Genomic DNA, 70946 nt, shown 5'->3' on the forward strand with positions numbered 1-70946 from the left:
ACAGGAGGCCTCACTCTGTCACCTTTTCACTGCTCCTCCTCCTCTTCGATTCTTCTCTTCTCTGCCCTTTTGGACCAATCTCCTCCTCTTCATCCCTCTCTCGTTCCCCCTCTTCCTCTCCTCGTCCCACTCATCAGCTGTGTTAAGCGAGCTGCCATTCTCTCCCTCTCTCTCTCTCTCCTTCTCTCTCTCTCTCCCTCTCTCTCTCTGCTCTTCTTTCCCTGCGTTGAACAAATGGGTAATAAGCGCCACTTTGTACCTCTCTCCTCTTTCAGATCCAGAGTGAAGAGTCTGATTAAATAATCATTGGAGGAGTGGTGTGCATGCGGCTTTCCCCCTGCTCCTCACCTTGGGGACATATTGTCCCCTGTCACTGAAACCTCGGGGACAGAAGGCGCCGCCGTGGGGGGGCGCAGCGGGGGAGCGAGGAGCTGATGAAACGGAGATCGGGTAATGAAGGCATGGCCCATGGCTTCCGTGGCTCTGCCATATGTTTCACCAAATGCAAATTGCCCCCAATTCAAACAACTTTTTCATCTTGATATATGCAAATGTGTTTATAAATACTGGCTTATAAATATAGCATTACAGTTTTTAAGGAGGGAGCTTTGAATCCTTCTCTCCGTCGTGCGGCTGTTGTTGTGTGTGGCAGCGGCGCAGCGTGACAGGTTTTAACGAACAGGCCTGGACCTGGCGGCGCCTAATGGCGTCCTGGGGGACAGGAAGTGCTGTGGTCAGAGGGAGGGGGGGCGCCGAACGGGCCTGCAAACCAATGAGAGCGCCCCTGACGGCTGCCTCGCCCAATTAAAACGAGGCCGGTTATCACACAAGCCAATGAAGAATCAAAGAGGACACGTTACAAACGAGTGGTGGAGGTGGAGCGGCCACATGTTTGAACTCCTGACATTACCTGGATTGTATTTAATATTCCCTTCAACACATTAATTTAACCTCTGCTCAGGACACGTGATCAATAATCTATAATCAATACTAATGATGATAACTGGAAGGAACAAATCAGAAGTTAATTGTGTTTGTCTGAGTTGTGTGGAGCAGATCCTGTGGAGCAACTTCACCCAAATACCAAGAGCTGGTGCAGTGTGAGTCTGTGCTCAGAGCAACGAGCACAAAACATCAACATCAAAGAGGCAAAATGTTAAATAATGATAAAGCCTTGATTACAGACTAATTAACTTGATTGAGTTGCCCGAGAGCGAAACAGTTTTCATTTCTGTTTCGACCTGGAAAACTTCTTCATCCCAAAGTGGAGAAACACAGAATATGGAGAATTCATCAGCTCACGTGAGGTTCCGGCGCCGAGCTCGGGCCCGTGAGGCGGCGGCTGACAGCGTTAGCCTCTCCGGGTCGGGGGTGCAGTCAGGTGTCAGGCGCCGCGGAGAAGATCAGATTGTCACGGTCCCGCTGGTTCCCCCCCCCGGAGGTGACACCTGAGTCGACGCCCGTGCCAACGTCTTCATCTTCATCTGGCAGCCGGCGGCTCTGGACGGGTCCGGGAGGCCGACACGGGGGCCAAGTGGGTCAAACCTCGCCGAGCGGGTGGAGGCCTGATGTCGTAGAGCCTGGTGCATCATGGGAGAGGAACGTGCTCTTCACAGTCTGGACTCAGAGAATTTGGTTTTCTGGGAAACGGTTGTTAATGGTGAAATCTTTTTCACATATTTGAACATCGGTATCCAGAATGTTGACCGTTATGAAATCAAAAGTGCATTTCAAGGGATATACTTTGAGAACGTAGTACTTTGATTCTGTTACTAGAACCAGTTACTTCAACATTTGGGTGTGAGCTTGTTCAGAGTTTGATGGAAGGTTGAAATCAGTTTGGTCCATAAGTTGGAAGCAATGACAAGAAGCTGAAAGTAAAGTCAAAACATAATGTTGGCCCCCTGGTGGCTGGCTCCAGTATATAAAAACAACACCTTGCCTCCTCCATGTTAGCAAACCGGACATGGGCCAAATTAAAAAAAGTCAAAGCACACGTTAAATACATTTTTTTATCAAACGTGATTTCTGTCAAGTGCTTTTATGGTTTGTTTCAATACATTTTATTGTTATATTGATTGACAGCTGAGACTGACTCCTGATTGGTCGACCCCGTGCAGCAGAGGGACCTCGACACCGCGGCTCCGCTCCACCATCACTACTTCACAGAACGCTGCCATGTCTGGAAACCTCATTCAGATCTTTACACATTTAACAAAACTCCCGGACAATGTGGCGAGCCGTCCAGCTGATCCGAGGCCTGTGTGACTCCACCGAGTCCTCGGAGTCCTGACGGATGAGTTGCGCCGGTTATCGTGACCTCCGGGTTCTCAGTCAGCTCATTAGCCCAAGTGCTCTGCTCCCGCTAATTCAGGGGGGCTAGGAACTGGATGCTAATTAATCACAGAAGGAGCCGACCTGGCACGTGAGCACAGACAGAGCAGCAGTGAGCTGCCGTCGACTGCAGGCGTCACACTCGAGTGTTGTTTGTGTTTGAACGTGGCACGGAACGGGCGAGTGTGTGTACGCCGAGGGAACACAACGAGAGAAAGTACAGAAAGAGAAACAAGTGTGTGATCACAGGGAGATTATAGACGAGCTGGTTCCAGGGTGTGAATGGAGCCTTTTAATTGGTCTTCACGTGAAAGTGAAGCTTTGAAATAGATCCACTGAAAAAGATGAATTCACGTGTTTTCGGCTTTGCAAGAAAAATCTTTCGGTTTGTTTTAGATTTTTTTTTTCATTTATTTGCGTTTTTATTCAAACCAGTCACCTTTCACGCCTTTTCAAAATAAAGCTACTGATTCGTCTTTACGTTTTAAGAACATCCACTTCCTGTTAGTGAAGTTGGAGCAGGCTACTGGTCAAACTGGTCGACTGTGTGTCATAGAGATCAGTGTTTTCCATGTGTGAACTCAAACTGACGGTGAAATTCAAAATAAAAAACATGCTCAGAAGAAAAGTCAGAAGTTCAAATGTTAATTTCAGTTCAGGACACGAAATAAATAAAGTTTGGTTGAAGATTAAATGGAAGTTGAAATGACAGATGGTGTGTGTGTGTCTGTGTGTGTGTGTGCATGTCTTCATCAGAGCTACAATGGCTCCCTCTTGAGGGTTAGTTGTGAGGAAACAGGAGAGAGCAGAGGACGAAGGAGACACAGAGTCTTCATCAGTATTGTCATGGATTTATTCATCATCTATAACCTCATCGTACAAAACGTCCAAAAGCTACAACAGCACTTTTTGTTGAATGTGTATATTGTTACTGTTCTTTTGTTTTACTTTTACTGTCACGTCTATCACAGGGATGTTGATTTGATTTTAGCAGATATGAGTCTTTACAGTAAATTTATAAACTATTAACTTTTGCTGTTTTTAATACATTTTTCAGTTTAATGCATCACACATTTTATTGTGTTGTTGTTTTATTGGTTTTTCCACATTTCTGCAGAATCTTCGGACGAGTGAGTTTTGAACCGTTTAGATAAAACAAACCTTTCTTTTTAAATGAAGCACATTTTTCTATTTATCTATTTATAATTTGTGGAAATGATGTTATTGGAATGTTACAATATTCAGATTATCATGTTATCAGGACACATGTTGGTAGAGGTAGAACATTGAATGTATGATTGCATCAATAATAAATGATAGTAAATGATGGAGAGCTGACAGAACAACACCTGTACAGACACCTACAGATACTGTGTGTGTGTGTGTGTGTGTGTGTGTGTGTGTGTGTGTGTGTTTGTGTGCGTGTGTGTGTGATTGTGTGTGTCCCTGGTGCCCTCATTAACACCACAGTATCTTGACTGAAATGAAACACCAGCCAGCTGTATTGTTGATCACATGACAATGAGATGGATGTGTGTGTGTGTGTGTGTGTGTGTGTGTGTGTGTGTGTGTGTGTGTGTGTGTGTGTGTGCATGTGTGTGTGTGTGTGTGTGTGTGTGTTTAAACTGGTTTTAACCATATCTTTGGGACCTTCTCCATCATAACCACTGATCTTGTCAGGACCAGTCGGCCTCATGGGGACAGATCTCAGTCCTACTGATGAAAAACTTATTTTCTGAGCTCCTTCTTGTTATTGTTGTAAATGTTTGATCCTGGTTAAGTCGGAATAAGGTTTTGTTTAGTCGACAATGAATGGAAGTCGGTTTAAACTTAAGATAATAAGGAGGGCTGTGCGAATTTTTGCAGTCGACTGATTCCTCTCGTATCAATCTGTGTGATTCAGTAGTAAAATGCTGTTTGTTTAAATATCTGCACGAGGAGAGCGGGTCACCAAACTCGTACACCAGAGGGCAGCAAATAACAACACGTCACTTTGAGTCAGAGCAGAAAATGAGACAGCAGCTGGAAAATGAGACATTATATACATACAGTAAATTATTCTTTATTCTTCATTTATCATTATTCTTCTAAAACTATAACCTTTACATCTGCCACCTCGTCAGCTTGTGATATTATTATCATGAGTTTTGTTTTATGGCAGAAAGAACATGAAGGGTTACAACAATAATATAAATGATTGTGTATTTTATAGATATTTTTTATACTATTTATAGAGCAAATAAAAGTCCTGCTCAAAACAGAAAAAAATGATTAAAATACAGAAGGAGGCGCATAAATAATGATGGTAATAAAAACAGTAGAGGAAAAAGGACCAAAGACTTTTAGCTGAAACTCAACAGAAGACTTTATTCCTTCAGGCAATTCTTTCCAGAAGATGCAGAGATGTGATTTGTTTGTTATTGTGTTTTTAAATCTTTTGATCCTGAGTGAACCAGAAGTTGTGCTTTAGAAACAAAAGACACTAAACAACTCGACAGAGGGGAACTGAGAGAATCACAAAGTAGTTTGAATCACATTAGTTCACATAACAACACATTCGATTTTACTAAATTAGATCAAAGCCGCTTTACAGCTTCCACCAGAAGAATCAGATAATTATATTTCCAGTGGAGTTTGTAAACAGTCCCACAGGCTGATCCTACATCAGTGTCTTCAGAGGACGAGAGGACGAGAGCAGCACTGAGGGACGAGACGTCTTCTCTGCTGCAGCACTGAACAAAACAAATGTCTTCACTCTCAGCCCCACCCCCCAGAGCTCAATGCTGTTAACCCCCTGTGGATCACACACGACTCTCTCTCTACACACACACACACACACACACACACACACACACACAGAGCGACCTGCACTCCTTTTTCCCTCTCACATTATAAGAATTCCCTCCAGACACTCATGTATTAAACAGCTGGGGAGTTGAATGTATGCATGTGCTGTAATTGGGCGGATTATAAATTCCTACACACTGTGGCACTGTTGACAATCTCTGATCCCCCAGTGGATTCATTTCAAAGGCCTCCATTTGCAGCCTTTTGGTGAAAAACCACAGTTTAATGGGAGTCCTGCAGCCCCAGAGTGGTGGTAACACACACACACACACACACACACACACACACACACACACACACACGTTATAATTGGGTCCTTTTACACAGTGATAAATTATGAATGAAATTAATGGTCGGGGTTTGTGGCCCCTGCTGAAATGGAAACTGCACGGGTTTGAAAACCCTCTGTGGGGAATCAGCTGGAAAGATAAAACATATATCACATACTCCTGGGTCTGCTCGTATATTCATTAAAATCATATGTGGCTGTTTCACTGTAATCATGAGATAAAAATAATCAGTGGGACTTTTTTTCCTTTCCCAGTTCCATGTGCTTTTAAACGCTGACGTGTTCCTGCACATGTGACTGATTTTGACACGTATGTGGCGTTCTCTCCAAATGAGCTCACGCTGCTTCTGATTAGAGACGATGTTGTTTCTTCCAAATTCGTTCAGATAAGAATAAAAAAACGACGGCTTCATCCGACAAGTCAGTAACAACAAGACAGAGAATTTGCATTAGAGTACTTTTTAAGATTTGGGACATGCAGAGACATGCACACTTTAAACACACACACACACACACTCACACACACACACACTTTGAATGTCAGTGTCACATGCAGGGTGGAGAAACAACCACCGGCTAAATGCTGCTGGCTGTGACAAGTTTTTCTACTTTACCAGTCGGTTACTGGCAGGAGACCAACTTTTATTTTGAAGGCCTGATCTGTAATAAAGCATCCACACGTATATTTGGTGGTTATGGAACCACTGGTTGAGGCTGATGGGAGAACAAGCTGCTTTCCTGCTCAAGTTAAGAGTCATAATCATAGTTTTTTTTTTCAACTTTCAATCATGTGACACGACTCCTGTTATTATTCCTGATATCTCGAGTCCCGCCCTGAACAACATGTGCTTATATTTAAGTGTGGGTGGCACCAGCAGCGTCGTGTCTGTGGTGAACTGGGCCAAGTCCTGACATGAACATGTGAGTGAACATCTGTAACTGACGGCTGGAGGAAAAGAAGAGGACGTTTTGGGTTTTAAAGTTTTAATGATTTAAATGTAAAAATAATAGAAAAGTCGATTAAAAACCCCAAACAGTCACAAAACAACTTTTCTTCTTCCTTGGTTCGATATCTTATAAACAAATGCACGTAACAACTGTTCATAATAACACATCACGCATAACTTCCTGAAGCTAGAAGTGAAGCTAATGCGTAAGGGCCTGAAACATGTATTCTCTCAGATTACCAGCAGGGGGCGACTCAACTGATCGTTTCAAAGGAAGTCTCAAGAGAAAATGACTTTTAAAGTCAAACTCAATCTCAGGTTTCAAGTCTTTTTCGACACATCATGTGAAACTCTATCAGTAGCATGTTCACGGTTTGTTATTCTGCCCCCAAGTGGCCAAAGAAACACACACACACACACAGCAGATGGACTGATCGAAAGATGGAACAATCCATTAGACAAACGGGTGACGTCAGCTGAGATGAGTCAAAGGTCAAATGACATTTTTCTGTCTGTCTCAGCTGATTTATAGAGTTTATTATTGATCAGTGAAACATGTACATTGAAAATACAATTAAAACAATAAACCTCTTATCTCCTTCTCAGATCCTCGGGTTTCCTCCTTCCCAGTAGATGTGTGTCTTCCCACCTGACTGCAGACTGGGTCAGCACCAGTCACGGTGTGTTACCGTCCTCACTCCTCCACCTCTCTCTCTCTCTCTCCCTCTCTCCCTCTCTCTCTCCCTCTCTCTGGCTCAGTGAACTTGTGGAATGTGGTTTCAGACGAGCTCTGGCCACCCTGTGGGATTTACCGTTAAACCAATTACTCATGAGTTCGTGCTCACTGCTCACGTTCGAGCGACCGCTGATAGAACCAGAGAGTTTATCAGGCTTCAGAGTCACAGAGGAAAACAAACAGAAAGGTGAAGTGCAAACAGTGAAAGATTAATTCAATCTGCAAGAGATATTAAAGGATAACATTACTAAATATAATAGTGTAGCTGTGTCACTGTCTTTGTTCTTTTGCAAATAAATTGGCGAACAGGCTTAAATCAGCTTTCTGCAAAGTCACATGATTTGGATCGACCACACACACACACACACACACACACACACACACACACACACACACACGTTATACTATCTGACTGCAGTTCTATGTCTGGAGAAAAAGAGCTTTAACGTGATGTTTTGGTTTGGGAGCAGATTTTATTTTATTCTTTGAATAAAAATGGATGAACTTCCTCCCACTATGTAGAAATGAAGCTAAAACATCCCAGATCCAAACACCAGTTTGCAGTCTCAGCTGTCAATCATGATATTTTCCCTTAATAATTATAATTATTAATAAAAGTAGAGTGATCACTGAGATAGAAGCTGTAATAGTCTGAATGTATAGTTTCGGTATTTCACTGACTCTGCTTCTGGTCGTGTTTCAGAACATCCATAATGCAACAGGCCACAACAGCTCAAATGTCTGTTGTTGTTATTTGACTTCACAGCCTGTAATTTAGGGTTTGAGTTACACTTTTGTCCCACACACACACAGACACACACACACACACACACAGACACACACACCTACACACACGCACAAACGCACATACCTGGTGGAGCAGCAGGAACATTATGATTAACCCGCGGTCTTTTGTTCCTGTGTTTGCTCAGTGACATCACGGCAGCTCATCATGAGGGTGATGCTTGTGGAGGGCGGGTCGACTGCGTCAGCTCAGAGAAATGAAGTCTGTCTTCTCTCTTGTGTTTTAGTTTAATGAATGAAAGTGTCTGTCGGACTTTGAGCCAGACGGAGACGTCTCAGCAGGAACTGAATATATTCATATAAAGAAGATTAGCACGAATATTGATGAATTCTGCTTACACTTGTAGCTCTTAATGAAATAATGAACTTAACTTATAAAACTTACAACCCATGATTCCCTACTGATGTTGAAATGTGACATTTAGACGTAGATACATGAATTATTCTCTTAAACTGAATAACAGGGACATTTTTTGACTCCAGCTCAAATATCAGGTTCAAAAAGAGGATTCATACACGTAGAGATTGTGTTGTGCTGTAAACAACAACAACTGGGATGTTGGTAGTGATGGGAGGAGGAGGAGGAGGAAACATCCAAAAGGCAGAGACCAGCTTGACCAGTCTGGCCTCCATGTTTTTTCCGTCAATGTTCAGCATCATGTCGACGTCACTCAAAACTTAAATTCTGTCTGACTCATAAACGGGTCGTGTGTCTCAGGAATCAGGTCAAAAACAGGCTCAGATCTAGAATTAAAAACTTTGACTACATTCAATTTGCCTCTAGCGCCATCAACAGGTCAAACTCCTGCAGTTATTTGAACCTGGATATATATTAAGGACAATAATATTATAAATCTGTTCTGTAGCCCCCCCTCTTTCTATTTTTAGTGGGAAACTTCTCAGAGATAGTTTCACATCACTCTCCTCTGATATATTCAGCGGTTCCTAACCCCCCCATCAAAGTGACTGGTTTAAACAGGAAATGAACACAGTCCAACCTGCGTCCTGAGCTTAAATAATTCAGCTTCTCATCTGGGGAGACACTCGCCATCCGTCAGCTGCAGGAGAGAAGGGACGTCCTTATTAGGACATGCAAATTCAGCCAGGCTTCGTCCCCGACCTGCCTGGTGCGTGATGTTGTGTGTGTGTGTGTGTGTGTGTGTGTTTGTGTTGTGTGCAGGTTTGTGGCGTGTTTGCTAACAGGAGTGCCAACCTACTAAAAATCAGAGTGGCCCTGATTAAAACCTCTTTCCCTCCTTATCACAACCAGGGGCCCATTGTGTGTCTGTGTGGCTCTTTGTGTTTCCTGGTCAGCGAGCATACTAACTAGAGAGAGAGAGAGAGAGAGAGTGGATTTCCCTCCACTCTCTCTCTCCCTCTCTCACCTCATTAGGATGCAAGTGGGGGCCGAGGTCTCCGGTGGATACTCGGGGCCTTTTGTCTGCGTCTGAGCCGGAGAGTGGGACCCGTTTGTCCCCCCCTGTCTCAACGGGGACGCAGCGGTTTAATAGCCCCGAGGTTGACCTAGTTGTCCCCGTCTCGCCCGCGCTTGTCTCGCTGAGCATTTGAGAGTGAAAGAAGGGGCAGGGAGGAGAGGGGAGAAGAAAGGGAGGAACTGGGGTATGTCCCCCTCCCCTGCTGAGTGATGGGACAGCTGAGGGCCGGAGAAACAAACCCACATAGTCTCACCGCTCCCGCTGCAGAAATAGAACGGCAGCGTCCACGAAGGCATGTGAGCCGCCAGCTGAGGGTCGGGGGTGGGGGGGGGAGATGCTGCTGCAGATACTTTCTAAAAAACCTTCACGTGTAAATAACCTATCACCAGAGTCGCATGAATCATGAATCATCCACGTTTGGAGAAACTGGTGAAATCCCAGTGGCCGGGGAAAGTATTTTAACCATTTAACAAAAACTTTATTTCACCAAAGTCAGTGTTTAGATTGTCACATCATATTTTACTGTTTTGATTCAGTCTCATCAAAGTCTAAACTCTCCTCTGACCTTCCTCTGACATCAGTGTTCAAATATGTATTTCCACAAATCTCTATCTACGTCTGAATCGTTCACAAAGACGCTAATCTCCCTTATCAGGAATTCACTCACAGTCTTACAAGGAAACGTATTTATAACAAGATCAGGTCACATCTGTCACATTCTGTTTCTGACTCATATCTACACACAGTCGTTCTTTCAACAATATCCATCTGTCTCCAGATCGGGTCGAGGAAATCACTGAACCAATAGTAAAACTGTACAATAGAGCAGATCCACAATGACCTTCCTGTTGGACGACCTCTGCTTCCAATACACAACACACGACAGGATCTCATCACTGGATCATTCACACATGCACTAAAACCTGGAACATCTGTGACACATTTCCAAAAGGTTAATGGTCCAACAGGCTTATTGTTATCAGCAGCAAGTTGTCATCATAATCCAGGATCCACAATCCTCGATGTGGCAGCGGCGGTGATGATCCTGGATCTGTCACGAGGAGGACGTAGGGTCAGAAACATGGAAAGAACATGCAAACAAAGATCTCCTGTGATCAGTGAGGGGACGTCTGCAGGTCGTCCATTTGTAAAATAGTAAAATTCATGCGCCTAACATCTCAAAGAATTTGATTGTGTCCTTGCACTCTTAACCACATGTGTTTTTTTCTTACATGTTAATTGTAAACTCCCCAAAAGTTGCTTTTAAACAAATAACAACCTCCCAAACATAATATCAGTAAATTTATATTTGTGTTAATTAGGGAAACATCCAAACTACATGATGAGCTGACGCACGTGTTGGAGTAAACACTGGAATCAGATGAGCTCTGTAAATACGTGGAGCCGGTGCCCAGATGCATTTTATTGACTGAACAGACAGTGTAACACACAGTACCCGTCCCAGTGGCCTCATTTCACTGTTTCCATCAGGAAGCACCATGTTTACAGCCTCTATTACCTTCTCCCTCTTTGTTTTACAGCCTGTTCTCTCCTCTGCGCTGCTGGGAATCACTTCAGTTCCTCCTCTGGGTCCCATAAAGTCCGTCTCATCACATCTCAGCCGTCCTCCGGGTGTTTCAGGAAGAAAACGTGTTGTCAGCTCTCAAACGTAGGCGTCCTGAGGAGCTACAGGGGGACATTTAAATTCATCCTGTCCACCCGAGCACTCAGAGAAACACAGACATGCCCCGAGACAAAAGAAATCAAACAGGAGGAGATGTTTTGTCTGGATCCCTGTAGGACGGGGTTTACAGGAACCAGGGATTCGGAGCAAAGCCCTGAAAACCTCGGAGTCGGGCCTCGACATGTTGCGTTGAATTCTCTCTTGACCTGAGTTATAAAAACATGCTGATGCTGACAAAAGCTGATGAGTGATTGTTTGCCACTTCCCAGATGTGCCTGTGCCCACGTGTTTGTCCGTCGGAGAGCGTGCACGGCCTGTGGCACAGACTTCCTGCAGGGCCAGGATGCACCTGCCCTGGTGGAACCATAGAGGAGGAAGAGGAGGAGGAGGAGGAGGAAGAGGAGGAGGAGGAGGAAGAGGGGACCATTGTGCTCTGAAAGCTGCTGAACTTGTAGAACAGTATCCAGTCTTCAAGGAACACAAGGCACAGGCTGCTGGGTTTCTTTTTCTTTGTGTATGTTTGTGTGTTTTGGAATATTTCCCTCACGTACGGATGTAGATCATTTCTTTATTTACTTTTCTCATTTGAAAGATGTTTGTTTCCTGGTTCAAATGGAAGCTTTCTTTTCTGTTTAATAAACAGAATGATTATATTTTCTTTCAGTGTTGTAAACAAACTAATCCACCCTTCATCTTCGAGTTTCTTTTGATTTTTCAAATCCTAAATCCTGTTTGTGAACAAATCTGAGACATCGTGTGAATTCAGAGGCCTGAAGCCAAATTCATGTCCCGCAGGGTTTTAGGGATTTGTTTTGAGATGTCAAAGCTTAAATAGTTCATCATGCATCACCTTTTAAAATGTTTTTTATGTAATCTGTGCAAGCTGCTGCAGAACACATGTGATCTATCTTTATCAGGGAGTTCACTCTTCTCTCTTTCTTCCTGATTTAACTTCCTCTTCCTGCGTCACTCACTTTTCCTTCCATTCAAGATTTTCCACCGTCAACACACACGACCGACGCTGAAGCTGCAGCTGTGAGAGAAAAACTTCCCCCTGAACTCCCCACACTGAAGATCCTGCAGCCAGTAACACAAGCCAACACACACACACACACACACACACACACAAAGGCTTTTAGAACTTGGCCTCCTGCCGATCATCACCTGAATATTAAGACTTTCAAAGTGAAGCTGTGGGTGCAGATCCTCTGGAGGCAGAACTGAAGCTCAGTGTTGCTGCTGCAGCGGAACAAGGCCTCGTCTGTCCCCCCCGTGGTTCCAGGGACAGGTTTCAGGGACAGGTGGACGTGGACACAGGCCACTTTGAAGTGTCTGCTTTCAGTCCCCGTCGTGTCTCCGAGCTCAGGGGCCTCGCGGCAGAGAATCAAACGCTGCCCGGAGACAAAGCTACTTTGTGATTCTCTCTCTTTTTTCCTCGTGGCCACAGAGATGTGCTGCTAACGAGGCTCTGGTCTCAGATCAGATCGGCTTCGGGACTCGTGTTACAGCTCATGTTGCAAAGAGAGAGAGAGAGAGACACTTCCTCAGTCGGCCGTCGGTTCTGCAGCTCACGTTCGGCTTCATGGCTTCTCAGGATGATTTAAGCATGTGATATTCATTTTAACTTTGGTTTTAGGTCTTTTAGGATTATTCTTTTGAAGGGCTTGGGCTTTACTCATGTGTGTCACACTCCCTCTATTCATTCATTCATCCATTATCTGTACAGCTTCTCCTTTTGAAGATCATCTAACAGGACACAAACAACCACCTTCTCACATTCACACCCATGCAGATTTTTGTTTTTGGGAGAATCTCATGTATTTAGTCTCAAAGAGGAAGCCAGAGAAAACCCACACAAACACAGGGACAACATACAAACTACACAAAGAAAAGCAAAGCCAGGATTCGAACCAGGAACCCTCCTGCTGTGAGCTGATACTGCTCCATCACGCCGCCCTGTTTAATATGATGAACTTTTGTTTGTGAACTTGTTGATAAACGTTGTCGATATAGCAAAAAAAATGATTGAATCTTGAATATTGCTCTGATTCACTTTGTTGTCGCACATTGCTCCAAAAACAACAACTTGAAAATGTGTATTCTTTGTTGGGAGTTGCAACTGATGATGCAGAATTTAATAAATGTGGTGTAAATTGTTTATTTGTTGAATACAGTAGAGTTTCATGTGGTGTCTCCATTCCTCCAAATTAAAACACTTCTGCTTTACGACCTTTAATTTAAACTCTGAAGCATAAACACATCTATTTTTAAGCAGTAAATAAAAAAGCCAGTTTCTTAATAAACTTCCAGATCTTGTTAATCCAGTCTGGAGCAGCACTGGTCCCTGGCACCACCGTGTGTGAGTGACGCACTTATCTACAAACCACAGCCGCTCTTTAAACCATCACACACATGTTGTCATTTGGGGTTTTTCAGTGTAAATGAACTCATCACTTGTTAGTGGGCGGTGCTGAATGGAGGAGGTGACAGATGTGGGTCAGGCGGCTGAATGAAGGACAGATCCACTTGTGAATGTGAGGGAGAGAAGATTACTCTGCTTTGACTGGTCAGTCTCCTCTCAGCAGATCAGGTGAATCGAGGAGGACGAGGATTCAGCTTAAGCCTCGAGTGGAACCAGGAGGGACGGAAGGTTTCAAGGGTCCGGACGTACAGACCTCAGATCAGCTTACAGACTAATTCAAGACCTTTAAAAACATGTCTGACAATGGTCTCATTTAGAAAACTGTAAACAGGCTTTTACATGTAAATAAGATCTTCACTTCAAACGGGGGAAATTACTAAATAAAATGTGACATGTGAGGTTTAACTGGGGGTAAAAGGAGCTGGAACCAAAGAGCTCTGTGGGAGGGAAAGTGATAAGAGGCTTAGTGTTGGCTCAGTGTCGGTGCAGCTCTGTACATGGACTTCACCGCCACACGAGACAGAAGAAGAGACGCTGTGTCCCCCTGTCTTTTACTGAGAGACACATCAGAAAACAGTAAATTATCAGAGAGCAGGAGTTCAGAAACTCTTCAGCCCGACCTCAGGAATAAAAACCCCAGCGACTGCCCTTTCCTCTGAGGAGGCTGAAGAACACAGAGGATGTTAAATTGAATTACCGACGTGCACGTTGCATGACGTGTCGTCGTGTTTCCAGTGGAGCAGTGAACTGGTGCTGCTGTTAATCTGTCTCCATCACCTCAGGGGGTCGCGTGAGGACGGAGGAAAGTGGAAGAATAATGAAATAGTTCTGTATTTGCTGAGTTTTACTTTAAATCTTTTTTATCTTTTGTAATAAATACAGGTAATTTGGATTTCGTGTGTTTTCCCTTGGGGATAATCCCGTGACCCTGATGGGGCCCAACTCAGGAGCCACTGGGATTAAGTCCCAGTTTCTGTCTACTCCAGTTGATGAAGGGAATTTCTGCAGCGAGAACTTTGCAACAATCTGACGACACTGAAAGTTGTGTGGTCTCAATTTGGCCTAACTTAGTTTTAGAGTGATATTTAATATATGAGATGATTCAAACTTCAAGGCATTAAACCAGTTAATACCTCATAAAGTAGTTCTTGCATAATTTGTTGCTTTTAGGGAGTTATGTTACAGAAGGTTCTTCATTTAATTTTGATAAAATTTGATTTACACATTAGTAAAGTTTAAAATAGCTCTGGATTCTAAGAGTTTGATCAGATCTATTAACCCACCAACTGGTTTAGTTTTGTAATGGGTTCATAAATAGCTGTTTAAGTCTCATCCAGGTTTAGAAAGGTTGAGTTACTGTGACAAATCTGACTTTAGCCTGACTTTGATTAATTTGGATTCACTGGACGTAAACCAGTCCTCCCCTGAATCAGCCGCCCCCCCTCCCCCCATAGCTTCTCCTCTGTGTCGGAGTTGAGCGTCTGGTCGTCCCAAAAAATACTGATAGTTCCACTCTTCACCCCTGGCGTCTGACACAGCAGCAGGGGGCCATTGATAAGCCTCCTGATGGACTCAAAATGTAACTTTTAGCCCTGTTTTTTAAAGATAAGGTCATAATTCGGGTCACACGTCCTGGCACCCTTCAGCTGATGAGACGGTGCAGCCTGGACACCTTCAGACACAAGCTCAGGAGGAGACGGGCATCCCCCGGCTCCCCAGAGATACAGATAAGAGTCTCCATAAAACCCAGACTCCATAAAAACCAAATCAAACTGGTCTTATCTGCTGCGTCTGCTCGGCTTTAGGGCATCGAGTGCATCGGCCCTTCAAAGAAAAGTCTCCTGCAGCTCGGATCTCCATGGAAATCGAGGCAGATTGAGAAGCTATGGGGAGAACCACGTCAGGAGCGTTAATCACGGAGCGACTGCAATATAACATGGCTGCTGGGAAAAAAAAGGGCCCAGTTCATTATTCAGCCTTTTCTTTTCTCTGCAGTTAATGAAGTCCTCACGCTGTTTAAACGCCTCCGTCAGTGCTGCTGCCAACACGAGGGGAGTCACGCTGCTGACACCAGGAGGAGGTCAGCAGTGACCGGCTTCATCACGAGGAGGGAGGAACAACAACCAGCTGCAGTGAGACATGTTCAGGTCTCAGATTAGACTCAGGGCCTCATGTGAGTTCAATAAACACAATCTGATTTAGAGATAATGTGAGAGAAGCTAAAGACGACAAAACACCTCAGTAAGAGAAACATCTGACCTGACACTTTAAACTCTGTTTAATCAATGACGTGAACGAGGAAGATTAAATTAAATTGTTTCATAAAATTACACAATTTACCTCAAGTTACAAATCATGAAGTGATAACGTTGGTGAAGCCAAAACGTCGCTTCAATCTCGACCAATCACGAGTCAGATTCAGCTGTCAATCAGGACATTTCACCCTGTTTCATATCATCAAATAACTAATTAAAACCAAACTTACTCACATCCACTTGAACATGCATGCGTGTGATAAAAACCTCCTAAAATGGCAGAAACCATCTTTGAGAGAAATGTATTTAACGTGTGACTTGTTAGTTTGGTCCATGTCCAAAAGATCTGTAGTTTCAGAAATTCTCAAACCGTCTCAAAATCAACAATCACAGTCTGAGTAACTTTCTGTGTTCTGGTGTTTGAAGTGAACGTGAAGCTCCTGGTGTGTTTCTGCAGGATTGGCTGCATCACACTGAAGCCACATGACCGTCTGATTGGATCAATTTGCATGAATGAGCAGGTGTTCCTGGTGAAGTTGTGTGTGTTTGTAGATTAAGTTACCACAACTGGATGTTTCCCTCTCACTCTGAACTGCATGAGAACCATAAGCCCTAAAAGAAACATATGTATATTCACGTGGCAGCTTGTGGAATCTTTTCTAGACTTTGTCACCAGAGAATCTTTGCTTTAATTTTGTCACCAAATTAAGTAAATCACTGGTTTCAAACCAGCTACTTACCAACACCAACTTAGTGGTGTGATCAGATCCCAGACCTGTCATTAAACTATCCAGAGAGAGGACGAGCATGTGACCTCGGACTGACCCTGCCTCTGCCTTTTGGTTGGGGGAATGATTCCAGGGTTAAGAGGCGTTCAGGTGAATCACAGACAGGATCTGATTTGAATTTCATTTATATCACAAAGACGCCAGAGCAGCAGACGGAGTCTCTAGAACAAACAACAGTCCTGAGGAAAAAGATGTTTTCTGACAGGCGCACAATTCAGGAAGATAAAATCTCTCCACTTTTAATAAAAAAGGCTGAATACTCAATATTTGTGTAAACATCAGGGTAAGATCCTGTGTCATTATTTATTGTCGTTTTCAGACATGAACAAATCTGACCCAGACAATCTCCTGCTCCTGGAGTCAAGACAATATCCAGATTATTTTTAGGACATTTTCCAGAGTTCTTGAGCAGGAGATTGATTCATAAACGTTCAGAACAACATGAGAACATTCAGGTGTTTACAGAACCTCCACACCAAGATCGGCTCTCATCTCCAAAACCTCTTCATCTCCTCATCTTTCCAAGTTGACGTCTTCATCTGCTTCTTCTACGTGTTTCTCTTTTTCATCCTCTTTCATGTCCGTCACGTGTTAGAAAACCTCATCAACACTTGTACCATGAGTCTGACATATGCCTTCTCACATAGAGCCCCTCTGGAAAACATCAGGATGGACTTCAGTGCAGCTCTGAAAGCAAATCTGTCTCTGAGACCTGTGTGATGTGAACAACACAAACTGGAGCCTGCACCAGAATCCACCACATGCACGGTGCCATGTTGCACGGTGGAGCTGCAGCAGCGTCTTCTGGTTGACCGGGCTCACGGGATGACATTCCTGGGATCAGCCGGTGTGAAAGGCTCATTGTGGAGGTGATGATTTGCTCTTTCACCTCCGTCTGAGTGAGTGTGACCGACAGCAGCTGGATCCAGAGCAGAAGGAAACCTCCGTGTGCCGGGAGAAGATGACGGGCGGACCACTTTCTCATTCTCTCTCTCTCGTTTTGACCTTGAACCTCGGGCTGCACCGTCACACCCACTCGACAGCAGCAGGTCCAGAGACACATCGGGTCCATAGAGAGCCGGGTCCCCTCCAGTCCGGGCATTGAGAGGCACAAGCCTGTGAAATCTGTCTCTGGTCTTGTTTGGGCATGAGGGATTACGCCGGGGTTAGGCCCTGGTCTCCAAAGCTTTGTGTTGGCGCACCGACTCGTGGAAAGTCACAGCGAGCGGTGGATTTGTTGGGTCGCGTTTCATCACTGGACAGATGAGAGGCCGGAGCTCTGGGGTTTGGTGAACTTGATATTAGAATCTCTATAAGTTAGAGGAAAGGCCGAGACTTAAACACAAGAAAAACTATGACACGAAAAACTATGATACGAAAAACATCGATAGATACATGAAGACATAAAACACGAGATATAAAAATAGAAAATATCCTATATACCCTATAGATTTAAAACGTTTTGGCTCATCAGCCAGACTTCACTTTAGTCTGATGCCTGATGACGCTTCACGACCAAATTATTGTTTCTGCTTCGAACTGGAATTTATTTTCCTTGATCTTTTCGTCTTGTCTCCGTTGTCTTGTCTCCGTTTGACATTAAACAGTTTAAAGGTCTGAACCTCACAGCAGGTGGGAGGCAGCAAAGTGTTAAAGTTGTGTGTTTTATGTGTGTTTACGACCAACACAAGTCGTAATTCCATTCCAACCACAAATGGTTTTAATATGATCACGTCTTTTCCCTTTGTTGCTAAAATTTGCACATTTGGATCCACTAGAGTCTTGACAGTGGAGAAGTTAATTCACTGACTTTCCATTAGACGTCAATTGAATTTATTTGATGTATTCATTATTTTATTATTCTACAGTTTCATCATAACTCTACATAAATCTGAAATGTTTTGTCTACTGTAATATCCGTCTTTAAGTGCAGATTTGCAAATATATGTATATATTTTTTTTTTCTGCATTTCTACTCTGTTTCTTGTTTTTGCACAAATTGAAAAAGCTCATAAAACAGGTGGGAGTACCTGTGAAACCATAAAACCTACTGACGTGTTACCAGAGCACGTGTGTGTGTGACAGCTCTCCTCCATTCATCATGTTGTGTTGTGCACACACCAAACGTGACGTCATAGTGTAGGAATGAGGCTCGTCCACAATCTGTACGACTACTTAGAGAAGAACACTGATGCCTTCGATTATACCTCACGGAGAAATAAGATAAGAATGTTTCACTGGAACCACAACATCACAGAATAATTTAGGAATCTAAAACAAATAAGCATCTGAACGTGGGCGTGAGGCTGATAACACACAGTGTGCGTCTGGAGCTCGAGTTTCCTCTGGCACCGCTCCCTCCCTCTGTCTCCCTGGTTCCTGAGGATTAGTGAAACCAGCTTCTATTCTCTGCGCCAAAAGAAAAACAGGAGTGCACTTCTCTCGCTCCTCAAACAGCGAGCTCCTCCTCCTCCTCCCCCCCGCTCCCCTTGCAGGTGGCCCCCTTCTCCACTCTGAGCACGGCTGCAGGCCCACGGGAGGAATTCACATGTAAATAGGCCACTTGCTCTCAGTAGACTGGGGGAAGAAGAAGAAGAAGAAGAAGAAGAAGAAATGGCGTCACGATAACCTTGCATAACAAGCAGACTGGGGGTGTGCACGTTCTGCAGCTTCTCCTTTTTACGTGCACGACAGGATAAATCTCAAAAACTCAGCAGAAGAAGAAGAAGTCAACAACCCTCTGGAGGTGGGATTGAGGGAAAGTGCAGACTGAGAACCTCTAATGGGCTTTTTAAATGATGGGTCCTTCCTCTTAACAACACAAATGTGTATTTATTCAACTCCAGAGGACGTTTACCAAAGGGTTAAAGGTCAAAAGGGTCATGCACATCGTGGAGGACCTCAAACTTCCCTTTTAGCTCTTATTTATTTTGACCTTATTTCCAAATAAACATGATTTACCTCTCACCTCAGCTCCTCCAGACAACTGGTTCCAGTATGTTTGTTTTTCCCAGTTTTCAGAAACCTGCTGTTTTCTCACATGGAAGATTAAAAACCTCTGGAGAATGTCAGGGTGAGCTTTTAGATTTATAATTTGTCTTTTCATAACTCTGTCTCAAGGGAAAAGTTGTGACATAATTTAATTCTAAATTCAACAACCACAGCTCTAGTCCCTGTTTGACAGCAGCTCTGGGGCCAAGACCCATGGGACGGGTTGTTTTTGAATGCTAACAAAAGAAGGACTCTGGTATCCTGAAGAAAAATGAAACACACACACACATACACAAACACAGACACACACAGTTGCCAGAACAGTAAAGATCCTCTTCTGTCCTCCTGGGTGAGACCAGGGGAACAGAGCAGTGTTGGAACAGGAGGCCGGACTTTGTGTTGGCAGCTTGTGCGACACAGATATCCACATTGTTTGTCCTCGGCTCCCCAGTGCTGCCGTCTGCGTGAGCGTTCTAATCCCTGACATACCTGGGACATCACACACACACCCACTAAACACACACTGCTTACAAAAAGACAGGTTGTTTCTTATGTTGATAGTCAAAAAGTATTGAAATGTGACTTCACCTTTATTTTATTCTTTGGTTTCAAGCCAGAAACATCCTGATACAACTTGTAGTGGCTCGGTTATTATGTTACATTAGTGCTGTTTGTTTTAAAAGTTAATATTACAGCAGAAATTTGTTTTGAGCAGTTTATACGACAGCTGATCTTGAGGAGCTGAAGCTTGGCATCACCCCGGGAGCCTCAGGGTGATAATATTGGCTTCGGTGACGGTTGGAACACGTTCAAGATTTTGGATGAACATGAAAATCTCTCCCGGTTGAGTCATCGTGTTATGAAACATCAGCCGTCCTTGATTAAAAAGTAAAAAGCGACTCGAGTCCACTTCTAATTCCCGAGAATCCAATTACAGAGCGTCCTGTTATCTGTCATGCGCTGCCAGCGGCTGCTGAAAGGTTTCATGTTTTGTAGGAACTTGCACATTTGGAATTTTCATTGCGGTCATTTCTGGAAAATGATTCAGAAAGAGTGGCGTCATGTTTTTGTTCTAGATGACAGTGGATTCCTCCATCAAGGCCCAAAAGTCTCCTTATGAAACGTTTAAATCTGATAGATCCGGTTTTTTACTTGAATCTGCACCAAACTGCACAAACTCATAAATATCAGTTCCCTTAAATAACCTTTTATTTAATGAATAATTCCCTGGGAAAGTGGAGAAAATAAGTGATTAAACTTCCCATCTCTCAATCTCTGGACTCATGCCTTAATTTATCGAATTCTTTCTTCCATCCTCCCGCTAAGTTTGGTGGAAATCCATTGTGTAGTTTTTGTGTTAATCCTGCAGACCAACAACGAGCTGAAGTGATTTAAACCTGCAGCTTTGTGTGTGTGTGTTGTGCGACGCCCCGGTCGTTTGTGCTCCTGCAGTAAACTCAGGGAGTGTCCGGGTTGAGAAACACTACGTTTATCTCTGTGAGTAAACTTTGACATTTACAGCCAGCAGCTCCTCCCACTTCACAGCTTACAGGTTGTTAAAAAAAAAAAAAACTCACATTGCTTCACACACAAACACACACACAGAGAACATTTTGTACAGTAGAGAAACAAAGTGCCTGGACCTGAAGAGAAACAACACAAACAGTAGAGACACAAACTGCTCCTGAGCTGCGTTAAAGACACAAAGTCTGGGGAACTGGGGGAATTCTTCTCTGGATGAGCTGCTCTGAACAACACATGCTCGGCACTGTGCTTTTATTTCATGTCGGTGAAAGCCTCCCGGTGCCAAACGGCTAATGGGTTAATGGACGGCCCCTGGACAAGAGGTTTATTCACCCTAATCCACCTCACACCGAGGATTTCAGCTGAGCAGGGAGGGATGAAGGGCGGGGGGGGGGGGGGGGACAGGAGAGAGGCTGGTTATACTTAAAACAGCAGCTTCACACTGATTTCAACTTTAACTTTCCACTCACGATGTATGTTCTGGGTTCTAATCTAACTTTGGTGAGCGGGTTGGATCTCCTGTGTGGAGCCGACCCACTTTCAGACGTGAACTCTGGAAAAATGGTCGCGAAAAATTGGGTCAAGAGAGTTTGTCTTTGAGTTTTGAAGCAGCAGCAGCAGCAGCAGGAGGTTGAATCCATGTTCACAACAACAGGAACATGCAGGTGGGGGGAGGAGCTTGGGTAGAAGACACAGGAGGCAGAAAACAACATATAAATCCAACTGTGGAAAATCTGTGTTTGTGTTGTTTTACGAAAAGCTCTTAGAATCTGATCGTCTGTATGGATCCTCATTTTTACCCTGAGATATTTGTATTATTCAAATCTGTCACGTGTCAGAAACGTCATCAACACGCCCACTCGTTATTAATATCAACTTTAATTGACTTTTAGGGGCTTCAACAACAACAACATGTGATCCCTGCAGCCTGATGTCCTCCCTCCTGAAAACACCTTTGTTGCTCTAACACGTGAATGTGATTACGTTGGTTTCAGACTCGTCATATTTTTGTTAGACCCGTTAGAGCCGAGTCAGCGAAAGTACAGCACAAGTGAGGGAAGAGGATTTATGACTCCGAGAGCCAATAATTAACAGTAATCCTCAGGAGACTCCTCCAGCAGATGTACGGAAATGACCAGAGGTAAATAAACATCGAGCTGACTCACACACACACTCACACACTCTCACACACACAGACACACACACTGATAGCTGAAAAGGAAGTAGAGGAAAAGTGTGAGTTTGCGTTTCCTTCCTCCACTTGGCAAACAAAGTCCAGAAGAGGCACCTGCGCTTCCCGACACAAAAACACGATTCATCAACATCTGACACACACACACACACACACACACACAAGGCATTCTGGGGAGATCAGCTGCCAAGTGACCACACCGCCGCGGGTTCGAGTCCAGCCAGGACCCCTGCCGCTTATCATTCCGCCTCACCCGCTCCACATAGCCCCTCCTCCCCCTCTCCGCTCTGAAACCACAACAGAATTCTTCATCCGAGTTGTGGCGCAGCTCTGAAATCTGACAAATGTGTGAAATCCAGAGTTACAGACGTGTTATTGCTTCTATTTTTAAATGCATGACATCTGAGATTCAGAACCACAACACCCCCCCGCCCCCCCCACATCAAAGCTCATAATTGTCACGCTGAACTGGAGCAGATATTTTTATGGTGGGGCTGTTTGGTGATTCAGCCAAACTGGTAATCTCCTTCACACCCTGGTTTTAGGAGGCCGGCAGCTGTGACGGCCGGTTTGAGCTTCCCAGTCATTGATTGTTTCAAAGGGGACGGGAGAGAAGCACATGGTGTCAGCGCAGGCATCCGCCCGACTCTCTCCTAAAGAGCCCGGTACTGCCCCTGGATGCTCCTGCCCCAGCCTGTTGTACTGGGTCCTCCAGACTGCCCCGACAACATTTTCTCCTCAGCCTGTTTGAGCTGCTCCTCTTAACCCTTCACGCCGCGGCAGCTCTGGTAGAGAGACGTTTGTTTAGAGATCAAACCTGCACCTGCTGATATTCACATGACATAACGAGCAAATACTGGAGCACAGCAGATGGATTCGATGGGAAAAAGCTTCAGTAGAAGAAGCCAAGACAGTTTGGTTTCCACATGCACGTACACACAGTCACTCACAGGGAGCTCTGAGTTCTAGGTGTGCTCCTGTGTCGACACAACCATTGAGCAAGACGCTTAAAATGAAAGCGAGGACGTGATAATTAGAGGCCAGAGGTTCATGAAGTGTGTTCTGCAGAGGAGCCCGTGAGTCACGATCTGATGCAACTGAACGGTCATGTGACGTCAGCGGTTCAGCAGTAAAGTGAGGTTTTTATAAATATCGAAAATAAAAATGTATCTTAATCAGATTCTGCAGATTTAAATAATTTCAAACTACTCTCTCACGTGAATTTAAGATCAAATATTCCCTGTAGAGACGTCACCTTTCATTTAAACTTCAAAACAGTCGGAGGGAAAAGTTCATATTCAAACTGTTACGACCTGTTTAGATTTAAAATCTAAAGTCTAGAAGAGCATCAGACTGTCTGAAGTAGTTTACATCGTGATCCAGCAGGGGGCACTCATTGTCAATATTGACTTATTCCATACAATTGTGGCCTATCTGTAAAGTAAGCTAGTGATGTTACGTCATTTTTGTACGAACATGTAGGACGTTAGCAGCAAAGGCGTCCTGAGGGAAGTAAAACCAATAATGGAATATTAAAATCATTGCGAACTATTTTGATAATCGATTCAAATAAATCACGTGAATATTTTCTGGTTTCTTTGCTCCTCTAACGACAGTTTAGTGAATATCTTTGATTTATAGACTTGACAAGACATTTGAAGACATCTTGGACGTTTCTGGAAACACTAATCTTAGTTTCTCAACCATTTTCTGGAACAACCAGCTAATTGTTAATCGCAGCCCGACACCTGATTTCCTTAAATAGCGCAGTGGACATTATAACAGCTACCAATGTCAACTTTGTTCTAAATATCTTTTATTGAGCAAAACTGAATGCATATATGTCTAAGGACAATATGGCCGACGAGGAGCAGCCCTACTGTACAGCAGCATCTGTCGCATTTTGCCCAAACATTTTCTGTAAAGTCCAACACAATATTCTCTATTTAAAGACTGTAAACTTCATTTTAAGAAGTGATAATCTAAAGTGCTTTTTAAAAAAAGATCAACAGATACAGTATTAGACAGCAAGCAAGTCCATAGTAATGCGGCAATGCGAGATAATACTCTTCTTCCTCAAAGAAAGTCCAGTGTAAAAAAAAATTAACATCATAGAAAACAGTTGATATAAAACTTGCGTTCGTCTCTCTGGCCCCCCCTGGTGTTACGATGTGGAATCATGAACCAAAGCAAAACCTTCAACAAAGTTCAAACCTTCTCTTAAATTATTTTTGGTAATACTTTTTGGAACAGCCGGTATCTCGTGAAACATAACACCACCCTTAGCACAACTTCCACCACCTTTCCAAACCCCCGAACCCTCCGTTAATCCATATAAACTCTTCATCACATATCCACACATGTCTAGAACCTTCTCGTCTTCATACTGTATTCCTTTACGTGTCACTTCCTCGTCATCAGCATCAACACAAGATCACGGGCGGGAATCCTAAAAGTTACAGACTGATAAAACTCAGCGTGTCGAGTGGAAGCTCGATTCCACCCGGGAGACAATCCTTTACGTTTCCTTCACATAAAAACAGAAGACAAGTTCGTCTCGGGACAAAACAGTTATCTCTTTTTCTTCTGCTGCCGAAGCATCTTTCTCCTTTTCTGGATCATGTCGTGGAGTCTTTCGAGGCCGTCCCGGAGTCCGTCTCCGATGATGGCACAGGCCGGCTGCAGGTGCCACGGAGTCGCCGGGCCCAGTTCCTTCAGCGCCAGCAGCTTCTCCAGTTCGTCCAATCCCAGCGAGTGTCTCAAGTCCTGTTTGTTGGCGACGACGAGCAGAGGCACCCCCTGGTTCTCGGAGGTCTTGGCGATCTTATGGAGCTCTGTTTTGGCCTCCTCCATGCGCTCTGCGTCCACAGAGTCCACCACGAAAATGATGCCGTCCGTGCATCGTGTGTACGACTTCCACAGGGGGCGGAGCTTCTCCTGACCGCCGACGTCCCAGAAGTGGAAGGTGGCGCTCCGGTGGCCGCCGAGAGAAACTCTCACCTTCTCCGCATTGAAACCTTTGGTGGGAACCGTGTTCACGAACTCGTTGAACTGCAGCCGGTACAGAACGGTGGTCTTCCCCGCGGAGTCCAGCCCGAGGATGGCGATGTGAAACGACTGGAAGAGCGGGATAGTGGAAAGGAGGCTAGGTTGTTCCGACAATCCATTCCCCATCTTTCCTCATGGGGAAGGATTTGGGATGAGGGAGGTTTGATCCAAATGTCCGGCAAAGAGTCGCTTGTATTCCAAAACGATGCAATTACCTGAAAACACACAACATGTGTTATTGTGGGTGAAACACAGAAGAAGGAGCATTTAAAAATGAGACAACGGTGACTTGCCACAGCGGCTGGAACCCACAGCAACAACTTAGATGATGTAAGTTACACAAACAAACACACAACAAGCGTCTGCTCGCACAGCTGCAGCGACACACTCTTTAAGTCACGATTGTGTCAGGTGCTCAAAAAGCTACACACTCTCACTTCAGAGCCGGATTAAACAACGTAATGGGATTTGTGTCGACCAAAGTTGACACAAAAATAAAGTTCACATCAGCTTTTAGGCAACTTTTAGCTCAGATTTAGTTTTTCAGAAAGAAAAGCACCTTGATCAAGCAACTGACTGACAACAGATACAGTCTGGGACTCAGTGGAAAGTTTAACAAGGTTAAAGTGTGTGGAGACCAAACCAAAGCTCAGGAAAGAAACAATATATTTTTTAGTTTTGACAATCTAGAAAAACTTCATAAAATGATTACTAATCCAGTTTTTTTTACTTCTGGGTGTTTAAATAGACAAAATTCACCATAAAAACTTTATATGCTGATGATGTGGTGTTTTAAACTTGTTCAGCCGCCCCCTAGTGGCAATAAAAACCTTATTCGAGTACAGACAGTATTTGCTTTTGAGGAAATGAAACTGAAGCAAGGACAACATGTCAGGATGTTTGAGGAATAACACGACGTGTCAATGAGAAATAGTAAATACTTATTAACGTGAATATCTTTATCTATATCTGTTCATGTCACACCCAGACCAAAGTCCACACGTGTGTCATCAACGCAGCCGGAAGCACAACGAGGAAGAGACTGTATAAAACCAGTAGATCCTGGATCTACTGGGATATATTCACAATATGATCAATACTATAATGATAATACTCCAACAGTACCCAAAGTAGTACTTCTACACACTTCGTTTTACACCAACAGTTACATTATCGTGCTCCATTTTGAATTTAAATAGTAAATAATGTTCTTAAAGGACCAAAATGTAGAGAATATAACGAATTTACCTCCTCAAGGTTTTATTCCTGTTAGGCCCTGTTGGTGACATTACTCTAATAAAACACGCTGAACTGTATATTAAAGATTAAACTGTGTGTGTCTGTGTTGTGTTGTGTTTGTGTTTAAATACACAAATAGACGTGTCAGGTGGACTCGTGCATTTCCATTGATCAGGTCACCTACCAGAGACTCAGCCCTCGGTCCTCTGCAGCAGCTGCTCCTGGAAAACCAACCCGGGATCCGGCGTCTGCTTTCGGGCCACGTCCTCCCAGACAGGTCGCTGAGGACCGGAGACAGTGGGACAGTGGGACAGAGGGTCGGTGAGACAGACAGAGACAGTGAGAGACGGACACACACGCAGCCTGTGTCCTCTGCGTCCCGCGTGTTTCTGCAGCCGAGGACTCTGCTGCTGGGAGTCGACTCCCGGGCCACGCCCACACGGACACTGCGGACGGCTGTGATTGGTGCGCGTGCCCGCCTCTCTGTCAGCTGGTTGGCTGACAAGGGCTGTCAGGTACGGGTCTGCCCTGGGATCACCTGTTGCTCCAGCGTCTCCTGACACTTCACTTTAATGAGTTGTCATTAGAATTATATTAGGTTTATTATATATTATATAAGGTACTAATACTACTGTGTAAAATATACTCAAAAGACTCTCTTCGTTTTTAATCCCTTCTCAAAACCAATCGTTTAAAATCAAACAATTTGGATAAATGTTATTTAAAATAAACATTATTCAATTATTCAAACATTTCCTGATTATTTTCCTTTCAATCACAATTCTAATAATGACTTTATCAACAATATTGATCAGGAAAACAGATTTAAAGTAGTGGATATACTTAAAGCTAAAATTAAATTGGGATTATATAATAGATTATTCATCATTAGTTGTACATTATGTTAAAGTAGAAAAGAGCTGTTTTTCAATTATCTGACCTGCAAAAAATTATTGTTTTCAAAAAAACAACAGTGGAGTAGAGTTGGGTACTTGTACTTAGTTACATTACATAACTGTATTTGTGTGAAAGTGAAAGTATTTCTGAAAATATGCAGTTTACATTTCCGTGATGCATTTTTTCTTAAGTACAAAGCTGGAGATTTCCAGCTTTTTAAACTAGTTGCACTATAAATATCTGAAAATACATTTTTAAATTAGGTTTCTACTTAAGTAAGTAAAGAAAAACTCTGGTATTACTAAATGTTAACATTTAAAAGTAGAATCTGACTTACCGTTGATTCAGCTCAGCCAGTCGGCCTTCCTGTGTTTGTGTTTTTGTGTGGGTGTGTGTTTGTGTGTGAGTGTGTGTGCGTGTGTGCACGGCCCCATTCAGCCTTGTGTTTTGGTTTAAACTGATTGGTCAGAGAACAGGAAGAGCCGCACAGATCAGGCATGAAGGACAAAAACACTCAGTCCCTGGTGCTTCACAAAACCTCAGTGTCTGAACTCTTCTTCTGTTTATTTACACACAGACACACAACATGAACACAATGTTTCATCAACTGACGTTCAACAGATTTCATAAAGTAGAATCAGGCCTCAGCTACTTATTTAAATGAAAACTACACAAGGTTTACCTACTTTAAGTTTATATTAGCTGTTGATAAGTTAAGTTAAAGTGAAAAAGCTAAGAATAACATCAAGTTCCTCTTGTAAATGACCATAAAGTATCTTGTTAAATTAGATTTAGACAAACTGATTTGGTTGGAATTAAGAAATTATCATAATTTGGGTTGAAATAAGGACTTTAGTTGGAAGCAGGAAACATAATCTGTGTGTAAATCTGATGTTTTCTTAACTTTTCCATCTGATTAAGAATAAAACTACAGAATTTAATAAGCTGTTTGGACAAAGTACTGTTTATTATGGGATGACAGATCCTGAAAGGACGGGTACACAATTCTATAGAAAACTCTTTGTTTACAAATCAGTTTTTCTCTCTTTCCTGTTACTTCATTTGTTTTTCCTGTTCATGCTTCACAGTGAAGAACAAAAGACCCAGGAAGATATAAATACATCTTTAATTATGATAAAACAAAACCCTGATGGGAGATATAATGAGGTTGTTGAGAGTATGAAAGAAAAACACGTGGTTAAAAATAAGTGCAACACATGGCGGCCTCAGACATTTCTTTCATTTTATATTTAGTCCCTGAGTTCAACTCCGAGTCACGGAATGACTCATTAAACACGTATGTGCATCGATTACACACACGCTTCAAACATGTGCAGGCTTCACATGTTTCTAATTCCTGGGGTTCAGAGGCAGCAGCTGTCCCTCGACCGCTCGTCTTCATCATGTCGGTGAACTTCATGACTCTGTCCAGTTTATGATCACAACCAAACAATAACACAACTTCTCATGGTTTATATTCTGTTTTAAGGTCTTTTATTACATTTAAATTGTATTGAAATTAATGCAAATCATGCAGGGACACAGAAGATGATAAAAACACACTCAGGAGACACTGGTCAAACTGGTGCATCAGTGGGAAATAGAGTCATGATGGAAGTTTCCAGGATCTTGAGAGTTTCTCCTCGACCCGATCGATGAAGGCGCTGTACGCTCCTCTTCTTCTCCGATGTCTCTGTGAAATGAAATGAAATGATGAATATCACAGTTTCCATGAGGTGGAGCATTTACCACCTGAGACAAACTGAGACAAACTGAGTGATCACTTTACTCACAGTGTAGGAAGCAGATCGTGGAGGCCAGGGAGGCAGAGGGAAGACGAGCCTCCTGTCCCACTGAGGCTCTGCAGGTTTAAATGTGTCCATCTTCATCCTGGTGTCCCTCAAAGTGCAGCGAGTGTCACATCGTGGGGTCGACACTGGAACAGAAAGACAAACCATTCAGATTGGAGTAACATTTTTCAAGATGTTTTATTGTCTCTTCACTATAATTGTGTGAAAAGGTTTTCCAGGGAAGCTCCAGACCAGAAAAATGAAGTAGTTATTTATCATACATATGTTAGATTATTGTTATCTTGAAACAAAAATAATATTAAAGAAGAAGAAATCAAATTCTGAGAAAAAGTTTGAGCTAAAATGAAATAAGTGAATCTCCTTACTTGTGTCCAAATGCTTTAATTTTAAATTCAGGTTCCCAGGATCCCTCTCATATGTGGTATCTACGTCTGGAAGGTTTTCATCGAGCTGAAGTGAGAGATTCAAGCAAAAAGGTTTAACTTTAAAGTTCCTACTGGTTCATTTGAATGTGTTTATCTCCACCTGGTGGTGAAAAAGGATTTTACAAGAAGGTAAAATGTGTGTGACCCTATTTGTACTTTCTTGTTTGATTTCGATCACAGAAATAACCACTAACCGGTCTGAAGTTGTGAGGTCGGGGGTTCACGTACGGTTCAGACGGAAACTTTCCCGTCCTGACGAACTTCAACTCAGATTCCAGAGCGTCCGGAGGCCTGTGTGATGTGATGAACTTCAGCTCAGATTCCAGAGCGACACGAGGCCTGTGAGATGTGATGAACTTCACACGGTCGTTCCTCTTGTTAGACTCACGTGAAACATCAGGCAGAAATATTCCACTTGTCCTCGTTGTCTGTCGATTTGCTGGAGCAGTCAGAGTCTTCCTCTCTTTCCTCCGAGGAACCGACAGAGATCTGTAGAGTTTGAGGGAGAAATCCGGCGGTTTGATGCTCCACACGTCCACCTGGCGGCTCTCCGTCTCTGGGAGCTTAAAGTATTTACTCCTGGCCAAGCTCAGAGCTCGACTCGCAGAGAACTGGGCTTTTCTTTCAAAACTGACCAAGGGCAGCGGATCCAACAAACCACACGGAGCCATCAGGACAGAGTGAAGTTGTTGTACAGTTACAGTTTGTACCAGTTACACAAAGTGTTCACGCCCAGGAGAGAGAAGCAGCGACAAAAGACACACATACAAAGTGCTGCTTGGTAACGAGAAGCTTTAACAAAAAGACAGAAGTGGAGTTGGCTGAGCTCGATGTCAACAAAACACAAAACAGGAAACTAAGCAACAATCTGTACAATTCACAACAACTGTGAATTGTACAGATCAGGGAAGTCGTTCTACTAGTTCATGTGAAGGCAGCTGGGAGAATACTCATGTACTGATGCAGTAGATTGTACTTTATGGTTAAGACGACACCAGTTGTAGAAGTATAAGCAGTACAAAGGTACGAGTTCAATTTTGAGGTACTTTATAATTGTATGTTGCTTTATATTTTTACATTCCTAAACCTCATTGCCAAAAAAATTCCATTTTGTTGTTGTTTTTACAATACATTACAACTTTGTAGTTTCACATTATCCAATACACAATATTAGATGTAAGCTTTAAATTCAGAAAAAGCAACCTGGAAGTTTATTATGTATTTGAAATTATTTGCATATTTAATAAGCACTACAGTATAAGTACTTTGGTGCTACAAGAAAAATTTTATGTCACTTTTGCACTCAAGGAAATAAACTTTATGCCTCATGAAGTAAACTTAATTCGACAGAAAGTAAACTTTATGCTTCAGGAAATACTGAATACTAGGATGTAAACGTGTGTTGTTCTTGAATCTGGACTAACCAAGTGAAAAGAAATGAGAAATAACACTCATCATGGGGATATTTGTATTTTTAAGGATGCTGCCTTCTATTATTTGAAAGAAGGGATTGTCTCGTATTTCCTTAAACAAAATAATTTGGATTTGAAAATGATTTGAATTCTTCACAGTAAAGATACGTGTAGGACGTAACTTCTCCACTAGATGGCAGCAGAGAAATTATATTGCTGGGAGCAGTCAGGGAACAGATAATAAAATTACTTAGTTTTGCTGGTCCCATGTCCCTTCTGCTTATGACCTATAATGCAGCCAGCCACCAGGGGGCGGTCTACACATTTTGGCTTCACTTATAGGAAGCTGTCATGTAGTCCAACTGATGTATGATACAAATGCTAAATCGTAAAACTTTCGTCATAGTTTCATTATCATAAAGACTCATCTGAAGTTTTCTGTATCCTGTAGCATCGGAGGTCACAGCTGTGAGTTACAGGAGCCGACAGGGAGGAGCAGACATCTTTGTTCTGACAGCTGACACCAGGGGGAAAAGGCAAAGAGAAACCGGAGCGCCTGTGAAGGAGCTGACCTCGCTGCCCCTGTAAAAGACCAGGAGCCGCCACCTTCAGGGGCTCCTCTCAACCTCCGGCCCCTCAGCGCCGCGTCAGAGGAACTTCTGCCATTGTAGCCGGTGACATTTACAGGTCGACCCATTACAGGAGGCTTGAGTCGGAGCTGACAGGCCGAGGTGCTGCCGTCGAGCCTCAGACGCGTCTCGGTGTCACTCCGGCACCGTGATGGAGTCTAATCTAAAAGAAAAAGTACTGCACATAAATCACCCAGTTACACAGGGAGGCTTGTAAGTTATGGTTCTGTGACGGCCGGAGGAAATAGACCCGAGCTGAAACGTTATCCGGGGATGAGCTGAGGAAGCTGCTGGTCTGGTCTCTGGACTTTGTTCTGTTCCTCTCCAGCGTCTGACTGTGTGTCAGGACCTCCATCTGGTTTTACTGATGTTCCAGGGTCATCACTGAGGGAAGAAACGATTCTCAAGTCCCATCGGACGCTCCTCGTTCTTTTTCCTCTCTACTTTCATCCTGTCTTTGATAGAGGAGGAGAAAGACTGTAAATCAAACCTCTGGATAAAAAGAAACGACATGTAATAAATATGGAAACACGTGTTCTGTGAGTTCAGAAGAACCACTTTTCTTTAAACTGCGTCATAAACTTGTGATAAATCACTTTTAAAGATTCTGATAAAGACAAAATCACTTCATCTCTTCAGAGCTGCAGCTTGGAAAACTGCATGTGAACTTCATGTTGGGTGAATGATGTGAGAGAAGAGGTTTGAACCCGGGCTCGTCGGTTTGAACCCGGGCTCCTCCAGTTTTGCGGAAGTGTCCTTGAGCATGACCCTGTATGTGATAATAATAGAATATGATAGATAGAAAAAGTTTTTGCGTAATCTTGCTAAAAAACAAACCAACAAATAATCATAATAACTGAAAACTGTCCCTCAGAGGTTTCATTAGAACAAAAAACACAAAACTCATTTCTAATTTAAATTGAATGAGAAGATCTGATGATCGTTAAGAAACAACACACAACAGACACTTCCTGCATTTTAGTCTGTTGTTGCTTCTGTGTGTGTTTGCATATATTTCTGCATCAGTCAGAAGAACCTCCTCCGCTCTAACTCTCTCTGGGTCCATTACACTCTTCAGGGGGGGGGGGGGGGGGGGGGGGGGAATGCAGAAATAGCTGGTGTCATGACTCAGCTGCTCTCAGGTCACATTTGTCCTCTTACGGAAACAAAACACAAAGCTGTGAAGCACCGAGAAAATACAAACTGTAAACTCTGCTCCTTTGTCGCAGATTAGGACAAAGGGGCAGATCCAGGAACTTGTTATCATTGATTAAACATGGCAACATAGAGCATATTTAAAAATAAAGATTTCTGTGAAATAAATAGAGAGAAAGTCTTTAAATTTCCTTTGTCTCCATGTGACTCCTGAGGTGTTTACGACAGATGAGCGACACCATCACCTTCAGATTCAGGCTCCTTGTGTTAACTTGAAGATGTTTAAGTTGTGCGACTCTGCTCAGTGGTGGAGGTTTTATACAGTTTGCTTTCCTGACATCACATTTCCCACAGGGCCTCGGTGCTGCTGCCATTTCTCCTACAAGAAACAAATAACACAAAATGAGCTGATAGATTACCCATGATCCTCTTTGTTCAGCACTTTTCTTGCTCCTTAAGGAACAAACTCGAACATGTAACGTGAACGTCTGCTCGACACACAGATCGGTGTTTCCCCCCCCGAGAGGCCGACGGAGGTTTCATTGCCGGTTGTGTAAGACGAGCAGTCGGCAGATGGACGAGGAGGAAAGTGGGTTTTGTACCTGATGGATATTCCAGGCTCTCACCAGGTCGATGGTCTCGGAGATTTACGAGGGAGGGGTTGTGTGTTTCCCTCCTCCGCCTGGGAGTCGAACACATGACTCAACAAGACAGTCAGGCACCTTGGTCTTCCACAGACACAGGATCAGTCTACGACCTGCACAGCTGTCAGTCTCCCATCGGCTGGACTGATCTGCAGACGCTTTACTCCTCATTAATCAGAAGATTGTCTGAGTTTATAGAAACTTTACAGTTTATTCTAACCATTAAATTTATCTGAAAAACAGTCGTCCTGCTTATACTTTAAAAAATAAGTTCTCAGTCCTGTAGAGTTCAATAAACACAATTATCTCACACAGGTCACTAACTCTGAGACTGAACAACAATCTGAAATGTGCATTTTAATACAAATATCATAATTTTGTGCTAATCATGGTGAATTGTTTATCTTTGGGTTCAGGTCAGACATAACAAGTTTATTATTGTTTATTCTTCAATAACTCCACTTAGGAGGTTTTCAACAAGTCTATTTGTCGGTTGGTTTGTTTGTTTGACTGTTTGTTTGACTGTTTTTGAGCAAGATCACACAAATATGTTCGATGTGGATCCGTGAAGAACTCATTCAACCTCATGGATCAGATCCTGGAATATGTTTTTCACTTTCTTCAACATTGTAAGAGGAGTAAGGATCCTGATGAAGAAACTCAGCCACATTAAAGGGACTGAAATCTATGAATGTGGAAGATTTAGTGCAGCTTGGTTGAATTTAATATTGAGACTGTTGGGCCTTGGTGGAGGTTCTAGTTTGTTATCAGCCTCTTCAATGTGAGCATTGTTTGCAGATCATGATAAACCAGTGCAGGATCAGAATCACAGCAAAAGAACAACACAGAACTAATGAATTAGAACACAACTCTTCCCTGTAGATGTTAAATCTATGAAACTTCACTTTGTTGCAGAAAAGCCTGAAAATTTGCAGCATCTCATATTTCTCAACATTTAACTGACGACTTTTTTTAGTAATTCCCCTCAAATGCTTTAACTTATTTTTTACATTTAGATTTGATCCATCACTTCCTCCAGATCCCATTTCTTCTCCTGTGCAGATGAGCTTCAGGTCCTTCACAGAACAACCAGCTCCTGCCAGTGAAAAGCCACATCCGCAGCTGGGCTGCAGTTAAAGCGTGAGAATGGAAACAGGGCATGAATGTGAATGTGAGATCGGACTCGTCCAAACTCTTTGGCTGACGCCGCTTCCCTGAAAACTGCAGCATGTGGAGCATCTGGTTTACTGGTTTGTCTGGTGACTAATGAAACATCACTGACTGGCCAGACGTGAACCTCCATGATTAAAACATCAGTCCTCTTTATTTTCCATCTTTAGAAAGAGGGAAATCAAGGTTTTGTTTTAATTTGCTTAAGAAAAAGTCCTTTTCTGTACATAGTCTTTGGAAAGATACTTATTTCTCTGCATATATAATATTCTGTAAACCTGAGTCATAGGCACTTGAGATCTTTATTTTCGTCTGATCTGATGTCTCGTCCTCACAGATTCCTGATCTCAGCATCGTGTCCGTCTGACGTTACATGAATCTGAATCCACAACAGCAGGTGAACCGAAGCTTTTATGAGATGGATGATGCTGTTGTAAAGGAAGTGTGGTCACAATGTGTTGTCAATTCACTTTGTTGCTGCAAGAGCAAGTGAGGAAACGATTGTATTAAGATTATAGAACCAGAAATATGAATCTATGTAGCCAGATATTAAATGTAAAAGTGTAAACTGGAGTGTTGTGCAAGAGATTCATTAAGTGGTGTGTAGGGAATTCATTAAATATGCTCACTTATGCACAAATATTTAAAAAAATGATTGTCTAGAAATGTATCGTCATGGGATGATTCTCTTTAGATGCATCATCTCAACAACAAGAGAAGACATAGGAAAAAAGAAAAACAGACAAAAGTTACAAACTGAAACTAAAAGAGAGAAAAACAAGATCAAACTCTAACTTAATAAGAAATGAAAGAAATACAAGAAATCATCAAAATCATGCAACAGTGACATGAAAACTGAAAATATGAGTCATTAGTTGTTGAGTTACATCATACATGTATTTATTAATAATGTGTATTTGTATATTTGTGTTTTTAAAGTGGGTGGTAATGAATTTGATTTATTTAAGTTATTTATTTCTATATGTATTTACCCTGCTTTGTGCATTAGGTTCTTACCAGAAGATTTCTGTGTTTCCCTGACACTGTCTCCAATATAATTAATAAACGTACATGATAATAAAAAGTGAAAATATAAACCTCAAACAGACAGATTCTGCTTCTCATAAACACTTTGGATGAAGACTGTTCAGAGTCGTCTGCACTCGGCTCTGCTCTGACCCGAGTCCTGCAGCTCGGGGGCAGATGTGTGCAGATGTGTGCAGAGGTTCCGGAGGTCCGGGTCATGTCGCCCCTCCTAACTGTGATGCTGCAGCCTGCAGGCAGAGAGTGGTCAGCCGCTGCAGCCCGGCGCCTCCGATCAGCTCCTGCAAACCCTCCACAAAGACGAGCTCCGGGTCTCGCCCTGCGTCATTCGTCTTTCCGGGGGTTTTAAACGGAGTGAGTCCTCTCGCTCCTCTCGCTCCGGGTGCTTGTGTCTGTGAACGTCTGGTCTCTGCAGGAAGATGAAGCTGGAAACGCTCGTGAAGCTTCTGCCCTGCGTTGTGTTTTTCCTTCCTCACGCACTGCGCGCTCAGACAGGTACGTGTAAAAACCCGTTACGCACCGTTTCCTCAAGTTTCACGAGCAAACTTCTTGTTGTGTTTTTCCTCTGGTGTTGATATTGATCGAATCCCCATCGGGTCTCGATCAGAACGAGGAGGATGAAGCCTCAGGTAGGATCTAGTTCTGTGCCAAATAGAAGCTGACCCTCTTCCCTCATCCGTCACGTGGCTGTCGTCCAAGGCCACAGAGCTCCAGTCTCATGGTCTCAGTCATGTTCTGAAAACAGAGGAGGACACTTTCTCCTCACCCGCCTGGTTCTGTAGAGTCAGGTGGAGCCGACCAGGTCCAGATGGAGGGACGAGGGACGGATGAGGGACGGATGAGGGACGGACGTGTGTGGACAGCTCAGCTCTGACAGCTCCTGTCATGTTCCTTCAGGGTCTCTCGGTCACTTCACCTCAGACTCAGACCCGGTGTCACCTTTCACTTGACCTCTGAGGTCAGGGCCGTGGGAGTCAGACGCTGCTCTGCTCCCTCTCTCCTGGTGACAGCTCGCTGGGGGGGGGGGGGGGGGGTCGAATGTTCTGATGGTTCCTGGTCTCTACTCGGTCAAACGTCTCCTCACCCCCTTAATCACCTGTCCTCCATCTTTAGTTTTAAATGACACATTTCCCTGACTGGCACAGTAAAACCAGAGATGACCTGTTCCTGGAGATTTACAGTAAAACCAAAAGCTTTATCTTTATTTATAAATGATAAATTAGCTGTGTTATCAGTACAGTTACTGATCCATAAGCAGAGATTACGTTTTACTCCGTAATGGACTGAACTAATTTCCAGGAAACTTCTTTGACATTGAGAGATAACGCCTATTTGGACATTTCCCCAATTTCCCAGGGAATAATTCATGACATTGTTTGAAGAACTGATATCTATATAAAAAGAAATTTACTTCCAGCTGATTTAAAAGTGTTTTTAAGGCTTTACAGTAACCAATAGGTTTATAACATGTAACTGGCACTAATGTGTCTCTGAGATCATGTGAGTTCAGTAGAGAATCAATGTATCTTCAAAAGTTTTGAACTTTGTCCAAACAAACATGATGGATTTACAGATTGTTTTGTCATATGACTGTTGATGTCAGTAAAAGTATATCCATATCCTGAATAATAACATCATTGCCTTTCATCATCTATGTTCATGTCTCTGCACCTTCTCATCCAGATGTTTATGTTGAACCTGGACCAGCTGGACAATGAGCACACGTCCATTAATCCCGTGTTTGTCCTGCAGAAAACCTTCCATGTATTTCACCATTGCTTCTGACAGTGTTGGTGAACATCCAGTGTGTGTCTCTCTCTCTCTCTCTCTCTCTCTCTCTCTCTCTGGCTCTTCTCGCAGCGCTCCCTCCTGAATGTGCGCCGGGGGGGCACTCCATCCTCCAGAACCCCTACCGCAGCGCCACCTTCAGCTCCAGCTGGCTGCAGCAGTCGGCCCTGCAGGACTTCATCTGCGACCACTCCCTCACTCCGGGCTGGTACCAGTTTCAGATTTTTGACAAGCCGGCCAGCATGCCCACTCAGTGCGTGGAGGTAAATGAGCGTTTCTGTAAAAAAGGTCTTTCAAGGACGCAGATCAAACCTGGGAGGGGGTCTGAAGTGGACAGCTCTGAGTTCCACTTGTCTCAAAGAAGAAATCAGGAAATCAGATCAGATCTTGTCTGTTTCTTGGTATTTTCCTTGAAAACCAAATTGCCTCAGATATTCGACACACTTGTAAAAGGTGTCAGACGTCAGGGACATGAGGTTTGTATGAATAGTCTTTATGAGCCAGAGGATCTCAGTCCTTTAAGTTCTTCAGGTCGTGCTCACGTTGCTAAAAGATGCTGGTGATCGGATCTCGATGCTGCTGAGGTCGATCTGATCTAAACTAGGAGCTGTCCACTTGGGATTGAACCAGATGCAACAATAATACTAAACAAATTTTGTGATGTTCAACATTTACGTTCATTTTATGTCATGTGGGGTTGAAACCTTTTTTCCTTATCTTGTCATGTGGGGTTGAAACCTTTTTTCCTTATCTATTATTTAGATGAATGTGTCATTGAATTTCTAAGTTGACGACTTCAATTGTCTTTCTTTTGTTTGATTAAAACACAAAGATTTTTAGTTTATGATTAATATAAGAAAACAGCAATTTCACAAGTGGAACCAAAACAGAAACTGTAGCTCGTTATATAGTTTTGATATTTGCTCAGATTAATGATCAATGGATCATCAGAAAAGTTGCCACGTTTAATAAATTGTAAAGCAACAGTTGCATCAGGGTTTTTAATGTAATGCACGATTCCACATCCCTCGAGTCTTACCTCAGGTAACTCAACGTCTCTTAACTATGTGATGACTGTGACCTTGATTGAAGGTCACACATTTCTCATGACCCCTGAAATTGGGCAGTTTTCATTTTGTCCCCTCGTAGAATCATGTGGTGACGTCCAGAGGTGATAAATACAAAGTCTTGATCTATGATTCTTTTAATTTCAAACACCAACTCATCAGAAACCTCTGCAGACACATCTGGGATCAGGTGTCGCAGAAAACAAAGTGGTTGTGTTTAGATTGTGCAAGTGTGGACACATTTGACTTTGTTGTCAGGTTATTGGTGATTGTGCGTACATATATTTATGAAGGAGAGCTGGAATGTGTCTCATTCCCTGCAAGCGGCCTGCTGAGTGGAGCCTGTGGGATCCATCTGAAGTGTCAGCCTCTCTCTTTCCTCTCCGGGGGATCACTGCTCCCTGTGGGTGATGGATCCCTGCAGGGGAGGGAAGAGAGGAGCTGTGGACATGTGATGCAGAGTGATGAAGATGAAGAGATGATGGTGGAGAAATGGCCATATCCAGACCGTTAACCCTTTTTTAGATGTTTTGGATGTTTGGATACTTTGATTCTCCCCTCCGTTGTCTCTGTCTGAACTTCCAGGTGAACCACTGTGGGACCCAGGCCCCGGTGTGGCTGTCCCTGCGTGAAGGGGAGTCCTTGCCCGGGCCTCTGGAGCTCCGGCAGCTAACAGCCTGCGCCGCCTGGCAGTTCTTCCCGAGCAGCAGCAAAGACTGCTGCCTGTTCCGCATCCCGGTGACGGTGCGCAACTGTGGAGACTTCTACGTCTACCTGCTGCAGCCCACTCAGGGATGCATGGGATACTGCGCTCAAGGTCGGTCCTCTCAACCTGCTGTGTAGGACTTCCTACTTTCCACGACCACGAGTGTGTTAATAATGTTGATTTACAACTCACTGTTATTGAACCCACGGCTCGATCTATCCAACAGAGACGTCAGACACTTTGCCCGTGGCGTCGCTGACCTGTGGCCCCGAGGAGGAGGACGTGGACGGAGCATGTAGAAGTGAGGATCCCGCTGCTTGTCTCCTCGTGTTAGGTCAAACACCAAAACAATCGGGAGGTCGGGGAGTTGCCATGTGGTCAGGAATGCACCGCCGGGCCCCTCACCGCTTCCTTAATGAGCCGAGCATGTGTCCCGGGTCCGCTGGGCCTCGTCCCCTAGCGACGGCCCCTCGGCCCGGGACAGGAGTTACACCAGGGCCGGTTAGAGGAAGCTGGCAGAGGTGGAGGAGGAGGTTTAATTAGAGGGAGATGACAACTCAGTCAGGTTCCTCCACCACCAGACTATGAAAACAGTTTCTTTAAGGACGGGGCCTTCAGGAGAAGAGTTTCACCTTCTCTGCTGCGACTGAGCCGTCAGTCACTCACTGTTAAATCTGCAGTTTGCTTCTTTTCACATTTATATGATATAATAATGTTCTTAATTTTTAAAGCACTTTTCAAAAAAAGGGTTTATAAAGTGCTTCATTGACAAAAAAACAGAGAATTCATGCAGTACAATTACAAATTTGAACAAGTTAAAGCGAGACAATGGATGAACTAAAGAAATATAAGAATACACATGTTTAAAAGAGATTTAAAAAGTTTAAATATATATAAAGTTTAGTACTTTTCAGTTGTAATAACTTGCTGGATGCCTACATTTCTATCGATCTTTCTATCTGTCCATCACATTAATGAGGTTGTTAAATTAGCATTTCCAGATGTGATCAAACCTTTGTAAGTATTAAAATCCTCGTCCTGCTCCTTCTCCCTCTTCTCTCTCAGCCGAGCAGCCTCCCTCTCCCTCAGAGCCTGTGATCGTGTCGGAGGTCAGCGGTAGCTCTGTCTACCTCAAGTGCAGCTTCGACAGCAGCTCCAGCAGCTCCGGCAGCTCCGGCAGCTCCAGCAGCTCCAGCAGCTCCAGCAGCTCCAGCAGCTCCAGCAGCTCCAGCAGATCCAGCAGCTCCAGCAGCTCCAGCAGATCCCTGGGCTTCGTGGTGGCCTGGTCCCGTCTGTCCCCTGAGGGCAGGAAGGACGAGCTGAAGCAGGAGACCACCATCCAGACCTCGGCCTTCATCGAGCTGGACGGGTTCAACCTCCGCCTGGGGGACAAGGTCTGAGGCCGGGCCGCGGGGCTTAACCCTGTGGGGCCCTGGTTGGATTCTAGAAGAACTGTGGTTTATCAGCTTGAGTCCCAAAATAATTATCCTATTTAAATATGTTTCAACCAGGTCCTGGACTTACAAATGTCCTAAGACTTATAAAGGTTTAAGTTACCCCCACATCTGGACTAAAAACTGCTGGACAGACACATATTTTAAATTTGTTAGAATTAATGTTAAAGACAGTCTGAATGAAACATTCATACAACTTGAATTCCCATCCTCTGGAAATACATCAAATATGTGGCTCCTGGAGTTTTAAGAGCTATTATTGAAATCTGTCAATATGTCATTTTGTTTTTAGTGTTCGCTGCTCGTCTGTAGGATCAGGAACTAAAACTATAAAACCTTTTATTCATCCTGGATGTTTTTTAATTTTCTTAATTACTGTATGTTTCTTATATTTTAAATGCATCACTGCACCAGTCACACTGATAAAGAAAAGAGAATTGATGGTATGTACATTACTTCAAAATAAACACAAACACGTGAATCCTCTCTTTCCTTCCTTCTCTCAGATTTACTGCTCCTGTTCCAGTTTCTTCTTGGAGTCTCCGGACGTCCGTGGAGCTTCAGTGGAAAGTCGGGAGTTCTTTGCTGGGATTAGGGTAAATCCCAGTAAACTGAACTTTTAAAACTGTGTGTGTTGTGTCTATATTCCTAGGGGTAAAGTGTTTATGTATATATTTGCTGACAGTCCTCTTTCACAACATGCAGCTGATACCGGAGGTGAGCGTGGTGTCTGAGGATGGGAAGCTGTACGAGTTGGTGGTGGAGAGCTCGGTTCCTGTCCCGTGTGTGCAGGAGACGTCCTCCACCTCTCAGCAGTGCTCTCTGCAGCTGCAGCTCAGCACCAGCAGCCAAGGTGAGAACGTCTGAGCACATAGAGACTTCTTATTGGTCCTGAGAGGGTCTGGAAACAGGTCCTATAATAAGCCAGTCTGTTGAAGACTGTACGTTCCAGTCTAGCAGAGGTTGTTTTTTAAATGGGGATTGAGAAGTTAAAATAGTGAATCCTTGACTTTATACAGAAGTAAACAAAGTCAGGGAGTAACTCAGGTTTAGGATAAACACATGTTGGCAAAGTGAAAAAAGTAATTTGCTACCATTTGCCTGAATTTTCATTTTGGAAAATGATAAATCTTGAGTAACTGAGGAAAAACAGAGAGAAAAAGAGCAGAAAAACTCTCCACATACAGTATTTACCTTTAGATGAATATGCTGCTCTATGCACCTTGCATGTGTAAATTGAAGCTACCTTCTCCTGTGTACAGATAGAAGAAGTAAAAGTGTGTTTGATAATTTTAAAGATGATTTTCCTATCTGCACAGGTCAATAAAAACAGGGCTGTTGAGTCACTTTATTTCACTGTATCTTTACAAATCTCAAAAGCAGCCGACAACGTGTGGGTTAGTTGAAATGATCAAATGAGATATGTTGCAGACGGGGGGTGGCTGGGTGCCGATGTGTCCCTGTCCTCCTGTGTGGTGGATCTGCCCCGTGGCCCCTGCAGAGTCGGGGTCTGCAGCCGAGCTCTGATCCACTTCAGCCCCGTCACGGACTTTGTGAAAGACGGAAACAGGACGACTCAGATCTCCGTCAAACCCATCGTCACGCAGAACTTCCTGTGGAGCGGATACTCACCAGAACCCGTTGAGGTAAACACACCAGACTGTCGATAGCTGCTGCATCTCTGGAAGTATCATATCTTAACTGATCTCTCATTTTCAGATCACAGTGGAGGACGTTCCCTCGGCCTACTGCTACTCCTTCACGGATCCTCACATGATCACATTTGATGGCAGGTACTTCAGTGTCTCAAGCAGTTAATCAGGGAACATCGTGTCTTTAAATCGAAAGTTCAACATAACGCGGCATTTCTAAATCGCACTTTGCAAATATCTAATACGATCCAATGACAGGAACCTGTGTTTTCCTTCTGTGCAGATACTATGAGAGCTTCCAGATCGGCACCTTTGTCCTGTACAAGAGCAGCTTGTGGCCGTTCGAGGTCCACGTGCGTCAGTGGGAGTGCGGCGGTGTGGTGCACGCCGCCTCGTGCGTGTGCGGCTTCGTGGCGAGGGACGGCGGCGACGTCATCGCTTTCGACATGTGCAACGGGGAACTGGGCGAAACCAAACCTCATCTGTCCGTGAAGAACCGAGACCTGAGCAGGAGCGGCATCCGCATCACGGAGTCCTACCAGGGACGAAAAGTCACTGTGAGCTAGAGCAACAATCACACACTTTAACACCCACCTACTTTCCTGCTGACTTCCAGAGCACTTCTAGATTTAATATAAATATGTAAGACTCATCTAACTGTTACTGTGACCTTCTCTGCACTCAAACTCTGAGGATGATCTCTTGTGTCCATGTTGTCTCCAGATGACCTTCTCCTCTGGAGCGTTTGTCCGTGCAGATGTTTCCGACTGGGGGATGAGTCTGACAGTCAGAGCCCCCGGGTCAGACCGGGGTCACACTGAGGGTCTGTGTGGGACCTACGACGGACAGACGGACAATGACTTCCATGCAGCAGGGGGCGCCACACTGAGGGACCTGCACGCTTTTATCTCCGAATGGAGGTCAGTTTTATTTAAGGATGTCTGAGCAGGAGTTTCTGTGACTCGACTCTCTCTCCTCTTCACTGACATCCTGTTCTTTTTATTCCTCCTCTGTCAGACTCCCTCCAGGAGGCAGCCTGTTCGACACCCTGCCGTCCCACCTGAGTGCACCGAGCCCCCGCAGGTACTGTACCTGTCAGGCAGAGCCCCGCCTGGCCTCCTCCAGAGCTCGGCTGCAGACGCTCACAGCCCCGGACCCCAGCTGCTCTCATCAGGGCAACCTGCACGTCCTCAGCGTCATCCCCACGCTGGACGTCACGGCCGAGTACATCGGCTCAGTGGAGTTGCTCAGAGGCAACGAGAGACAGATGCTTCCTCCGGGTCAACAAGCCCACGATCACGGTGTTGGCTCCCAGAGGCAGCAGCTCAGAGGGAGGCGGCAGGCCCACCGTTACATTTCTAACCCCCCGCACCAGAGCCTCAGCCAGGCGGACTTGGAGGGATTTACCTACTTCTTCCCTGAGGACCACGAACCAGCAGCTCAACTGGACTCTTCCCCAACGTGGCCCACACCGTCCGGCCTCACCGAGCCTCAGGCCCGGGCCCGGTGCCAGAGGGCTGTGGCTCAATCGAGCATCGTGATAGGCTGCGGGCGCCTGATAGAGAGGTCCCTGATGGACCATGTGGTGGTTATGTGCGTCACCGACCTGCAGCTGAAGGACGAGCTGTCGTGGCTGAACGCGACCTTACCGCTGCTGGAGAACGAGTGTGAGAGGAGGCTGGTGGAGGAGAAGAGGAGGGAGAAGGAGCATCAGGACGTACTGGCCGCCCTCAAGTGTCCCAGTCTGTGCAATGGGAACGGACAGTGCTCGGAATGGGGTTGTGTGTGCTTCCCGGGATTTGGGTCCTACGACTGCAGTGTGCTGTCTGGTAACACACTAAACACACAACAACACAAATCAATACTGAAGCTCATATCAGGTAGTTTCAACTTATGGATAAAGAAGTATTCAGGTACAGAAATACCAAAGATATATCTGAGGTGAATTAGAATAAAGCGAGACATCACAGTAGCTAGAAATATATCTTTGTAGAAGTAGATCAAGCCTCATACAGCTAAGCCAACTGAATCCACAGTATCTCAGCTACACGTTGGTCTAAGTAGCAGGTTGGTGTAACTGGCTGAAAAAACGACTTTCCATTGAAAATCCACTAAATTCTGACTCTTATAAGAATCTGCAGGAAATTACACACTCATAGACTTTAGTCCCTTAATTGTACTGTTTTCTTTTCATCTAGAACCAGTAATTATTCACTGGGAGGTTGGAGAAAATGTCAAAAAATAGGACATATCTGAATACGTTAAACAAATTGATTAAAACAAAGTTTCCAGCCTTGTTTTTGTTCATGTGACAGTTGCATGCACTCGTCTGTCTTCCTCTTGACTTCTATGGAGACAGACGTGTCACTGTATTATTCTCCACTCGTCTTGACTCTTTGTCGTTGATGTTGTGAAGACCAGATCCCAGAGATCACCGAGCTGGAGAAGGAGGGTCTGTGTGATGTGCGACAGGGCGACTGCTCCAGCCTCCAGGTCCACGGTCAAGGCTTCAAGGACTCGTACGAGCTCAAGTGTGAGTTTGTTCAAGAAAAGGTACGTGTCCTGCTCTGGTCTGTGTGTCTTTCTATGATATCCTGTGTATGGATTTTATTTTAACTGTTCGAGGGGATATCTAAGTAGAGGTTTTAATTATCTGTGGTTTACAAGCTTTGTGATTAGTCTATTTCTCTGTCTTATGACCGAACCCCACTTCATTCCTCTTGTCTTTCCTGGTGTCATCTCTGATGTCTCTCTCTCTCTCTCTCTCTCTCTCTCTCTCTCTTTTCCCTCCTGTGTCTCTCGTCCAGTTTGTGGATGGAGACTGGATCCTGGACGAGCCCCATTTCATCCTGGCCACCTTCCTGGATGTGACGGCCCTGGAGTGTGCACTCCCCCTGGAGGTCAACGGACATCACGCAGGCCTGGACCAGGACACGGAGATGAACAGACCTCTGGCCCGCTGGCAGATCAAAGTGAGTTTCTGTAATGCACAGGGAAGCTCACAGTGTTTTATTCTCTTATTCTCTCTGTGCAGGATCTACAGTAATGAAAGCTCCCACAGTAAATCTGCAGTGGAGCAGGTGGAAGCAGACTGATGTGATGTTTTGTGTAGTTTTCAGTTTCTGGCCTCAGTTGTGGAAAGTTCTTCAATCAGCATTTTGAATCAGTATATTTAATTTTGCCAAGTGCAATAAACAAAGTATTGTGTGCAGATCTGTTTAGATTAGATCTGTAGATTAGATTTGTTAAATATCATAAGAACGTTTATCTCTGAGGCCTGTTGCAAGACGACAGGATCCTCAACCTCTCACATTTGAGAGGTTGAGAATGAGCCCATCTGAGAGATTGTAGATCAGTTTATTTGCTTAATGCATTTTCTTCCCTCTGACGGCAGGTGTCCAACGACGGCTACAGCTTCAGCAACGCTAAGATCCTGACCCTGTACGACGGAGCCTGTCACATCTGCAGCTTGAACTCTGAAGTCCTCTGCACCCTGAGGGTAACACGTCATCAGAAGCATGGCTAAAGATTGTCTGATTGTCTTTGTCCTTTAACCACATCATCCTCAACATTAGATTTTAACTGTGTTTTGGGGATTTCTGTATATATTTTGGAGACATCATCTTGTTATAACAGCCATGTTTTCTGCTTTAGCTGCAAATTCTAGCATCACATTCACCGATCAGGCTGTGATTTTGTGTAGCGGAATGTGTGAGACTTTCATAAACAAAGGAAACAGAATGTGTTTAGTTTTTCATGTTCTGTTTCACATTTGAACCTGTGTGGCTCGCCGAGGGAGGCCGGGGCTGTAGTGGCCTCTAAACATCATGTTTCAAATTACCAAAGACAGTTTGTCTCCGAGTAAGAAACACAGAACATATGTGTTTTTTTATATATATTTATATAATAATATATTGTTTTGCTTCCCAGGAGAAAACCTGCCACATTGAGGGCCTGTGTTACAGCGAGGGAGAGTCCAACCCCAGCAGCCCCTGCCTCACATGCCGGCCCGACTCGTCCAAACACACATGGTCCATAGCAGAGAGTAAGTACACAAACACGTCCTTGTCCCTAAGCTGTTCAGTCTCATAGGTTCAGATCGAACAGCAGAGAGAGAGAGAAAGTCCAAACTAAAAACCCCAGGTGATGTGAAACTTTTTGAACTTCCTCTGTGGAGCTGAGGCTGGATCTCCATCACGGTGTGTTTGGTGGTCGCTGGTCACTCGGGGCTGTTTGGATAATTTGTCAGCAGCTCTGTGCAGATTGGAACCATTGAAGCTGCTCCGGCCCCCCCCGGCGCTGACAGAGGAGCTCACCTCATTGTTACACTTTCTGACCAACTTTACTTCTTCAACTTAAAAGTAGGTCACACGCTGCTCTGCTCCCTTCACAGGAGAATCCACCGTCCACTTCACAGGAGTTAGAGGATAAATGCTGACAGGGCAAGGTGCTGATCAGGGATCAGCCTGATGATATCAGCTCCTTGATATATTTATACTGTCAGTCACTCGTTTGATCATTCATGCGTTTAATCAATTATTCATTTATACTTTAAAAGGTAGAGTTGGACCTGTCCTGGACTTTTGAGGTTAATATTGATGTTTGAGAGTTTAGACGAAAGAAGAAACGATTTGTTTTTAAAAGCTCTCGTTTTTACCACAGAATGTGAACAAAGATGGATGAAGCATCTCCACTTCCTCCTGTTGTACAAAATGAGACTAAAGATTCCACCATCTTGCGGGTTTTACATAATTAAGATTTATTCTTTCCCTCCTTTGTATTTCCCCGACAGAGAACAAGCCTCCGGTTCTGCAGCCGCCGCCGTCTCCTCTCCGCTCCTTCCAGGGTGAGAACTTCATCTACCAGCTCCGAGCTCAGGACTCTGAGGGCTTCAGCTTCAGCCTGATATCAGGTCCTGAGGGAGCGTCTCTGTCCCCGGCTGGTCTGCTGAGGTGGAAGTCCTCAGCTGAGACCTCAGGCACACAGACCTTCTACTTCTCTATGATGGACGACTGTGACGCAGAGACCACAGCGTCTGTGCAGGTACTGCTGGCTTCATGGGTTATGGGGTCTTTACATCACAAATATATAATAATATGAATACAAATAAAAGGTTATCAAAACATAAAGACATGGTTATACATGCTTTGACTTTTTAAAGACATTTTGAAAGTCTCAAACACATTTACTCTGGAATTTTTCAAGCGTCCACAGCCTTTAATGTGTTTTACTGCTGCCGGCCACTAGAAGGAGCTGAGGACATGTTATTTCTACTGAAGGGGCTCTGTCACAATTCCATACTTCACACCACATATTGATTCTCTGCAGGTTTTGAACATTGTTCAAACTAAACATGTGACAAAATATGAGAAAAGTAAGTAGAATCAAGTTTAAAGACAAAGTCAAAGTTTCTCTCTTCTTTTTGTTTTGAGAGAAACTGGTAATTTAAAGTCTTCTTGTTGCTTATTAGTATGTTGGTTCATTTGTTTACTTGTTTATTTCATTATTGAATTTAATTTCACAACCAATGTTGCTGTCCATCTTTTGGTTTTTCACGTGTACGTCCATACACCTGCCTGAGTTTCCAGAACCTCTAAACACCACACATGTGTAATACAAATATAGATAATTTCTAAATCATAATCCAGGGAGACTGAAGTCCAAATAATGAATCAAATAAAAACCAGTGCCTATAGGACAGTATCTTTGTTTGTCCCAGGTGTCTGTGGGATCCTGTGATTGTCTCAACGGAGCTTCCTGCGTCTCTAACGTCAACCTCCCTGTCGGCAGCGGAGAATACGTGTGTGTGTGTCCCAGTGGATTCAATGGGGAAAGGTGTGGGGTGGATATGGATGATTGTAAACCCAACCCCTGCAGACTGGGTCGCTGCATCGACGGACCAGACTCCTTCTCCTGTGTCTGTCCTCCAGGGATGACAGGTACTCATCTGTCAGTGGATTCCTTTGTGCAGGGCCAAGCTTTTCATTAAGTGGTGACCTGAGATCTGCAGGATATACTGTTGTATGAGGGTTTTCTTCATGGATATATGTTTGTGTTTGCAGTTCTTTTAGCTTCATGATCCTTTAATATGCTGCACACCTATTTTCTTTTCATTTGTAGTATTTTAACCTTGGTTTATAGTTTTTTTTTGGTAAGTGGTGAAGTATTTCCACTTCATGCCGCTTTGTGTTCCCTGTGTTTTCAGGCCGGACGTGTAGAGAAGATCTGGACGAGTGCGTCTCTCAGCCTTGTTTCCCTGGAACGAGCTGTAACAACACGCTGGGCTCCTTCGTCTGTGGCGTCTGTCCACAGGGATTCACCGGTGATGGAAGAAACTGCACTCGTGAGTCCACCTCCTCAGATTTTGTTTTTTTGGAAAGCAATAGTTTAATTTCTCTCAAAACTTTCTCAAGCTCTCAGCTCCAATCTCAGAGTTCTTACTAAAGAAATAAAAGCTTAAAAATGGTTTAAATATATCGTTTCTTTAAAGGAAAAATAAATTATATTCCTTCTCCACCTGGACCCTGTAGTTTTTGGCAAATAATTACAATTAAGTAAATAGAAATGTGATTTATTTTCATCAGCGGATGTGTTTACGACAACAGATGTATTGATGTGAGATTATGTGATTTTTAGGATATATACAACAATGTATCTCAATGGCACAGACCACAGTTTTAACTACTCAAACAATATTCAAATTTGGTTGTGTTACTTTTATGGGATACATAAACGCTTCCATTCATCTCAAAGGTAACACAGAGTCCACGGCGAAGGTTTTAAACACACAATCAAGAGTCCCACAGTTTTTCCTGAGGCCCAAACCCTCGGGCCCGTCGCCCTGCAGCAGGAGGCCGTGTCACCCGGGGGTTCAGTGCTTTGACAGCACCCACGTCTCCGCGGGGTTCGCCTGTGGACCCTGTCCAACGGGCTTCCAGGGAAATGGACGAACGTGTGCAGCGACAGGTGAGAGTGAAGCAGTTCTCTAGCATTTTTAAATATGGATAAACACATTGATGGGACAGGAAAGTGTTTAAGTTTTGAAACTGTGTTCTTTTTTAAGCCATATCCTCTAACTCCCAGTGTTTTACAGGTCAGGGATCAGTCCTCAGCGGAGCAGACGGTCATATTCACATTACCAGATCAAATTCCAGCAAGGAAACGAGTCCCACCACCTCCTCTTCCTCCTCCTCCTCCTCTTCCTCCTCCTCCTCCTCCTCCTCCTCCTCTTCATCGTCTCCCACCTCAGCCAGACGACCCTCTGACAGGAGGACCAGACCAGAAGCCACCATCTCCACCGTCAGGAGAGTTTCTGCCACCGACCGGAGGACGACAGTGACTCCACAGAATCAAACTGGAACAGAAGTGTTTGTCTCCACTGTCCTCAGAGGTCAGCCCAGTGGGGGGGAGCTGACCCCTGAGCTCCTCGCCACCGGGGTCAAGTGGGGGAAACCGTCTCACCGCGTGACCTGCGCCGACTCTCCCTGCTTCCCGGGTGTCCCCTGTGAGCCCAGTGTCACCGGGTCCTTTAGGTGTGGACGCTGCCCGCATGGTTTCACCGGTGATGGAGTCGTATGTAAAGGTAGAGATTCTAATAACAGCTTATGAGAGTATTAATCATGTAAAATATCTGGTTATATGCTCACTAGTGTGGGGTAGAAATTCATATTTCTTTGTGCTTGAGAGTCCCTGACTTTTATGTCAATTAAATTCAAATTACGTAATTTAAGTAACACAACATTATTGACAGGTGAAGCCATTGTTCCAAACTCACCAACAGAACAAAGTTTATAATCACGCCTTGATAATAAACATGTGACTTACGTGTTTCAGCCGTGTGCAGGTATCAGTGTGGGAGGAACATGGAGTGCTCTCTGCCCAACACCTGCACCTGTAAGGAAGGTTACACCGGATACAACTGTCACATAGGTGAGGAGGAGATGGGTTGGATTCATTAAATCATGTCACACTTCAATTAACCTCTAAAAAGCCCACATGTGGGTCCAAGAACCTAAACTTCAGAGTTCACTTTGTACACGAATTGTGATCTGCTATAAAAAATAAATGTGGTATAATTAATGTTTATATCTGTGTGGATAAGGCTCATAATGACAAACTGATCAATTTGAACGAGCTAGGGTGCAAAAGTAGATTAACCCAGGTTAGATATATACAAAGTACATAAGGAAAACATATTATTTCATGTTCAGAATGAGTAATCATCAATAATACTAACTACTGATGGTTTCTCTGTCCAAATTATCTGTTAATACAGGGAGTAAAACCACAGACAAAGATTAAAGTACTATATGTAATGGGACATATAGAGATACACGTGTAGATACATCACAGAAAACATCTAATATTAATTGTTATTATGAATTTTAAACCACATCTGAAGATTCATCTGCCTTGTTTCTCCTCTTGCAGCCGTGTGTCGCCCCGACTGCAAGAACCAGGGCAAATGTGTGAGACCCAACGTGTGTGAATGTCCTGCAGGCTACAGTGGATCCACCTGTGAGGAAGGTAAACTCAACTCAGATCAATATGCTGACACACAAACATACACTCACAACACAATGATGAGTGTCTTTGTGTTGCTTTCATCCTGTGTCGTTGTGTAGCGAGCTGCGAGCCGCCCTGTCAGCACGGAGGAACCTGTCTGGTCAGAAACCTGTGCACCTGCCCCTACGGCTACGTGGGACCCAGATGTGAAATCAGTGAGATGTTACTATTATTATTTATATAGACTGTTATTAATTTGACCTCTGACATTACAATGTGTATTAAGTGCAGTATGTGAACAATATGATGCAATGGTTCTTGTACAGATTCAGAATTTTCGCAAATTGGAGTTGAAATTTTAAAAATCTGTCCATGGGACGATGCTGTGACTTCGGTTCTCTTGAATTCAGTTGATTAAGTTTGTGTACTTGTATTTAGAAGTATGTGTGTGTGTGTGTGTGTTAATCACGTGTGTGTCTCAGTGGTGTGTAACAGGCACTGTGAGAACGGAGGCGAGTGTGTGTCGCCTGATGTCTGTCGATGCAAACCCGGCTGGAACGGACCGACGTGTAACTCAGGTAGCATCATGTGTGTTCACACGCTGAATGTGTTTATTTTAATTTTTGTGTACAGGCTGATCTTAAAGCTCAAGATATCTATGATATATATAGTGTAGATTTGAAATAAAGGTTTTCAGACTGCGGTTGTTAAATATTCTGCGTCTAACTGTCGCTCCTCGTTTGCTCTGCAGCTCTGTGTAGCCCCGTGTGTCTGAACGGAGGAACCTGCATCAAGCCCAACTTCTGTGCTTGTCCCAGTGGCTTCTACGGCTCCCAGTGTCAAATCGGTGAGTTGTCATGTGTAAATACAACAGACACACGTTTGTACAAGATATTTGAAAAGGCTAAAACTGAACCTGTCTACGTTTTAATGACTTTGAGCCTGAAGAAGAATCTTTGAGTTGTTTACATGATAAAACTCTTCAATACACTAATCAGGGTTATACTGGCTTTTTATTGTTGGAGGTTTTGAATCTATAGGTAAAATTACAATTCTTTTTAGATCATAATTTATTTCTGAATCCACCAGGACTTGAATTAGCTTTCATTTAATTTTAAAGTACAGAGTTAATGGAAATTCTTTCATAATGATCAAACAGTTGTTTCAGAGGCAAGAATGAAACTATTGGAGACATTGATTTTTATTGAGTTTGATATTAAAACATTAGATTTAATTATTGGACAATTCCAGAAATGTCTGCACTTCCCTTTAAAAAAGAATTTAAAATAGAAGGCATTTTTTACTCCACTGATTAGATGGTGATTTTTCCATGTCATCCCAGAGGTCAGAGGTCAGGGCCCGGTCACACAGATCTAGATCTAGTTAAGGGGCTTAGCTCTGAATTATTACATCACCTCCGCGCACCAGGAGAGGAGCTGAGGAGAAAAGTCAACCACTTACAATCACTGTGGAATTTCTGTGTTACCCATGATGATGATGATGACCTCCAGTTGAACGTTGTTGTGTGTTTCAGCGGTTTGTAATCCTCCCTGTAAGAACGGGGGTCAGTGCATGAGGAACAACGTGTGCTCCTGCCCCGAGGGCTACACGGGGAAGAGGTGTCAAAAGAGTGAGTGAGTTTCCTGCCCACCACGATGCTGCAGAGATCATTTGTCCCCTGCAGCTCACTGTTCAGAAAACCATGTGTTCCAGGTGTGTGTGAGCCGATGTGCATGAACAAAGGAAAGTGTGTGGGACCCAACACGTGCTCCTGTGCGTCCGGATGGAGAGGCAGCAGGTGTAGCATACGTGAGTGTGTCTGTGTGTTTGTGTCGCACACAACAAGTACATCACAGCTGATATAAAGATCAGAACTTTGTGTGTTTAGGTTTAAAATCAAAGATTTAAACCAGCCACAGGCTTGTTGACACTTCAGGGTGGATTCATTTTAACCAGATTTCAGGTTTGTGTTGAAACTGTTGATCGAGCTGCTGCTGTGTTTTCCTCCCTCTTCTCACTTTTAGCCGTGTGCCTGCAAAAGTGTAAAAATGGCGGCGAGTGTGTTGGACCCAGCACCTGCCACTGTCCCATCGGCTGGGAAGGCCTGCAGTGTCAGACCCGTGAGTGTATTCATGATTAAAAAAACACCGATTTATGTATTTATGAATAATTAAATCATTGCTTTGGTTTGAATTCCCTCCTCAGCGATCTGTAAGCAGCGTTGCCTGAACGGAGGGAGGTGTGTCCTACCAGATTACTGCCACTGCCGTAAAGGCTACAAGGGTCTGACCTGCACAGTGAAGGTCAGTGTGAGGGGACGCTTCATTTAATCTGACTCAGTGAAGCTCAGTGGGAAAAGTACCCAACGGCTCTAACACCTCAAGGGTTGAAAGTTCTATTCCCTCAGAGGTTCTGCTTTCTCCCATTTGGGCCTCTCATGTTAACAGATTCAATCCAAGCATCCATTTAGTCTGAAAGGTTCTCATCGTGAAACAGATGTTTTTTTATCCAGATGTTTAGAGGAGTCTTGAGATTCAGGAACCACGACTGTTAGGGATCTTAAACGAGTTTCTGGGTTTTTATTCTGGACAGAAAATGCTTGGCTCTGTTACTTGATACATGAGGCGCAGACTGCAGCTACACAATAAAGACTCAACAAACTGTAATACTGTAACATGGAGATAAAAGAAGTTGTGTGAAATTTAAATTTATTGAATTTTGTTTTACACCTTCACAGGCGTCACAAGCATGATGGGAAAGAAGAGAGAGAGAGAGAGAGAGAGAGAGACAGAGAGAAGGAGTGAAGGAAGCTACAAAATGCACAAAGCAAGATGAGGCACCACAAGTTGTTGTATGTATGTGTGTGTATTGTGTGTGCGTGTGTGTGTATTTGCATGTGCTTGAATGTGTGGCTCTGTGCACACTTGAGCACGAACAGAGGCACTTGATGAATTGCACTTGTCTTTGCGTCCCCGTGTGTTTCACTACCTCAAGGCTGAAAGTCAACACACATCTGGTCGAGTCATCAGCAGAGATCTCACACAGATGTGAGATGTGTGTGTGTGTGTTGGTGCAGAATATTGTGTAGAAGAAGTAAATGGCTCATTCATAAGATGGAGGTTATTACTATTCCCACCAAATTATAGTCTTGTTTTAAACTTTTGCCAAACTGATGATGTTTGATTGTTTTCTTACTTTAGAGAGAATAATAAATGTGAGTGTACTTTCTCATTCTGCTTTATTTAGACGACACACATCAGTGACTTTAAGACTGAAGACGTTTATATGAATATGTTTGAATTTTCTTTACTGCTCTCTTTAATATATTGTTTGATCAGGCCCAGTTGAATTATGGGCTGTCACTTATTTACACAGATAGTAAATCTAAGTATTAACGTAATGACCACCTGTTTGATTTAGGCTGTTTTAAAAAAATGTTTTACCAGCAACAGGTTACACTTCGGTACAAGTCTCATTTGACAAAATAAAGAAATTGATCTATTTCTATGCTTTAGTTGTTTTTGTTTTTTTTAATGAGCTTCAATGATTCATGCGATTAACTATTTTATTAGTTTAATGACACAAAGCACAGTAAAGTAAATAACATGTTTGCACAAACAAGAACAAAACACTGACTTGGTGTAAAAAATTACATATCACACGGTTTAAAAGGAAATGTAAAAACTACAATTGTGCAGCTTAAACCACAGAGTCCCTGATTGGGCCCTGTTAACCTTCGACCCCCGGCCAAGTCCCACTAGTGTGACTTCTTCCTCTCCTCGCAGCGAGGGCCAGAGTACGGCGGGCGACAGCGGCACTTTTCAGGAGAAATGCACTTCCCTCCGTTCAGGCAGGGCTTCGTGCACACGGCTACAAACAAGAGGGGAAAAAACAAAAGGTGTAAATCACTTGTAAAACCCTGAGAAGTTTACAAGTGATGTAAATCCTGACATCGCAAATCCAGAAACTGGCCCCCGAGTCGAGACGTGTTTCCATGTCTCGCTTCGGTCACATCTGGAAATCTCTGACTCAAACTTCCCTAAATAAACATATTAGAATTTATATTTTGTCTCTTCAGTAATAAGTATTATTCCTCTCAGTCAGTTAGAGACGTATGTGGATCTGAGGCATGTATGAACAAACGGAAAAGAGGTTGAACAGGTGGCGAGGAGGAAGTTATAGAAAATAGCTCATGGATGTGTGGGACCAGTTTGAACTCACCAGTGTGGCAGGCACCGCCCAGCCATCCCTCCGGACAGCTGCAGATTCCTGGGGCCACACAGATTCCCCCGTTCCTGCAGCCTTGAGGACAACTTGCTGCAGGGGAAGGAAACGACAAGAGACATTCTCAGCATGTCAGGAACCACGTTTGAGTCTGATACCGATGAAGACGAACACTGGAACCTCATTAAAACGCTGTGTAATATGGAGTCAGGACATGGCAGAGGTAGAATTGTGTTCGGTGAAGGTTCTGCTTCCATCTAGATGCTGTATTTGCTGCCAAGAACGTCTTGATCCTCATGAATAAGCTATAAAATGCCATTAATAACCGTTACCACAGATAGATTGGAAATGTGTGAGTGGGCTCCTTCTGACGAGGAGCTGCAGCTGAGACACAGGCTCCATTCAGACACTTTGACCCTCGGTGTTAACGGGGGAATTAGATACGGATATAAACAGACCCTCTTGGCATTTGGAGCCGCTCCAGCTCGAGGGGCAGATGCACTTGGCCACTCCGTTGACGGCGGTGCACTCCCCTCCGTTCCAGCATCCTCCATCACACGTCACTGCACAAAGACAAACACGGATCCCACCCGTCAGCAGGGAGGTCGATAATAGACTCAAGTGTCTTTAAGCAGGATTCACTTCATATTTTACAATCCTTTGATTAGAAATTGGTACTTGTTTGACTTGCGAGTCCTGAAATGAAGCAAGGAAGTGTCACAAGGAAGACAGAAATACTTTCAAGTTAATTCATGATGGATTGAGACTGAATCGTTTCATTCACTCATAAACCTTTGTACCTTTGTGACAGTATTTTCCTCCGAATCCTGGGGGACATCTGCATTTTCCAGGGCGAAGACAGTCCCCCCCGTTCTTACATTTGGGATAACAGTTGGCTGCAGTCACACAAGAACACATGGGATATTTACACTGCTGGTTATAGTCTGGGGGAGCACAAACACAAGTAATGTGCTCAACAGTCTTTTTATGTCTTTTAATTATTATTTTCACATCAAGTTAAAGCCACGTTTGACCTGCATGAAGTAATTTAGCAGTAAACTGATTTATGTTGCATTAAAACAGGATACAGGAAGCTGCAGGGATTAGTCACCTATTAAAATGTATTAAACACTGTATTGATAATCAATTCTTTCATTTTGTCATTTTCAAGCAAAAAAAACAACATTTGCTGCATCCAGCTTCTCAAATAAAATAATTTGCTGCTTCTTATGTGATAATAAACTGGACATATTTGGATTTTGGACAATAAATAAGTCAAACAATCCACCTGTAGTTGTCACCTTTTCCTAAACAAATCAATTAAGGAATAATAAGGATTAAAGTATTTTTGATGACCTGGTTCATGCATTCTCAAGATTTACAGTCTAAAAATAAAGTTAGTCTACAATAGATGGAATATAAACTCAATATTAAAGAGAAAAGTTGTTTTCTGTACTTCTGTTAAATATACATTCTCATGACTAACAAAGTAAAACAGTTATACCTCCAGAATAAAACCATATTTACACTATATCACAGTATTCTAACAGCACAGGGGTCACATTTAGAATTATGTTTTTAAATATAATAAATTATAAATATATGTATTAGTTGTGAATCCTCACCGAACTGGCAGGTCTCCCCCTCGTACCCTCTGGAGCAGAAGCACGTGTTTTTGCGGATGCAGACCCCGGCGTGTTCGCACGGAGGCTCGCACGTCGCTTTGGGGTCGAACACGAAGCCGAGCGCGACTCCCCGCGGAGCGTCCGAGCCCGCGGAGCACGCACCGGCCAGGGCCAGGAGGAGGAGGAGCGGCCCGCCGAGACCCACCGAGCCCATGATGGAGGTGTCCGAGCCGGGGAGAGAGGAAGAGGAAGAGAGAGGAGGGAGAGACAGGGAGAGACAGAAGGCGAGAGGAGGGAGGTGGAGGAGAAAGGACCGAGACTTCTCCACGTCGCCCCCGGCTGCTTCAGGCGGGGAAAGGGCGACACCGGCAGGTCAGAGCCGGGGGGAGCCACCGGTGAGGCGGGGCGGGAACAGTGTCCTGTGGTGGTGGAGGTGGAGGAGGTGATGCAGGAGGAGGTGGAGGAAGTGGAGGGAGGTGTAAACATGGCCTCCTGTTCTCAAACATTTATCACAGGTTATTAAAAACACAAGTTGTACGTGCTAATTAAGTGCTAACGCTAGCTTTAGCAGCTAAGCTAACTGTTAGCTAGCTACATCTGTTCTCTTAATTCAGTGTTTTATTAAGAATGTGACTGTGACAGGCCACTGGTACAAAGAAAGTCTAATAAAGTTTAAATAATAAACTTACGATAGTGATTTAAACACATGAGGAAGCTGCTGTTCAAGTTTATTTATAATAAACTTAGCTTTGGCTAAAACAGTAAAAACTTAGCAAAACGGCCTTTTGCAAACTATTCAAGATCTTACGTATTAATTTGAGTATAAATAAAGTATAAATAAATTATATATATTTATATGTATGTTTTTTTTATCAAAGGCAAAGTTGGCTACTTTTTCATTGTAGTACTCATAACCTGCTCATATTAAATATTATTATATTATTGTTAGTTGACAGATATTTCATCTCACTTTTGTTCACTGTCTTCATGTCAAGTTTCAAAAGATTTTAATATAGAATCTTTGAGAATATTTTTGTTTATGTAATTCTGCAGATTATTCTGGTTTTTGTTTGATAGGTGTTGAGATGAGTTCCTGGAAATCACTTTTATTTATCCATAGCGAGCAGCATTAAGCATAATGTGGCAGTGTATTCTATTCAGTAAGTGGTTTAGGACATGTGTTCATATAGCACACATGTGGAAAAGCCATTTCCTTTTACATGGTTCTAGGAGGTGCCGGGCCTATATGAACTGTGGGGTGAGGGGAAGTTCTGCTTTAATGGAAACAACACAACCCGACCAGCAGCGGATGTGGCTGTCTTCTCCCAGAGCCTCTCTCCAGTTAAACCCAGGGGCTGGAAGCAAAGTGGTTTTCCATACGAGTCAGTGTTATTGTGCTCCAAAAACAATCCAACTTTTGTCATTTTTCCAGACTTACTAATATACCATCATGTATAAAGACAAGTTCATCCAATCAGCATCATCTAACTTCTAACTTCCATTAGGCAAGACTTCAAATCACTTCTACGGCTCTTTCTTCGTGAGCCAATGCTTCAGAGAAGCAGCTTCAGAGGCCGGGATAACTAAATCAGTTCAATCTGTTGGATTGAGTGCAGCACTCAAACAAGCAGAGGGATGAACTGGTTTGTTGTGTCCAGTCTTGGCCGAGAGACGAAGCTTTAAACTCACTTTCCAGGCAGCTTGGACAGAGATAGACCGACTCTGTGACTTCTCAGTGTAGATCCAAAACAAATGACCAGGCAGGGAAGCAGGGAAACAGAAAACTGTCAGATTTATAAACAAAAAAAAGTGCAAAAATATAGATTTGATGGAATCAGTGTAAAATATTTGTGAATGTTAATTACAAATGTTTTGTGTCATACAGTACAATCTTCATCTAAATAATCTGCATCGTGTGGAACTTGAAATACAGAGAGTAAAATACCTTCCTCCAGATACGGACAGAGATGTTTGCTCAGTGGTTGTGTATGTGGTGGTTTTTTGTATTTGTGTGTATTTTTCTTTCTCCGGTCCAAACCACTGACCTGGATCTTTAGAGAGGAAGTGAACTGGAGCTTTAATGAGTCCAGCAGATGTGATCACAGAGGAAACGTTGTGTGCTTTTAGCCCGAGCAAGGCATAAAATATATATATATATATATATATATATGTAAAATATAGAATTGGGAACAACATGTTGTGATGTGTCTTTTAGAAGCTATGAAAATAAAGGTCTAACTGGTTTTTAATATAATCAGATGAAAAGTATAAACAAATCAGATTTGGCTCATCGGTGTGTGGATATTTACTGGATTACATCACTAGATAATATGAATGGTTTCTTGATGCTAATGCACTGGAGTTAGAGGAATGTTTTGCCCTCTAGTGGTGAGTCAGTGGTTGTTGTTTGTCAGTTGGTGTTGTGTCTATTTATTCAACAATTTAGTCCAGAGCAGGTTATCTGAGATTATCTGGTTAATGTCTTTGTGTGTCCCTCTGATAATTGGTCCTCTATCACCGTCTGGTATTGGTGGAAAGTAATTAAATACAGTTACTGAAGTAGTATTTTCAGATATTTGGACTAATTGGTAGTTATTACTTTACTGTACTGCATTTCAGATTCTGCTTTTTAATATCATGACCATTACACAACTGTAGTTGCTTTTAAATTCTAGATTTTATGTAAAAAAGTGAGCTCATAACTATGGATTAAATTGTTTATTTATAATTATTGTAATTATCTGACAGATATGCAAGTAATTATATATTTAATCAACAGTGAAATGACTTTGAACTCTCAGTTTTCAGCTCTTCAGCAGGAAGTGAATGATATTGTAATTTAGTAGAGCACTCGGCGCCACCCAATGTGTACAGAGAATATTACAAGCACACACAAGAAACTGAGAAGACCGACAGTGGATCATGATTTTATTTTCAGCTTCATGCATTAAGAAGAAGAAAAACATTGAGGTGATGTTAAGCAGAAACAATACGTTTTTAACATCTACAGCGTCTGTTATGAAACATCAGGCAGAGTGGGAAGCTACGGTTACAGTTTTCTAACGCTGACTAGAAATCATATTAACTTCCAGTATAACCAGTGTGATAATTCAGACAAGCAACTTTGATGGAAGGAACCACATGTGAGGGATCCCTCTCCCAGCACAGACAGAGGTGCAATAGATGTGTTCAGCGTAACAGAGCTACAGACATCTTCTGTCAGTAGAAGTCATTAAATCATTTAAATCATCAGCCAAGCCAAATAACACCACATTATAAAAGTGACAGAAAGAAGCCATGAATTAAAAACCAGCACTCAACCCAAAATACGATCATATAAGAGATTCAGATTGGATTAATACAGCAATGAAAACCAAATTAAAACGTGTTAATGGATAAAAGTTATTACAAGACCGAACACAGCTCTGGCATTTTTTTTTTTTTTAAAGCAAACCAGAAGGAAAGCACATATTTCATATTTACACATTCCTCTATTTATTCATCCACTGTCAAGCTCCCACATTTCCTATGAGATTGAAAATATCCTCCCTTTTAAAAATAAACAGTTTTTTTTACTTGAATGTAAATGTGCTGATGTCAGCCATCACAGTTGTCATATTTGCTTTTAAATTACCCTCTTAAAAATAAAAATAACAGCTATTACTGTTAGTAGTAGCGGTACTGCATGTTAGACATGTACACAAGCTGAAAATAAAGGAAAAACTAATGATAAAGACGACACCTCATACATATTGCACTATTACAATACCAAGAATTTAATTGTACTGCAAAGAAAAGAGATAAAACTGCAGCAGGAAGGAATGAAAAGAGGGCCGAAAAAAGTGGTTCTACACTGTGCCCCCCCCCCCCCAAAAAAAAGTTGAGTCCCTCTCACATCGTAGTTATTGTATTCTTTATCAAAAGGGGGTTGAGAATATAAGGTGGGCGAAAAAAACAATCACAGCATTCCTGTCGCATTCATTCAACATTCTTATTATTCTCCGTAGATAAGGAATGGGTCTAAAGTGCAATCAGATCTGAAACCACTGGAATTCCCTCCACTGGTGTGAATATTAAATTACATCGCTCCACGGTGCGAGCACCAGGGTGGAAGATGAGGACAACCCTCCAGGTGAATCCTGAACAACTCTGGCCTCTGCAGCCGGTTGGAAAATTAACACACAATACCTCCTCTCAACATCATATCTGACGTGCGGATGGGGAAAACAAGAAGTGGTTGGGAATTTAAAAATGGATGAGCCACTGGGACAAATTTAAGAAATGATATGATGCTGTCCTGTAATCCATTGACACTGTGCAAGAATCTCCTACATGGAAGTCGTCCCAGTCTATCTCTCCGAGGAGCTGAGCTACAGCAGTGTGTGACACCGGGGGTCTCTCTCGCTGGCCCTTACTGGTAGACCTGCACATGCCCGTGCAAGGAGGTGGTGTTCCCACCGCAGTCCACATACTGGTACATCTCCTGGGAGACCTGCTCCGCGTGGCCGAAATACGTGGTCGTCACTGTCACCCTGAAAAATCAACCACACAGTCAAACTAGTGAAAAGAAGAACAACAGAGGGAGATGTGCTGAGTCGTTGAGGAAGATTGTCTCTTTAGTCGGTGTAACTCTTGGTTTATGATTTGGAGGTTATGTGGTATTTTCACCACTGTCTGTTTGTGTATTTGTGTGTTTGTTAGCAAGATTACACAAAAAACTACCAGGAGACTTGGTGGGAAGATGTGGTGTGAGTCAGCAAAGACCACCTCACTCACAAAACCTAATAACTAATTTAAAACTTCATACTTACTGCATCATGACCACTATGTTGTGCACTTTAATGGTTGGCATAGTGCAGTAGTCACTGTAAGAGCAGAGATTAAGATGAAAAATGATTATCATTCAAATCGTGAAAAGTGTCAAAAGTAAATTATTAAGGACTTTTAGGTAAAATACTTACAACATATAACTCATCTCATCAGCAATGGTGGTGGGGACTGTGTAGTCGATCTGCAAGAAGATAATTTATTAAGAATTTGAATAAGAAAAATACCAACATATTAATCATTTAATCAAAATATCACAAAACTCGAACTCAGTTTTTGGTTTTTGTTGAATTCTGTTAAATCAATTGGCTGTAATGAGAGATGGTAACAAGATTTGTAACTTGACTAGTCTTTAGGAGATGGAGGCTTTAATGATCCATAAAACATCTGTTTGAAGTCTGGATTTTATAGAAATGTCATATTAATTTACAATCTGAGTTGAGTGGGACGAGGTTTTCTTGGTTTTGTGTAACAACTTGCTGCTGTGTGGGTTTCACAAGATGCAGTCATACGTTCAGTGGATCAGACTTTTACTTCCTTCGGTTCCATGAAACTGAGACAGAAATAATCTGTCTTCTATGTATGTGTATGTGTGTGTTTGTGTTAGTGTTTGTGTGTGTGTAGTAAGAAGTGTTTCAACCCACCTGCTGTTCATCCAGTGGAATGATCAACGTGCTGTTGCTGAACTTGGCCTTGCCGATCACCGTCTTGGAGAACTGCACTTGTGCCGTGATGTTGGTCACAGAGATGGCGTAGTAGTTGTTATTGGTGATGTTCAGAGTGTTCTGTGTAAAGAGGGAAATTGGGGTTTTAGACTCTGGCAGTAGAATAGGAGGATGAACGTGTGAAGCAGAAACAAGCTATAGACACAACACTGACATTATTATCACGTTTTGACTTAATTTGATGACCTGGTCTTCAAACAGTGGCTTAAATACACAATATATATGTAGAAGACAAGGAGCAACATAATTATTCATCTTCAGTCATGTTTATGGTCATTAAGTGAATCTAAGTACAACTTTCACTCTGTATAATCTCTCCATGAATCCATGAGGGAAACTTTAAGCTTTTAAATAATTTGATCACGTAAAAACAGGGTGAAAAATTCATGACGGCTGAAATTGACTCGCCATCGGTTGAGCACATGTTTCAGCAGGACCCCAACACCTTTACACCACGACCACTACTCCACACCACAGGTTCTGAATTACATCAGAAGCACAAAATGGCCGCGCCCATGTCCTAGATGTTTTGGCCTCATTTTTGTACATTGGGAGGAAATGGACATGCGTTGCCCGTCTTTATTTACAGATATGGTTTTGTTTAACCAGTTAAACATATATGCAAGGACCCGTCAGGAAGCTGTGACTTGTTATGCACCTGCACATGGTTGTAGTCAGTGGTTAGCGTTTGGGTTAGCTGGTCATTTGCTAAGCGACCAATAAAGGGTTTTAAATAAATACAAATTCTCTCCAGGACGTGGGACACCATCAGTCTCGAGCCCTGAGATTAGTATATTGCGATCCCAATGAAATGCTGCATTGTGTTGTAAAACTACACAATCTTACTGTAATGTTGAGATAGACGATCCGCTTGTCCTGGTCATAGGAGACGTAGGCAGACTTCACCCCCACGTAGGAAACATCAATGGAGCGAGGGAAGAGGAAGAAAACAGCCAGACCTGACAGCAGCAGGCAGAGAGCCACGGATATTGTGACATAGCGTTTTCTACGGGACAGAGAGGAAACAGAACCTGAAACCAGCTGATGACCTCAAGTTCTGACACGCTACTGTGTGCTCACGCAGTTTCATCACACAGACGGCTCACACGGTACATCTGTGGAAAGGGACAGTGAGTGCTGACTTACGTCCTGCTTGGCCGGAGCCTCTGGTCGCTGTACGGAATCAGAGCCACCAGCTGATTCTCTTGACCTGTGGAGTTGTTTCAAAAAAGAAGAAGCTGTCACTTTAGTATCGGAGATCATTTTTATCAATGGTTTATTCTTAACTACTCTGTGCATTGATGAATAAGATCCTGGGATTGATGAATTGTAACACACAAAAAAAGTTGAAGACTCGCGATGAAGGAGAATGGAGGTTTAATATTTAAATAAGTCGTTACTTTATCTTTAAAGTATGGAAAACACCTCTTTTTCTTTTTGCTCGTTATTATGATGGGTTTTCTGTTTGATTTGTGTATAGTTTTGTCGAAATTAAGGTAGGAAGATCTAGATATTTGTAGTAATATGCTATAATGGGAAATACATGCACTGACATTTTGATTTCTTCTGACAATAAGTGAGTCAGACATATGATCACATTTAAATACACAAAGTTGTAGCAACTTCCACTCGTCCTCAGAGATAAATGGTGAATTGAATGGAAAAGTTTAGCTGTTTTGCTGCATTAAACAACTGTTCAAGGCTTCTACACTTGTACAAATGAAACTTTAACTTGCTAACACTTATCACATGAGATCTTTTGCCTCTTTAAATACCTTTATTATAAAGAATCACACTCTGACACTGGTTTTGTACGTATACACATGGGACTTGTAGTTTTCTATCCTCATGTCACGGACTCTTTTAGAATGAATCAGGGGTTTAAAGCGCACAGCTCTTCATATATTCTTAAAACTGATAATGGTTGAAAGATAAGACGGCTTCTTATCCCACAGCAGGGAGGAGGTTTGCCACGTTACAGCAGTAAGAGAGAAAGTAAAGATAAGAAGCTTCAGGGAAGAGATTTGTTGTTTGATTGTTAGTCAGAACGTTTTTTTGCTTGTGATAAACTAGATCAGACGTGAACTGCTCACATCTAGAAGGTTTTACCTCGTGGGATTCGGCCGGTGCCCTGACACGTGGGGCAGGTCACGCTGTCCCGCCCGGTGAACTCCACGTAGGGGAACTGAGACACGTCTCCATTTTTGCCGTCCTCCTCCTCGCCGGCATTCGTCAGCGCGTCCTGACTCTCGCCCTTTTGTTTGGCCAAGTGTGACTGGGACTTGCCCATTGCTGCAAATGTCTGTGCACAACACGAAAAGATGGCGTGAGTAGAGAGGAAGAGAGAGAGGAGCGGGTGCAGAGGTGCAGCAGGACGTGCTGACCAATCACATGCCACGCAGCCATCTGAACGTAAAACTGGACCTGGACAGATTCCAGGAAACTAATCAACTGTGTGCTGCACTTTGCAAGACCTGAAAACATCCCCTGTTATACCTCCTCAATAATTCTGTCATAACTCTATTGATCTTGTAAGTGGGCTGAGGAATAGATGATAGAATTCAACTGGTGCTTAATTTCTCCTTGTACTTGTGTAGTATCCTTCAAATGCATGTTTTATAGTTAAACTGATAGACATTCAAAGTGAATATGGTGAAATGATTATCACATCTCTTCTATCACCATAATATTCGTCAATATAAATAAAATGTATATAATAAATACCAATAAGAAAACACACAAACGTTCTATAATACTGTCTCATAGATTCACAAGCTAACCAATGTATATGCAAAATAAGAGTGAGGTACACATTGATATATTAGTAATCATTATGTAGTAATATTGACTATTCTGAAATTACTACTTTGAGTTTAGTTTGAAGTATATTTGAATGTATGTAGCGCTGCAATGATTCTCTGATCAGACAATCAACAGGAAGTTCATCTTAATGGAATAATTGTTTTATTATTTATTAAACCTTAATTTATTTGTACTCAAATACTGATCTACAATCTTGAGGTACTTGTACTTTACTCGACTACATTTCTATGGGAAATATGTATTTCTTAACCCTGTAAAAACTTCTCATGAACACAATACTTTGACCTATAAATTACAGATCGCTGATTATTGAGTTTTGGTGTATTTCTACTACAGTGACCCTCACTTTTCAGATGCAATAATGAATCATTTCAAATACTGTAACTGCTTATTACTGATGATACTCAGGCACTTGTGGTGTAATAGGATCTGCAGGACTTGCAGTGGTGATGGATTATTCTGAATCCCTGGTGGTGGTAGTGGTGGTAGTGGTGGTACTGGGTGTTAGGCCCCTGCAGCAGCTGATGCTAACAGCTAACACTACACAGTGAGAACAGACGAACACACAGGTAATACAGAGAGTGTCTGTGAAAGCACAGACGGAGCAGGAGCCGGATCTGTGTCTGTGTCGTGTCCGTGAACACAACACGGATAACAGCAGCTCAGACCGCCATGCTGCTGCTGAGCCTCCGCCGGGAACACGACGTCCCGGCCGGGGGAACACGAACACAACACCCCGCTCTCTGCCTCCCTGACCACCTACGAACGATGCATTTGTTTATTCTATTATTCTATTATCCTCCAAATCTGTTTCCAGGGTTAATCCGGCATTTTTAATCTGTATTTCGCCTGAATCATCGGAGGCTGTTCGCAGATCAGATCGGTCTGCAGCGCGTGAAGCAACAAACAGCTGTTCATCTCGTTCGTCTTTATCTTTATTTAACATCTCACCTGTTTTATCCTTCAGTTCGTCTCTGTTTCCATTCGGGTCGTCGCCGCCGCTTTGTTATGGTTCTTTCTCCCGTGAGGACTGAAGCCGCCGCCCCCTCCGCTGCTCATTGGACGAGCTGAGGTCGGTGGTGTCCAGACTCCAGCTCAACATCACTGACACAAACACACACACACTGATACTCACACTGACACACACACACTGTATAATGTTACAACACAGTCTGCAGACACACACACACACACACTGTGTAATGTTACAGCAACACACTGGTGTTCAAAGTAGCAAAGTGGTATGACATCACACTGAGCACAACATGTACCCTCCTGATTCAATGCTGTAGAAATACATTTACTTGAGTAAAAAATACTACTAAAGCTGCAAAATTCTAAACTTTACTCTTGTGAAAAGTGCAATCAGATAAAAAATGCTTAACTAAAGTAAGGTAAAAGTACCTGTTAGGCAGAGTCCCTTCTTTTAGTACCTATCGTAAAAAAAATACAATTACAAGTCCTGTCCTCAAAATCAGTGAAAGTACAACCAGATAAATACACTTAATTTATCAAATATAAAAGTACTTGTTAACCCGAGTCAACTCTTTCAGTGAATAATGTTAGAAATGTGCCTTTATTTACTCAAGTCAAATTTCTTCATTACAAGTGATAGTTCGTAATTAAAGAATTCACTAGGGCAATAAGTACAATCACATAAATACACTTTCTTACTGAAGTATCAAGAGTAAAGGTGAAGTTGAAGTACTTGTTAGGGTGCCACATGTCTTAGAGTATAACATTAACGAGTTGTCAGATTTACTGTAGTAATAAACTCTATTTCAAGTAATATTTCTATGCTCAAAATGTCACTTCGATGTATAATAAATATAAATACACGTAAAGTAACAACATCATATATTTACTTAAAAGCCATACAACTTAGGTGGTCTCACTTCAAGTAGTCAACAAATTGAAATATTAAATTTTAAGGCCACTGGCGTCAAGACAGCATCATAAATAAGAAAATACATTTATAACTGTATACTAAATATTGAATATACAATAAAAACAGTATTAGTTCTTCTCCTCAGTGCAAATTGACAGAGCTGGGAAACACTGTCCCACTTACTGGGATCCAGACGACATTCATGATGTGTGTTGGCGGCAGTTCCTGGAAAACTCTCCTCAGCTGACAGACAGACAGATGTCAGAGAGGTTCCTGCTGTGTCCAAGTTTTCCCACAACCGCTGCCATGTCACCATTAATCAGCAAGAATTTGCCATGTTATTAGATTACACTGGTCAAAACAGACGCTCCTCTGTGGAAACCATCCCAGACCACTGGTTTATAAACAGAACAGTTAACATTTTGTATGGATAGTTTCTTGTTTTTCTCTCACTACTTTCAACCAATGTTTGGGGACAAGGGTATTTTTCTCACCTTAATATCTTATCTCAAGTAAAATATTACAGTGAAATATTTAGATATGTTTTTATTTGAGTTAGAAATTACTCCAGGAAGGTGAATGCACTTGTTCAGCAGTAGACCAAGTAAATATTTATTTGATAAAGCTAATTTCACAGAGCAAAGTCACAAAGTTCTTCACACAAGCACAGTGGATAAAGGTAAACACACAGAGTTGGGAAACTAAACAGTAGGAAACCAGAGAGAGGTCATTTTGAACAAACACGTTTTCAGTTGCTTTTTGAAGACTTCCCCAGATCAAATTTGCAATTAAATATTTGGTCTCCTCCCCCCACATGGTACCATACCTACTTATCTTCTGCTTTTTATATTTAGTTGTTTAAGGCCGTCTCAACTTACTGTAAATTTGTCCCTAGGATTGAACTTTGCAAATACGTGTTTTCACTTACGATCCAAACGGAAGTTCAGTTTGATCCGGACAGAGAACACTAACTTAGATTGGACTAAAACTTGGTCTGAGACATATTTCATATTTCACACCTGGTTTCCTGGTTCAGAAGCGAACAAGGTAGATGACGCAGAAAGAGATAAAGACCCAATGCACTGGGAAACGTTAGAATACGGTAGACAATAGTAATAACTGCAATAAATCCACCAAACTAGCACCGTGACATATTTGCATATTTGCACCATTGCACAAATTGCACAATTGTTGTTTTATTTTCTCTTCAGCGGTTATTATATATATATTAATATATACTTTATTTTCTATTTTAAATTTTGATATTCTATTTTATTTTATTCTATTTTATACTATTTCTATTTTATTTTTTACATTGTAATTACTTGAGCATTGCTAGAAGAGAGCCTGTGACTCAAGCATTTCACTGCCAGCGACTGCTTAATGTTATTGTTGTGCATTTGATAATCAAAATATTGAATCTTGAATATCCATGTGCTCTCCTACAGCCAGATGGGGGCAGTGTGGTGCCACGTGTGACTGTCTCACTCAGCAGCACCGATCCAGAGAATCCTCTCGACGACAAGGCAACATCAAATTATAGCAATAATAGATTTATTTCAGTCGGTTTAATCTCTGTGTGTCAGAGCAGCCACTCTGAATAATGCATGGCCTGGCAAGCCGAGGGAGAAGTACACTTAGAAAAAAGCTAATCGAAGCAATAACCTGTAATGCCTGAACACTGACCCGGGTCAGGGAAACACTGGCAAATATCAATCAGTGTTTGTTTGGAGTGCCAGCTGGATCTTGTTTAAATATTTAGGAACAAGGATATTGTGTATGAATTTTTTCTCCATACTTTCACTGTGATTGTTAAACTCACTTATGAGTCGTCTTGTGGCGCCGTGTGCAGCGACCATCTGACGGGGACATTCAAAAATGTGCCAGAAATAAATAGCAAGTGCTTTTTGACGGTGGTTGGTTTCAACAATGACTTACTTGGCATCGGCTGTAGGTTTGTTTTCAATGCCAGCGCTAAATGACAGACATCAACAGTGGGCCTGAAGATCCCCTTAAATAGGGATTGGCTACTTTGGAGGAAAATATGTTTTTAATTAGGTGCACTCACAGGGTTTTCTAAATGTTTTATGACCAATATATATATATATATATACTGTGAATTTCCTTAAGTGAACAGTGAGCGAAGCGGAATGTGTGTCCTCCAAAAGACTGAGGGTGCAGATCCGCTGCCGCTGATTCAAGGGTTTGGGATCGGAGCACTTCCTCTTCAATTATTTACTGGGCTGGAAATTACCATGAGCTACGTCCAAGCGGGTGGTGCTGGATTTGTTACTCTGCAATTTGGAAAGTTACCAGCCATTGTTGAGAGCTCGGGTTGCAGCATCTGAAGGAGACCTTCACTTTGTTGTCTGTGATCTGATCTGAGCCATTGTGGGAAAGTTTTCCTGTTTTGATAATCTTTCTTAACACTCGGGTTTTTAAAACGTAGGTTTCCATTTCCTGATGTGTGAAGCAAACAGGGTCGACTGTGCTGTCGCTTTGCTCTGGTGGAAATTCCAATTCTTGTTGGAATGGACTTTTCACCTCTTTCCACTTTGTTGTGGGTTGTTGTTTTTTTTGTGTTGTTTTTCAGCAGGATTACACAAACACTACCAAATGGTTTTGCATAAAGGATGGGACATTGGCCAAGAATGAAACCATTACAGTTTGGCACATATCTGCATAACGAGGCAGTGTTTTTGATTCTCTCCTGAAAACCACAACACTTTGTGTGTTGTTATTGTTTCTTGCAGTTTGTTTGCATCACATTCTAACAACAAACCAAACTGCCATTTGCTTTAGTGAAGACAGACGTCCTAGTGAAGACATGGGATCCCTCCACCTGCCAGAGAATCCAACCCTAGAAGAAAATGCGCAATGTCAGGGTTCTTGTTATAGAGTTCGTTCTTGCCTGTGGGCAAATTGGTTCGCTTCCTGTCCTGCTTATTCACGCAGTACTCTGCCCCCCCCCCCCCCCCCCCCCCCCACCGCCTGTCTGTGCAACTCACAGCACCAGTGCATGGGTTGTAGTACACAGAGAGGACTAATTCAGTTTGAATCGTGAGGAGGCAGACGCATGAAAACACCTCAGCTCCAGTCTGAGCAGGGAGGTTAAAAGAAGTGGCAGCACTGGTCCAGTCTGCTGTGTGAGGAAGCTGCCTGTGTGTTCACGATAAGAGGGAGTGACTGGCGAGAGGACACGTCAGCCTACTCCAGGTGTCAGCACTTCAAACCGGAGGCACGGCTTCACAGGGAATGTGTAAAACTCCATATTGCAGAGGTGAAGTGGAGGATATTCAGATTTTGTAATATTTGAAAGAGAAATTAATCTTACTGGATTTCTGCTCTTGGATTCCTGTTTTCTTCCCGTGGCTCACGAGAGAATCCACTTTATATTTAATTGACAAGCCTCTCATGGTACATTACGCCAATTTACAGCAGTGCAGCAAAGGGCCACTTGAGTTATTAGACATGATCAAACGTATAATACCAAATACCACCGAGCTTATTCGACGTGATGAGAAATTACTGATCTTCATTGAGAGGCGATCACATATCAGTCTCTCTCTTGAATCCCATAATAACCGCCTCTTAAGGGAATTGCAACACACTTGTCTGCTTTGTACAAACTGCTCAAATGCAGTTAAAGGTACAACTGTAATTGACACGATTTTTCTGATCTCATAAAAAAGTAATAACAGTAATCATATGTTAAAATAAATAAACAAGTCTGACTCTGCCTCGGCTGGTGGCAACATAAACATCATTCATCACGGGTGTTTGTCTGCCTTCAAGAATACAGCCAGCGTAGCATCATCCTGGTGATTATCATAAAGTGGGATTACACAGCACAACATCTTTGCTATTTTGAAAAGGATTCTCAGAAGGAATACACACAACCAACAGAGACATCATAAATAGACTGCAGCATGGGAAAAA

General features: G+C 43.0%; 5 protein-coding genes across 5 annotated transcripts; 1 reads left to right on the forward strand and 4 right to left on the reverse strand.

Annotated features, from left to right (window-relative positions):
- Positions 1-24048: 24048 nt before the first annotated feature.
- arl4aa (ADP-ribosylation factor-like 4aa) lies at positions 24049-26911 on the reverse strand. The gene is made up of 2 exons (XM_053433290.1): positions 26721-26911; positions 24049-25512 (listed from the first exon to the last, which is right to left on the reverse strand). The coding sequence occupies exon 2, from the start codon at positions 25421-25423 to the stop codon at positions 24821-24823; it is 603 nt and encodes a 200-aa protein (XP_053289265.1). The 5' UTR covers positions 25424-25512; positions 26721-26911; the 3' UTR covers positions 24049-24820.
- Positions 26912-28412: 1501 nt separating this feature from the next.
- si:dkey-30e9.6 (uncharacterized protein LOC564083 homolog) lies at positions 28413-30478 on the reverse strand. The gene is made up of 4 exons (XM_053432996.1): positions 29864-30478; positions 29610-29694; positions 29227-29369; positions 28413-29126 (listed from the first exon to the last, which is right to left on the reverse strand). The coding sequence occupies exons 1-4, from the start codon at positions 30338-30340 to the stop codon at positions 29040-29042; spliced, it is 792 nt and encodes a 263-aa protein (XP_053288971.1). The 5' UTR covers positions 30341-30478; the 3' UTR covers positions 28413-29039.
- A 5502-nt stretch (positions 30479-35980) lies between these two features.
- On the forward strand, positions 35981-53682 carry vwde (von Willebrand factor D and EGF domains). The gene is made up of 32 exons (XM_053432848.1): positions 35981-36218; positions 37584-37774; positions 39164-39395; positions 39511-39585; positions 40350-40447; positions 40547-40678; positions 41245-41334; positions 41444-41591; positions 42170-42384; positions 42458-42531; positions 42674-42947; positions 43114-43310; positions 43408-44219; positions 44807-44943; positions 45198-45362; positions 45785-45889; positions 46321-46435; positions 47183-47433; positions 48110-48329; positions 48596-48733; positions 49144-49356; positions 49484-49972; positions 50224-50319; positions 50821-50916; positions 51015-51110; positions 51378-51473; positions 51647-51742; positions 52430-52525; positions 52609-52704; positions 52920-53015; positions 53101-53198; positions 53633-53682. The coding sequence occupies exons 1-32, from the start codon at positions 36143-36145 to the stop codon at positions 53645-53647; spliced, it is 5328 nt and encodes a 1775-aa protein (XP_053288823.1). The 5' UTR covers positions 35981-36142; the 3' UTR covers positions 53648-53682.
- A 970-nt stretch (positions 53683-54652) lies between these two features.
- Positions 54653-59957, reverse strand: seraf (Schwann cell-specific EGF-like repeat autocrine factor). Its single transcript, XM_053433082.1, has 6 exons — positions 59936-59957; positions 56745-56924; positions 55920-56015; positions 55578-55682; positions 55117-55212; positions 54653-54765 (listed from the first exon to the last, which is right to left on the reverse strand). Exons 1-6 carry the CDS (start codon positions 59955-59957, stop codon positions 54653-54655), a joined length of 612 nt encoding a protein of 203 aa, XP_053289057.1.
- tmem106ba (transmembrane protein 106Ba) lies at positions 59656-66233 on the reverse strand. Its single transcript, XM_053433080.1, has 8 exons — positions 66071-66233; positions 64406-64598; positions 63443-63506; positions 63143-63302; positions 62216-62356; positions 61706-61755; positions 61556-61609; positions 59656-61276 (listed from the first exon to the last, which is right to left on the reverse strand). The coding sequence occupies exons 2-8, from the start codon at positions 64584-64586 to the stop codon at positions 61156-61158; spliced, it is 771 nt and encodes a 256-aa protein (XP_053289055.1). The 5' UTR covers positions 64587-64598; positions 66071-66233; the 3' UTR covers positions 59656-61155.
- Between the last annotated feature and the right edge of the window lie 4713 nt (positions 66234-70946).

This window comes from Pleuronectes platessa, chromosome 10 (assembly GCF_947347685.1).
Source record: "Pleuronectes platessa chromosome 10, fPlePla1.1, whole genome shotgun sequence".
Lineage (NCBI taxonomy): Eukaryota > Metazoa > Chordata > Actinopteri > Pleuronectiformes > Pleuronectidae > Pleuronectes > Pleuronectes platessa.

Excerpts from the sequence above, each read along its gene's own strand:
- arl4aa (XM_053433290.1), bottom strand. The coding sequence starts at position 25,423 with ATGGGGAATGGATTGTCGGAACAACCTAGCCTCCTTTCCACTATCCCG.
- si:dkey-30e9.6 (XM_053432996.1), bottom strand. The coding sequence starts at position 30,340 with ATGGCTCCGTGTGGTTTGTTGGATCCGCTGCCCTTGGTCAGTTTTGAA. Across the intron at positions 29,695-29,863 it reads GACCTCACAACTTCAGACCG|CTCGATGAAAACCTTCCAGA; the intron begins GTTAGTGGTTAT and ends CTCTCACTTCAG. Across the intron at positions 29,127-29,226 it reads CACGATCTGCTTCCTACACT|AGACATCGGAGAAGAAGAGG; the intron begins GTGAGTAAAGTG and ends TTCATTTCACAG.
- vwde (XM_053432848.1), top strand. The coding sequence starts at position 36,143 with ATGAAGCTGGAAACGCTCGTGAAGCTTCTGCCCTGCGTTGTGTTTTTC. Across the intron at positions 46,436-47,182 it reads CACATGGTCCATAGCAGAGA|AGAACAAGCCTCCGGTTCTG; the intron begins GTAAGTACACAA and ends TTTCCCCGACAG. Across the intron at positions 52,705-52,919 it reads AGGCAGCAGGTGTAGCATAC|CCGTGTGCCTGCAAAAGTGT; the intron begins GTGAGTGTGTCT and ends TCTCACTTTTAG.
- seraf (XM_053433082.1), bottom strand. The coding sequence starts at position 59,957 with ATGTCTGTAGCTCTGTTACGCT. Across the intron at positions 56,016-56,744 it reads GGGGGAGACCTGCCAGTTCG|CCAACTGTTATCCCAAATGT; the intron begins GTGAGGATTCAC and ends GTGTGACTGCAG. Across the intron at positions 55,213-55,577 it reads CGGCTCCAAATGCCAAGAGG|CAAGTTGTCCTCAAGGCTGC; the intron begins GTCTGTTTATAT and ends CTTCCCCTGCAG.
- tmem106ba (XM_053433080.1), bottom strand. The coding sequence starts at position 64,586 with ATGGGCAAGTCCCAGTCACACTTGGCCAAACAAAAGGGCGAGAGTCAG. Across the intron at positions 61,756-62,215 it reads TTCCACTGGATGAACAGCAG|ATCGACTACACAGTCCCCAC; the intron begins GTGGGTTGAAAC and ends ATCTTCTTGCAG. Across the intron at positions 61,610-61,705 it reads GATGAGATGAGTTATATGTT|TGACTACTGCACTATGCCAA; the intron begins GTAAGTATTTTA and ends CTGCTCTTACAG.